Here is a 72089-nt window from a genome sequence, read left to right as displayed (position 1 = left end):
ATCTAACAGTCTGAATCATTTAGTCTACAGATAAACTAAAAGATGTCTTACTTGTTATAGGCACTCACCTTTCATGAAGCATCAAGCATCACAGGTTGTCATAAATCAGTATGATATGTTGAGACTTCTGTAAACATAGAGTCCTGTATTGGTACAGTATGACACGGTTATGAAGTTTGAATGAATGAAGGCGTTACTTTCCATCTTTGTGCCAACACCTCATATCTGCGCATCTGTATTTTTGCACTGTGGCTTGTTGACCTGTCACAGTACATGCAGTACAGTATGAACTGAGTTGGTTGAACGCTCAGCAGATGTTCACAGCGCTAACGTGACATCACTCTCCCTATGCTGTGATGTCATCTGCCATCTGGCCCCAGAAGGAGGCCAAGTCATAACAGAGTGGAGCAGACACACAAGCGTCTGCTGGACAGACTGGCGAAATCACTGTCAGCTATGCAGTACTAATAAAGTATTAATGACGTCTTAGTCAGCAGAACACCACTGTAGCTGTCCCCTCATCTTACTGCCAATCACCCTTTTCACATTTCCCTCTGACTCTCACCTCTTCATCCCTATGAACAGAGTTCCCTCTGCCCTACCAGGCAGAATTTTACATAAAAAACATGAATGTGGAGGAGATGCTGGCCAGTGAGGTGCTCGGGGACTTCCTGGGAGCAGTGAAGAATGTATGGCAGCCTGAGCACCTCAATGCCATCAACATCACCTCGGCGCTGGACCGTGGCGGCCGGGTGCCCCTGCCCATCAACAACCTCAAGGAAGGGTGAGGATTTTGAAGGTTTGGCTGAATTTGTACAGCAGCAGTTGTAAATACTAGGAGTGCTTTTCATACAGAGGGAAGGTTGATCCAGTTTCTTTTTCTGGCTCATTTTATAGCACTTTGCATTGAGTTTGTGCAGGATAAGTGTTATAATTTAGGTATAATCATAACATCTCTACAATAAGCATGAGGTTTAACAGTCTTACAATTTCTTTCCATGAGTGACCTCTTCACCCTGTCTCAGTCAAACAAATTGCTTGGATTGTCAGCCCACTCACATGCTGACATTTTATTTAATTGGGGCCTTGGGGATCCACAGCTCGCTGTGAATTAGATGAGTACACTTGGCCATCAGCGCTGACAGACACTGTCGGTTGGTCTAGTTCAGGGGGGAATAGCCCACATGAAGTGCCATAAGTTGTGCATCAATGATTCATGCTGACGTTTTGGAAGATGAAAGCATCTAGGAGAACACTCAGTGTAGGAGAAATGCTATGACTATAACAAGCCTCAGCATAAACATGTAAAATGGGGCTCCTTCTTCTCTTCTCTTCTCTCGTGCTTTGTATTTCACTGTCTCCACCTCTCCCTAGAGTGTATGTGATGGTTGGTGCTGATGTTGCCTTCTCGTCGTGCCTGCGGGAGGTGGAAAGCCCACATAACCAGCTGCGCTGCAGTCAGGAGATGGAGCCTGTCATCAGCTGTGACAAGAAGTTCCGAGCTCAGTTTCACATTGATTGGTGTAAGATTTCTCTGGTGAGGATTGTCTTGTACAGATTTGGTAAATGGTAAATGGACTGTACTTTCTAGCCTTCCGATGACTCGAAACATTTTGCTTGTGCTACATAAGCACTGTTTTTGACACACCTTTTCCAGTTTACTGTATCGTTCCCAAATGCTGAATTAACTTAAAACTTACCAAAACTTATTTCTTTAGGTTGACATCAACAAAGTGGTCCCGATATACATTACCCGTCCAGAACCAGGCACCGGGATCCTACCTGAATTTGGGGAATACAACCCTCCGTCTGAGTCTCTGAAGGGCCGGGACTACTTTTCAGACTTCCTTATCACACTGGCTGTTCCCTCCGCTGTGGCACTAGTCCTCTTCTTCATCCTCGGTTACACTATGTGCTGCAGACGGGAAGGGGTGTAAGTGTGCTTGGACTTCAATTTTTATGCAAATATTGCACCACACAGCCCAACCAACATTTGAGGATAGGCCAGAAACTGTAATTTAAGTCTATATGAGAACCAAATGGGAGATAGGGTGGATAGTGCAGGATATTTAGATAAGAGCAATAATTTGGATTGGAATTGCAGCTTGTCATTACCATCCATCCACTGAGTTCCCCATGAATATCTGTGACAGCATTTTGTTAATTTGTTCATGTACATCTTGATGTTTTAAAACACAGTCGCGGCATCGGTAGCCATTCATCCACGAGAAATCCTTTCATCGTTCTCCATCATTTACAGGCTGGGAGAGACGTGCCCCCTCGTTCACTCAGTATTCCATGTCCCATCACCACTTCCACTCTGTCTATACCCAGCAGTCCATTCACTTGTGTGTAGATGTCTGTTTAACTGTTAATATTAGTATTTAATTCAGCCATTTTGTTTTGTTTCTAGGGAAAAAAGAAACATGCAAACACCAGAGTAAGTGTTTTACCTCTCCTGTGTTTTCCCTTATTTTGGTTCTGTTTCTGCCCCTCCCCCCCCTTTGGTTTGCAGTTGTGTCATCTATGTTGTCATTGACGGCTTTCTCATTACCATGCATACGCTCATCTGTGTGTTTACATCCATTCATCCAATGGGCTGCTCAAAAATTGAATGACCAGATTTAGGTAATTAATGCTGTAGCAGTAACAAATAGCTTTAAATTGTACATTAATCTTGAAGACTAAGAACATATCTAAGTCAGACGAAGTCACAGCGATAGGTAAGGGTGGATGTTATATTTCTGTTGTGCATGCATGAATTGAGTGCGGAATGTAATTTCCACGACACCGAGCATACTGTAGCAGATACGAATGGATTGCACATTCAAATATTTTAGATGTGTTTCAGTAAATAAAGCATTACACACAGGATGAGACAAATTAACACCACCAGCCACGGCAACAATGCAAGCAAGCATGTTAACGTCGCTGCCTGTCCCCTCTCCAGCATCCAGCTGGTTCACCACAGCTCCATACAGAAATCCAGCAAGGAGCTGCGGAGCATGTCTAAGAACCGGGAGATCTCTTGGCCCCTCTCCACCCTGCCTGTCTTCAACCCAGTCAGCGGCGAGGTGGTGCCGCCCATCCACCCCGACAACTATGAGACCACCAGTATGCCCCTCATGCAGACACAGACGTGAGTTGAAAGGCGATTTAATTTGGATGGAGGGGACGTGCACTTGCGGTAGCACAGCATGCGGATGAAAACACAGACATCCTCACGCACATTTGTGCACCCGTGCTCATTAGCAGGCATGCACATGAATGGCCCATAGGAGTCATTATGGGGGAGTATGGAAACTAAAGCATTATCGTTTTATCTTGTTTTCAGTCCTTGTAATGATTCCATGTTTACAGCTAATGCTGCAGCAAGCAAGTCAGGCCTTTGGAAAATACGACTGGAGCTTAAGAGGTTCAAACTGTCCCATGAGTTTCCTAATGGGCTTGAAACTCTGAACAATTTGCTAGTATAAGTACAGCATGCTTTCACATGGTACTAAAGGCTATTGTAATGTATGTGAATGTCTGTTTACCATATCATGATTTATACTTTCAGGAATCTGCAAAACCAGATTACGATACCACAGCAACGACCATCTGGTTAGTATTTCCTTTAACCTTTAGATAGTAGTCCGGTGATCTGCCTTAATATATCTGCATGTGTACTATGTGATGTGACTTTTAATAAATATATTACAACAACAGATGATTCTACAGGCTTTAGTCACAGCAGTAGATGTCGGAGCAGCATTTAAGCTTTGACTAGTGATTGTGGTGGGTGATCTGCCTACATTAAGTAGGATGTTGCTCACAACCTCAGTGTATCTCCCTTCTGCATCACTGTTAAAAATACAAGCATGCAGACTTTATTTAATTGGATACAGATTACAGATAGCAAATCATTGTGCTATGGCGCCACTAGAAATCAGGCACCAGAGCTTTACCTCTTGTCTAGCACCGTCTCAGTCACTGCATTTGTGGTGTCGGTGTGCAAGCGCCCTCCTGTGTGCATGGTGTTCAACTGCATGACAGTTCCAGCACTAACCCGCTGCTCTCTCTGTTCACTGCTAACAAAAGGAGATAATTATGTCATGTCAACTTTTCGAAGGCTGGAGGTAGGTGCTGCAGCCCATTTATGTGTTAATGAAGAGATAAAATGCGAGTTGTTATTTCTGAAAATAACAGAATGTATCAATGTGAGTAGTTGGCAATTAAGTTTTGAATCATTTTTTCATATTTATTCTAGGTAAATGGTATTCCTGAGGAGAGAAAGGTGGCCGAAGCACTGAATTTGTGACCAGAGACACCGATGTTGGAGCCGACTTTGATTCCATATCTATATCTTTGTTTTTGAAATAACATTTGTGCCAATCTGCATGCCTCAGAAGTGTCTTTACAAAGATTTATCGTCCATATGCACTTACACTTTGAAGAGTGTGTTAAAGGTTAACAAAAGAGCTTAGCTTACGATACAAATACAATAGAAAATGTTTTAATATTTGTGTAAATGTTAAATCTACAATGTTTGTATTTCTACTTGCTTTGCACAATGGACTTCTTAGAAGAAAAAGGGAGTTTTACATTATGTTTTAGTTGTCATGTGTTATCAATTATATGTAATGGTCACATGATACCAATAAATTCTTTTGAAAAGATTTTTTCCGTTAACTGCCTCTGTTTCAAAAATAAACAAAATACTAGAAACAGCACATTTTATGAAGGTATTATTACCAATGTACAACAGAATAAAGGCATTTATAAATAATATGGATACAGTTCACATTTTTAAGACATCACAAAAAAATGTACATGTAACATATTTCAAAGAGGCCCTGCACAGGGGTATAAATAGTTGTTGCTTTTACACGACCAAAAAGATCTATTAAGGCCTGAAACAATTACCAAATTTATAGCTGTTGATCAGTCATAGACGAGAAAACGTATTGTAGTAAACTTCAGGAAACACGGAAATGCCATTCTCATCTATACAATGAGGTGATGACTGGTTACAGAAATTACAAATCAGTTTGAGAACACAACAAGAACAGCACATCTTCAAATAAATCACAAGAGAAACCTCGAAAGCTGTAGACAAATTGTTCCACTGGGTAGGAAAAATGTATTTTCCATGTGGACCCACAATTTTCTTTCACAGAGAAGCTACGTAAATGTGTAGAAAACGACTGACACTGCAATCTTTTGCTACCACATAGTAGATGAAATAGGCTAAAAACTAAAAATTCATATGCAATACAGCTTGGATCTTACAATATTTTACTTTTTGTCTCTGCCAAATTACAAAACATTTGATTTACCCAATAAACTGGTACCCATGTTAAACATTGTATTTCACCGCAAAGATGAAGAAAATAAAAATAAAATGTATGCCTTAAAGTAAAAGTGCTCATCTCTTGTAAATGTCTGAGGCTATATAGGCAAGGATACATCGCCCACTTACCCACTGACAAAATATACAATAATTTCCTTTAAGCAACAGTAATATATCTTCTCAGCTTAGTAAGTGCATTGCCTAGTATCTGCTTTCAAATGTTGATGCGACCCTGATGCAAAGTGCCTAACAGATGGAAGATTGTGATCATAGCCTAAGTACAAGCAACTGAGAAAAGCTATATGTTCAATTCATTCACTCACTCGCTGATCAAAAGGTTCACTGGCTTTGACAGCAAAGGGAGGATTTATATTTAACTACTGTACAATAATATGTGCAAGCCAGTGCAATATCCAACAGAGCTATGAGCATGTTTTTAACAGCAATGGTAGGATAAAGGACTAAATTGCTGTATAAAATAGTCTTGCACTCTATCATATGATTATACAGAGTGAATTGTGAGCAGTTACCTAATAGGACAGAAGACAGTAAGGAGTTAGGACAGTGAAAGTCAGTCAACCTCTGCAGTGTCTTTGAGGCAGTTCATCATCTATGACGTGCTGGGATGGGTACAAAACTGTAATATTTCCTTCACAAACAGCAGTCATGAGCGCAAAGTACAAAATAAAACAAAGCCCCCCAAAAAACGGTATAAAATATAAGCTTAATTTAAATCATTAAATACTGTACATATCACATAGAATTTCAGAGCTACAGCAGGTGACCACGTACCTTTCAGCACAAGGCAAACATTTCTAAAATTACTCACAAAAAACATTAGCAAAAATATGTTGAGGGATACTCCAACATTTTAACAATTGCACTCCACGTTGTTATTTTAATCTTGACAGTTTCTTTAATTTTTTTTTTTGTATCATCCGAGCCAGTTGTTGGTCCATATTTTGCATATTTAGATATCTAACACTATTTTAAAGTCACCAGAAAAACTGTACAAAGTAATGTTGATAATAAAATGCAGCACAATAGAACATTTTTTGTAGATATCTAAATATGTATGTTATGGATCCACCTGAGTGAAAAACACCTTCAACTGCTACTGCCATGTGGACGGAGTGTGTGCCTAGTGATCCCGTCCAGAGCGATGTAATGACGGGAAGTACAGTATGTGACAAAATAAACTTTGTATTAGTGAGTTTGGCTAAATAGAAGCAACGCTGCAAAAATTCACACAGAAAGCGCGAGGTCTTGACATAAGAGGGGACCTCTTTTAGTTTCCACATCTCAAAATTTTTTCTTCCGCCTTCTGTTAAAAGCAGATAATGTAAACGTTTTGAGCGTCTTGTTCTTTTTTTTTTTTTTTCTTGATCTTAAAATTTGCACATTGCCCTGAAGGGACCAACCCCCTTTTGGGCATTTGTCTTTTCTTCAGTGTGCGACTTAAGCAGTTACAAAGTACAGACTCTGCTACAACATGGCCAGCAGAGAGACACTGTTCTCCCAGGCGTCCCTGTGTTGTCACTCAACATAACTGAGGTTGTCTGCCGTGGCCAACAGTAGGCTGAAACACCGGGCCTGCTCCTGGCTTGGATCTCTTTCAAACTCTGCAGGGACTTGGAAAGTCTGCTGTGCCCCACCCACCATGAAGAGGTGTCAATCAGGCGCCGGGTGTGGACTGGCTGCCTTTGGCCAGCAGCAATATAACCAGACAGAGGAGCCCCACGGCCCCCAGTCTCTTCAGCAGGGCCACGCTGTCTTTGGGGATGACCACCTGGGCCAGGTCATTGGTGATGAGGGAGATCTCATGAGCTACACAAACAAAGATGAAGGTGCTGACCATGATGTTAAGCGAAGGGTTTCCTGGGATCAAGACCAAAATTCCCTTGGTGTCTGCCGCCAGCCAGATGTGATACTGGCATATGAACAGCTGGGGGAGACAAACAGATCATGTTCAGTAGTCTGTGATGTAATGTGTGCAAATTCCCTGTAAACCTGGTTGCCTACAGGGAAGCTGCAGAACACATACAGAGCTGGTGAGGCTTATCAGCTGCTTTTGATCATTACTTGAAGCCTTATTCCTAATATTTTGTTAGTGTTGTTTCTACATTTTATTACTGTTACCTCATCTACGTTACCCTTTGCAAAGCACGGTGAAATCGCCTATTTTTATTAAGGGCTATATAAAAACACTTTTATTACATTATTGTAACTCCACTGCCTGTCTTACCTCCAAGGAGATCTTTCCAAACCATGCAAAGAATGAGCTATATATAGAGCGGGCATAGCCAGGAATGTTCCTGATTAGAATGAAGGCCAAAATCTGTGGACAAGACAGAGTGAAGACACGAGTCAAAGCATGAAGACACACACACACTGGGCGCACTGTGAGAATTTGAAGTTGCAGGCTGAAGTCAAGGAGTCGAAATCGCTCAAACTACAAATGATGAAAAGTCACTAAGTCAAATGAAGGGTTAAAATTTTGCAATCCTGGCCAGTTTGGGGGCAAAAAAGCTCAACTATGTTGTTAATTACTGTGCCATATCTATTGCACTACTTCAAAGAGCTTCCCAGTTGGGATCGGCCCTTCATAATACCAGTTCTGTCGTTAGCCATGAAGGAGGGCAACTCCCTTGTCCACTTTATCCTGTCATGTGACTAGGATAATGACATCTTAAAGCAAATCTGAGGGGATTACAGTTGGGTAATTAACTATAAAACAGCCAAAGTAGTAGAATTAACAAGTTGACTCTGAGAAGACATGTTTGCTGTAGAACCACATAGTATGAAAGGAAAAGAAGTTAACAGAGACAGAAGGACAGGTAAAGACTGTACCTGAACCACAGAGATGAAAGGGTGCATCTCATTGCACTCTGTTTTGGTTTTGCAGCTGCTTGCCCATATTGAGTAAGTCTAGAATCATAGGGGAAAGAATAAGTTGATTATGCAATACAAACAACAACTTTCTCGAGATACATAAGTACATTAAGATCAGAAGATTGCGGTTGCCAAGGCAGCTCCCAGGTGTGTCGTGTAGGCACAGTAAGTGCAAACCCCACCCAGTGTAACTACTCTCTCCTAAGCTGTTGCATGCATTTTGTTCATTATCTAAAATAAGGAATTTCAAATTGGAAAACCAAAAAAGAATAGCATATTACTAAAAGACTGAGGAGACGACCACAATCTAAAATAAAAAGTGAAGTCTAAATCCAAATATTGAGCCAAACGTGTGAAGAATCTTACTATGAAGCAGACGACAGAGAGGAAGAGGAGCACGTTGGAGATCTTCGCAGAGAAGAGAGTCTCTCCTTTGCCCTCTGACAACACCTGGCGCTTCTGAAGCACCAAATAGATGAAGGCAAACAGCATGCCATGTATCACCGCCTGCAAAACAACATCACATTAAAATTAATTTGACAAAGTTTGGAAAATGGACCCAAGCTTCTTATGTACTCTGCCACATATTACACTTCAAAGAATGTGTTAATGTAAAGACTGACTAATGAAGTAGGCTGCAACTGGAGAGAAGCACATCTGACTTACAAATCGGTCCAGCTTCCATCTGAACCACCACTCGTGGATGCTTCCGTTCAGCTCAAAGAGCTTGGAGAAGGGCCACACAGAGAAGATTCTCTCAAACAAACCCTGAAATCACAACACCAAGACATGATTACATAAGCAGGGCTTCAAAACAACAGCCAAACCACGAATTTGAATAGAAAACTATGAAAGGGTAGTGTTGTTTCAATACAATTTCAGTTCAACCTTATTGTCAGACTCGGGGTCCATTAGAAAAACACACATCATCATTATAGACAGACAACACCTGCTGAAATACCAAAGCACAAATACAAAAGCACAGAAAAAATGTGCGACTTTTATAAAAATACAGCTATAACCAATGTTTCCACAGAGGTGACTGGTAATGTTCAACACTATTACTAGGATTTGTCAGCAGCTTAATAATGCCATTCTGAGAGCCATCCAGTCACAGACAGATAAATTTGTACATTAAAGCCTGGAAAGTGTTGACTCTTGCCTTACAAAACAAGTCACTTGCACTACACCACCTAGGTTTTTAAGCAATATCTGCATACAGTCATTATAGGCAACCTGAAGCTTATGTATGGTTGTCTTTTTAAACTTAGCCCACAATGGGGCAGTATAGAGGGGAGTCCAATATCCTTTAAAGAGCCTCATCTTTACATGGGCTGAACACATAGCTTGAGCATAAAGCACACAACACTGCCTACACATGACATCATCATCAGAGAATTGATCTGTGAGGAAGTGCACCAGGTATTTTGTTTTATTACAAATACTTGGCACTTACCCTATATTCAGCAACTGTTGAAATCCAGCACTGCTAGGAAAAACAATAGTAGGGCTGGATCCGAGTATTTGAATATTCGACCGTTGGGTACACATTCGATTTCAATTATGAGATTCAATTATTGAGGTTCTTTTTCACGTGCCTGACCTCCGCCGACAGCAGTGAAAGTAACGGTTCCCCCTGCCCTGTACAGCAGCCACCAACCTGGTTTGGCACGCATCTACTTTCACTCTGCCTCGCTATTCACTGCTTAATATATGATCCTTTTATCCCAGCACAAAATATTTCTCCCTTTTTTAGTTCTGCACTTGGGTTTGCTAGCATTGCCATAACAAAGTTAAAAATAAAGTTTTGGTAATAATCACTTAGTTAGCCTAGCTATGAGAATAACGATTATTTGCTGAATTCGAAGCGTCAAAGCTCGAAAAATGACATTCGGACCAGCCCTAAACAATAGGCATACATAAGATAATTTATTAGAGCGTTACCAATCACACAACCAGTTTTGTTCAACTTAGTTGTTCTGATAAATTATTCATATACATGTTGAAGAGGGCAGGGGAGAGCAACACCCCTTGTCGTACTCCATTACAGACACCAAACGTAGTAGAGACCATTACTCCATCTGACCTGCATACTCTGGTTAGCATACCAGTATGCCAATATTCTTATCATGCAGGCACGCCCCTTAGTTTCAATTTCAGAATCAACTTCTGGTGATTGACTAAGTCAAAAGCCTTAAGTTGATGATACACGGGGCAACTTTTTTGAGCAATGTTGCTGGGCAGTCTTGCTGGTGGCAAGTCCAACTATGTTTTGAACTGATAGCGGTGGTGCGGGGAGGGTGGCGGAGTGATGGGTAAAGGGGATTACAGTAGTAATCTTCATTCATTACCATTGACAGCAACATTGCCTAGCACCATTGCTCTAAAAGTTGCTCCGTATATCATGAGCTTCAGAGGCATCTATAAAGCCAACTAGAACAGAGGAGTTTTGTCTCCTATATACTTCAACTACTTCTTTCAAAGCCTGTCTGTGGTATCAATATAATCACTTAGACAATCAAATAAAATCCTTTCTAAAACTTTGGATGACACGCTGGCTAGTGCGATTGGCCTGTAACTATTCACGCTTCCAACCAACTGAAAACTGAAGTGAGGTTTCAATTGAGATTGGTGGGATTAAAATGTTTTGAATTCACCTACCTGTGAAAAGGCAAAGACGCAAATGAACAGCAGGAGGCCCAGTAACTTCGCCAAGACCCCAAGGTGCCAAATGCTACTACCTGTTCAGAAAACAAGACAGCCATTAGCAAACATGCTTTTCTAAAAGAAACTCTGTGGCTGACATTTATGACAGGTTTCACATTTATTGTGCAGACCTTTTCCACAGCTATAATGCAAGTGAGTGAAACAAATAAAGTAACTATTTGCTAAACTTGCGTAAATCCTGACACCTACTGTTGGCCTTTTTCTGAAGGATCTGAGGCCACAAGGCCAGCGTGGCGTAGATGACGGCAAACCAGAAGGTGACCAAAGGGACAAAGTAATAGAACTGGTAGGCTCTGTCCATTACCACACACAGCACCAAGACCAGGAAGTTCAGACGGAAGAGTACCTGGAGTGGAAAGAATATAAAAACACAGAAACGTACGCAGATCAATCAATAATAGCATCACACTGATAAAAGTCCAAACCAAATACCTGTTTTGTAAATTATTAATCATCAGCTGACCCCACAAGTGTTCCTTTCAGCTCTAGTTATTTCTCTCATGTAACTGTCATTGCTAGTGTGACGGAAAGGCAAGAGCAGTCACCCCACCTGGATTTGAACCCATGTTTACAGGGTACCAAACATGCAACTTGACCGCAACGCCAAAGAGCCAGGCTCGTTGGTATGGCAGTCACAGTGCATACTCAACCGTAGTGACGGTGGTCTGTCACACTGCCCTTCCCTTTCGGGAGATGCCCAATTGCGCTTCACGCATACAGGCGTCCGTCACAACTCCCGCCAATTGTACTTCTCCCATCTCAGGGTGCCCCCACCCACTAGTGCTTCACCCATCTCTGGGGTCCCTCACACACACACAGGGGTCCACTAACCCTGGGGGTCCATCGTACGCATCACACACTGGGTACGCCTTCGACAATTTCACGGCAAGCCATCCCACTTCTGACACCACATGTGATGGAAAGGCAAGAGCAGTCACCCCACCCGGATTTGAACCCGGGTCTACAGGGTACCAAACATGCAACTTGACTTGAAGTTGCATGTTTGGTTAGACTGATAAGGTAGAGACAGTAGCTCAGGCGTCAGGCTAGCAGATATCGGTGTTCTCTGGGAATCTGGCAAGGTCACAAGAATGTTTACAAGAACTCAATGGCTCCACAGATTAGAGAGCAACACGTGGATAGTAATAGATTCCAATATGATGTGGCATTGGAGTCTAAACACCAGATTTGTTGTTCTAGGTTCAGGCCAACTAAAGATGACCTTAAAGAGCAGGGGCATTAAAATAAAATTCATAGAGGTCCAGTTATATAAAATTTCCCGAAGCAAAGGTCAGGAACATCATAACGACTAATTTGGGTTATTATTCAGTCCCATAACATATAGTTGTGTCAAATCAAATATTTCAACAATATTTAGGCAACTGCTATCTTTCACATCAAACTGGAGGGATAATAAATACTACCTTCTCTAATAAACAATTCTAAATTTAAGTAAACTTTTTTTATACACAATAAAAAAATACATAAGGTAAATCTTAAAATAAAGTGCTTAATTTCAGAAAAAAAAAACAACATAAAACATGTAGCTTGAAGTGATTGAAGTGTTGTCTCAACCTCCTAAATACCCTTCCCTACTTCTCTTGTTCAGCGAGAAACATGAGCTATGGCTTGTCCTGCCAGCTAGGATTGGAGATATACGAGACATTCTGGTTTTGTACTGCCTGTGGGAAGAATGTACATTTAAGAATCCTCTCTCCGTGTGTGTGTGTATCCAGAGACGTTGGTGTATCTCACTCGCGGACTCGACTTGCAATGCTTATCGGAATGCACAGATTTCATTGGCTGAGCAGCATCACATGAGACTTTTGGAACGCATGTATTTGGTCTGCGAGTTTCCTGGGCCACTAAACCAGTACAGTAAATGCTAAATGGGTTAAAATAACAAAAATAAATCGGATATTGGTCCAGGTCCGGAGAGGACAGCGGCTTGGTCCGGATCGTGGTCCGCCAATTAGTGACCTGTTATAGGAATACATACAGGAACTAGGGGGAAGACAGAAACATAAAAGGGACCAAAAGATGTTATCCTTCAGACCTGGTGTTGGCATTTGATGTGTTCACACGCTGGCACTGTATCTCCTCGGCCGGGCTCAATAAACCATGCTATGTTAAGTCTCCCAAACTTCTTCAGCACACCTGAACCTGGCTCACAAGCTTTCTTCAGCAAAGTCATCACAAGATCCTGGTTAAAGTAAAAGTGACTGTACTCTTACCTGACACACTCTATTCAGTCCAAAGTCTCCTTTGAGCCAGAAAAAGGAAAAGTGTCCATAGCCAGTCTGAAAAAGATACGCTGCGACCAGCACCCGCACGTGCATGTATACTGGAAGAAACTGAAAGACAGAAACAAACATTTACGCCTTCAAATCAAACATCAGTATACAGTGCTTCTTAGCGGGTTCCTCCCAAATGAATGTGTAGGAGATGTATTTGGGACTCACAGCGCTGGCTCCAGATATGTGATAGATTAGGATGACCAACTGCATCCAGCCTTTCCACTCATCTGTTTGCTCTCGGTTGAGTAATTTGGTCTTTTTGGGAAAAAAACCCCAGCAGATATCAATTCACAACTTTAAACTTAGTACATTATTACCAACAGCAAGGTTAATACATTTTTGGGGGGGAATTTCACTACTATATGTTTCCTACCTTCTAAAAACACTAATGGATGCCTTTCTGTTTTTTGCATGCAGTTAAAAGTGTGTTGAATTCTGGGCTTATAGGGAAACTATTTCGAAGTACATTCACACATGAAGACATCCATAAATTTGTCTGGTACACAGACATAAATGCAAAATTTCAGAAAAACATGTCTTTTTGTAAACCAAGTTAGAATATCCTGGATTGAATTTTATGTTGAAATAACTCTAATTTTGTTCAAGGCTGTAAGTATGTTTCCCCAAAATGAACTGCGCTATCTCACCTCCTTGCTGTTCTCATTGTAGAACACTCCCAGGACAAATATATAGATGAGAGGGATGAAGAAGGTGGAGTGTGTGTAGAACTTCTGCTCTTTCATGAACACATCTGCTCTGTCACAAAGGTAAAAATAGCCCATAATGACGCCCATCCTGCAGAGGGCCTGCAAGGGCACCTTCGGACCCAGGGGGACAGCTGCTGTCGCTGGCTTCTTCTCCTCCAGGCTCTCCACATCTGGTGGCACAGGTCGGCGGTGACGGTTCTTGCCAAGGATGTGGAGGACCAGGAGGACCAGGGCTGAGCCCAGGAAGAAACATGCGGACAGTTTCTGGAGGTTGTTTGGGGGCGGTAACGTCTGGCAGCAGGAGCCGTCAATGGGCCTCAGTAGCTTGTTGCACACAGAGTTCATGAGGACCATGGCTCCCTGAAAGCGAATAACATTTGAAGCTAAAATGCTGTGCACTGTGTTGCCACAATAGCTTAACCTGAATCACTGAATACAAAAACAACCTTAACTTAACAGAAATGCTGCCTACCACATTCCTGGTGCTCTCAGGCAGGTGCAAGCCGTCATCTGACTGGGTGATAGTTTCCAGTGCAGCCTGGCGGGACGCTGCCAACAGCTTGACCCGGGATCTGCCGTTACCGTTGCTGCTGTTGAGCACGTCCACCGCTGCTTCGTTATACAGCTCCAGCTGTCGGTTAGTGATCATTTTCCTGTTCTCACTCAACACGTCCTCATTTACTGGGTCTAGAGGAAAGAGGTTTGATGGTGTTTTGTGCAGCGTGAACGGGAAACGTTTAGAGGGTGCACGCATGAGAAGTTAATATTGACAAAATTCTGCAATCACATGTGTGACATTATCAATCAGGTCAACTTCTTAAGTCACAAATCAGGGGTATTCAATTGAAATTCATAGAGATCCAGTTAGGGAAAATTTCCCGAAGCAAAGGTCCAGGAACATCATAACGACTAATTTGGGTTATTATTCAGTCCCATAACATATAGTTTTATCAACATATGTTTTTCGTCAACAACTGACTATCAAATCAAATATTTCAACAATATTTAGGCTACTGCCAGTTTTCACATCGAACTGGAGTAATAATAAATACTAACTTCTCTAATAATAAATTCTAAATTTATGTAAACTAAAGGCTGCATTTTAAAAAAAGTACATAAGAGTTTTTTAATGGTGCATCTTAAAATAAAGTGCTTAATTTCAGAAAAAACTATAAAATAACATAAAACGTGTAGCTTGAAGTGATTGAAGTGTTGTCTCAACCTCCTAAATACCCTTCCCTACTTCTCTTGTTCAGCGAGAAACATGAGCTATGGCTTGTCCTGCCAGCTAGGATTGGAGATATACGAGACATTCTGGTTTTGAACTGCCTGTGGGAAGAATGTACATGTAAGAATCTGTACATTCTTGGTTAAAAGCCATGTGAAATATCTTTTCTCTTTGGTCTCCTCTCTCCGTGTGTGTATCCAGAGACGTTGGTGTATCTCACTCGCTGAATGGACTTGCAATGCTTGTCGGAATGCACAGATTTGATTGGCTGAGCAGCATCACACGAGATGATTGGAACGCATGCAATTGGTCTGCGAGTTTCCTGGGCCGCTAAACCAGTACAGCAAATGCTAGAAAAGCTGTGCAGGTTATAATAGAAACGCTCTGTCACGAGGTAGTAATTCTCAATATTAAATCGGCTATTGGTCCGGGTCCTGAGAGGACGGCGGCTTGGTCCGGATCAGGACCTCTGTCATAAATGTTACTTGAGATTTAGTGATGACACTGTAACGCAAACCATGAAGAACCCAACCATCTACATTTTTAATTGTTTTTATTTGACTCTTGCATCAAAGTTTAGCAGCCACAAAGTAAATATATGATATACTGTAGCTAATCATGAGCAACCGACAAACATCAAATTAAATATGTGGTGTTTGATGATGTCAAATGACTAGAATCCCATTTGACATGAATATAGTAATCGCATGAACGATAAATCCCTGCGGTGAAGAGACCAGGACTGAGGTGACAGAACTAAAGCTAAACGCTGAGCTTACCTTGCAGGACCCAGTAGACCTCTCCATGGTCAGCCAGCTTCTCTAAGTGCAGAACAATGGCTGTCAGGTTGACTTTGTACTGCTGCAGGGTCTCGCTGCTGCCACTGTGCAACTTGATGGACCACTGTGGTAAATGGATTAATGGGTGAGATTACGATCAACATAACTCAGCCATCACCTTGTTTTTATTGTGAAATGTGCGTCTCATTTATACAGCTTACGGTGGCAGCTCCAAGGATGACAACATCTGGCTTTGCTGACGCCTCCTGCGACACATGAGACAAGTTGCAATTAGAAAAGCAAATCTACATCCAAGCCATGTATTTATGAAAGTTCCTCAATTAAATAATCAACAAATCCCCCCACCCCCACATCAATACTCACGTGTGTCCATGATATCAAGCGCTCCTTCATTGAATTATTTGCCTCTGGATACCACAGAAAGTCCTACACACAAAGAGGACGCAGATGTTTTTAACTACCATCAGAGTATGTTTTTACAGATTGAGAACAGGAGATAAAAACGCATGCAGAAATAGCTTACCACATTAACAGAAGAACTTTCATCTTCAAAGGAAATGTCCTCGTGCTTCAGACATTGCATGGGGAGAGACAGAGAGAAAGCCTGTTAGGAAGACAGTATACTTCTTTTTTCCCTGCTTAGGTTCAGACCAAGAACAGTTATGACTGCTGTGTAATTGCCAGCATTCCAGTGCTGCATTTTTGGTCGATGAATGATTGTGCAAACCACTTGCAGTGCATGTATCGCAGTAAGTTTGTCAATGCCATCTATTTCAGGGTTTCCTGTAAGTGTTTATTTTAGAGACTGAACACCGACACAGACACAGACTGACATCAAGATATTCACACACGTTAATTAAATCAAACCTATAGAGAGTGGGGAAAATAAGATCAGTGGGGCTATTTCTCACATTATGGTCATAAATTGAAGTGTCAAGTAGCAGTAAACTAATTACAAATGACGTATTATTTTCAGATTCAGCTATGTAAATGGCAGTGAGTGATTTTTATCAGATACTTTTAGTTTATAATACACATGAGTGGAGAGTGTAGAAATGTATCCCACAACTCATGCACCACTGCTGAACAATTTCCAAAGAAAGAACCCTGAATTTAGATGGTGCCGTTTCTCACAATTACCTTGTTTCCATCTTCTCGTCGCTCTGGGTCAATAACTTTGATGAAGGCATAAAATAGCTGCCTGATTCGTGAATCACCAACAAAGGCCACCCGCTTTTTAGCAAGGCAGGTTTTGGCTTCACTGTAAGACAAAAATGACAGTGAGGAATCTGAAAACCACAGACAACTGCAGATGGCAATCACTTGTGTGCTGGGAGGTTCACTGTATTTTATAACCTAATCAAAAGTGGAATTTTATTACACAGTCTGTAGTAGTATCTTCTCATCTGGTTATTTGACTTACAAATTACCCATCCATCCTTAAAGACAAACATGCACACAGACACACGCACACAAACCTCATCTGTAACTGAAACACACATGAATCTTTGTTACGCATACTGTAAAGTAACCTTGCACAGTTAGTGTGACTCACATGCTTTTGTATTTGTGCATCATGCAGCCATACGGCTGCCACACGTTCTCCCCCAAGTAACGTCCTCTGGACAGCAGCCATTCACATGAGTCTCCGCCTGGAGGCAAGACACAGAAAACCCTACCAGTAAGACCAAACAAAGACACAGCACTACTCTAGCTTTCACTCACTTTCTCTGTGACTATGCCTGAAACCTGATGCCTCAATAGTACCCTGGCTTTTCATTCAGTGCTGTCAAAAGACTACTATACAATACAGGGCTCTGCTCAGGCCCATAGTACAAAATGAAGCCATCAGCAATTTAGCTCAAACATAAATCTCTCCAGCTATTCATTTGTGTGCAAAATGAATGGAGCCATCTGCAACTGAATCAATCCATAGAAACAAGAGAATATGAAGCATCCGCGGGCTGGCGAGAGATGTAGTAATTTAGTGTCATCGTAAACCAAAGCAGCTGCTCTCAGTGTGTAAACAGAAGTCTCTAGTTCCTGTCCCATTTCATGAACAAAGTCTACTCTATGCAACCCAGCTGGGAGGCAAATGCATGCCATGTTAATATTTACATATAGTCTTGGGCTTTGGTCCATCACTGTCATTGTCAGTCAAGCAAACTGAGATACCTGAAAACGAGTGTGCACTGTGCGTCCTCATCAATGAAGTTAAGTAATCTTTTCCCAACAAGCAGCCACTGTCAACTTATGAAAAAACCTCAGACAGAAAGCAGACTTGTACAATAGTCTGTTCCAAACCACTAACTTACACTTTGTTAGCTGTGTTAGCGTTAAGTTATAACACATTTCCGACATACTTTACTGATGGTGTAGCATTTTTATGTTTAGTTAACGAAATAGTTAGTGCTGACGATTTACATGAAAATCAACCTGCACACGACCTCCTCAGCCGTAACGTTAATCAAGCGTGTCCTGACAAGACAGGCGCATGTAAACACAGCTAAATGCAGTGTTAGCTTTTTTTCAGCTAAGCTATCCAGACAACGCCGATTTAAGTTCATGCAGATAAGTTAACGTTAGTAAATTTAGCCTATGTATGCACTCACCTACCTGCATTGTTTAACTCTTGCAACCTGTGTGTCTCACCTTTTAAAAGCCAAACTGGATAACGGCGCTGTACGGACCCGCAAAGGGAAATACTCACAGACATAAACATCTAGCTAACGTTAGCAATAGCTGGTCTCAAGTGTTTCACTGGCTGCAACTTTAATAAACGGGAGACCACTTACCTCCATAATACCGCGAAGCTGTGTGAAACACGAGAAGTAAAACGACGGCTACAAGCGATATCAATTTGGCATTTTTAACGGTAAAATGTTGATTTATCTCGCGTTTGCCCAGGCTATAGGCCAGGACCGCCATCTTTGCTCCTCCATGACAACAAGCAGCTGTGCAGTTTAGCGGCGGCGCTTCTCCCGGTGCACCACCTGCCTTCTCAGCTCCACGCGACACCGCCTCCTCCTCCATAACCGCTGGTCGAAGCAGGCGCAGATCAAATTAAAGATTGTAAGAGTGTCTATTTTATAAAAAATTAAATATACAAATCTAAATAAATTCACCGGATTATTCGGGAGTAAGTTACAGTAAAGTTCAGTGCCCTCAAACACGTCTTAAATGAAGAGAAAGCTAAACTTGTTGGTGGAAATGTAGGCGGGTCATTCCAAGAGACCGGTACCTTTTCAACTTTAAAAGATAAATGGCTATGGCATCCTAAAATGACTAGAAATTGTTCTGCGCCATCTCAGGCTGTGTATGTTCATATTTTACGACTGTTTTTCTCCAAATGTTTTGATAGTATACTAAACTTCTAATTAAACATTTGTAATATAATGCGCAGTGAGCAGTATTAGTCCCTCTTTTCACTGAGATTATTTTCAGATTTAGGAGTATTTTTTCAATATTATATTTTTCTTTAAGATGACTAGAGCCCCCTAATGACGATCACATGTCTTTTAAGAAAAGAAAGTGGTTTTAGAAGAGAAATCTTGAAAGATGGCCCAGTCCATAATATAATATAGTTTTGAGTATAATGGTAAGAGTTAAAAGGCACTTTGATTAGTAATTTTTTAAAATACATTTTATCAAAGAAATGACAGTGTCAGGATTGACTACCTAACATGCCTAACCAGATCAACAGGGTTGACAGGACTATACCTTGTACTTAACGTAATAGTCTCCTGGAACAAACTCCCACTTGAGATCTGCGCTTCCTGATCCCCACACCTCATCACCGATGCCTTCAGGCCCTAAACACAACTCACATGACCCTATATTGGACTGCTTTTATTATGTTTATTGAAACCAACTGAGTCCTTTTATAATGTATAAATGGACTCCAGATATTTCTAGGATATAAAATATATTTATTTAACATAGAAACTATAGGCTACAAATAGATTTTTTTATTCAGGATCTGCATCCCTTTGTTTTGTTTCTGCACTTAATGGCATGCTACTTAACCTACATCTTTAAAATATTATTATAGAGTAAAACTAGCATCAATAACACAATGCAACTGTTAACTAAAAGTATATTAACTACTAATAAGCTCAGCATCACTGCAGTAAATAGGCTACCTAAGGATTACTGGCAATCAAACAGTACCAATACACTCACTGACTGATGATATGAATGATACAGATTACACCTTTAAAAATGTTACATTTTATAAGGATAACTTTTAAAGACACTGAAACTGAAGTAAACACTGATCTATGTCAAGCCTGTTAATCACATGTTAAACCTATTACTCTGGAAAAGTAACAGGCGTGACCATTTCAAGCTAATATGCTCATTTCTTGCTAAAAGGTCAAGATTACCAAACCACATGCTGTGTACTTTGAAAGTTAACGTTGAAATTTACGTGAATATATTGATTATAATATGAGAAATAAAGAAATGTATAATGTATGTAAAAAGATGGTAACAATATTGACATTTTATTTTGTCCCCTCTGGTCAAATTAGAGATGAGAGAAACATACTTATGTTTGATCTTTTGATATACTGAAACTTCATGTTTCTATAAATGATGTCACTTCTGGAATATACCATTATTTTACAAGGGTTATTTGATGAGGGTAACAGTATTGATGTGAAATGAGGGGAGACATGTTGCCTACATTTAGCAAAAAAGATAAGACATACTAATGATATATTTTATTATTACATATTTATTTGTTGTTATAGCAATTTTATGACTGATTATTTCTTGGTGACAGAAAAGGCACATATTCCACAGAATAACTGCATAGGCGTACTCACGGTGGGCACTGCATGTGGGTAATTGGATATCTGGGGATGCAAAACTATTAAAACAATCAGTGAGCTGAAATGAAGAAGTGTAGTTTTAATAGTGTGTGTAATAAGGTGATTGAGTATGACTTGCCATTCAACCTTAAATAACCAATATTTAATTAGTGACCGAATTTAAAAGAGGTTTCCTACACATTTTCCCTTGACTAATGATTTAATTTACACAGAACTCCCTTGAATTAAAAAAGTTAAATCTTGCTGTCTTGAATTTTGTTAATTGCAGTAGTTTTCAGTCTTTTTCTAATGAGTAACTAAGTATGTCGGAATGGAGGGAGAGAGTACATATGTATTTTAGTTGTGTCAATAAACAGTGTTCCTACTGGTCAAAATAAATCCACTGAGGTGCTTGCACTTTGTAACAATCTTGCGGATAAATGTTTGTGTGTGTGTGTGTGTGTGTCCCAGTAGAGTTATGATACACCCACTCTATAACAGCCAAACCCCTGCTTCAAGTTGGTTGAAATGTAGGCTAAATTTCTGGGGTCCCAGCAGAATGTACACTGTTTTTCCAGGCTTTTTCCCCCTGTTATTTCAATTCAATTCAGATTTATTTATATAGTGCCATTTCATAAGAAAAGTCCTCTCATTGCACTATTCATATAGAGCAGGTCCAGTACGTACTTTGTAATTTCAGTTAATGATTGCTAAACTTTTCAGGGCTCATGTGCTGGATAGTCAGTCTTTATTAAATACTGTGCCAAGAGACAAAGATCTCTTTTTCCCATAACTATTTTAGCTGTACACCGTTGCAGAGGTTCTTTGTTATTTTAGAAATGAATGGAAGTTATATTTACCACTCTAGTGTGCAAACATACAGCATGCTTCTCTAAAAGGCCGGAGATGCCTAAGCAAGTCTGAGTACCTGCCCTCAATGATCAAGAGCTGGAACAAATCAGCAAGTTTGGACTGAGTCAGAAGTGGAATTAAAAATTAGTAGTACTCAGAGTACTCAGAGTAAAAGTAGCCATACCACATCATAAATTACTGTTACAATTAAATATGTTGTGGGAGCCACTTTGCACCACTAAAGTACAACATCAACAAAAGTGGGACCTGCATTGTTACCCAATTTTTGTAGCCCTGTCTTGTGGAAGAGCCCTGTGTTGAAGTCTAATGTTGAGACTAAATTTTAGTTCATAATTTGCACACATGATGCAGTACAGAAAACATGGGGCCAGCTAGTACTCCAACAAAGGGGTAGGTCTTGGGCATAGAATGAAGGAGGAGGCAGAAGCCACCTAACATGTTAATCCAGCCATCCTGTTGAGTATTTTACAGTAATGCAACATATTTTTAGACAGACATATGTTTTGACTGTAAAAGCTGGATCTACACAGTAACTAGTAACTTTAGTGAAAATATTGCCCGCTGAAAGGTGGTGAAGGTATGAAATGTATCTAAAAATTGAGTATGGTAGAGAATTTGAGATAATGTACTTTGTTAACTCCCACTGCCGCCATTGAAAAGGATTTCATACATCAGCATCAACAAAAATGTCACTTTAGCTGTGCCATTTTAATGTAAAGTTAAAAAAAAAAGTGTGTTGCCTAATGTTTGTAACATTAAAGATCCATTTTGCAATTTTAACATCAATAGTTTATGCTTAATTTATACTGTAGACCCATAGATCCTGGACATGCGTCTTGCTCAGGGTTCAAAAATAATATGTCTATTTAACTACCCCTGAAGCTAAATGTGTTCTACATGGAGCAGGGTTGCTTATTAAAACATGCGATACTGTCCTCTAGTGGTTGTAGAAAGTGCTGCAGGTGATTAAAACGGCTTCTACATGTGGATGTATAATTAAATGAAAAATTTCAGAAAGCTTACATATCCCAGTTCCCCCAACACACTGATTCTCAGCTTCTGACAAAGTGACAAATCAAGTAATTTCTGCATATTCCTATTTCGAATCTTAGCTAAAACCAGTGTACATGCATCACTGCAATTCAAGCCTCGATCCAAATCACAGAAATTTATTTGGATGCAAAAGCTGTATTATGCAAGGAAAAGCAACATCAGAAGATGCATATTTACAAGAAACAATGCACGTTAGTAATCACACATTGGCATGGACAGTGTCAACAGAAATTTACTGTACATTAAAATTGGATGTACCATTGAAAAGAAAAAATGGGCAAGGTAAATGAGGATGTGGCTGTGCTTCCACAATAGGAAGATGTTTAAGTCAATGATGATATGTAAATGATCAGCCAAACTAGAACCAAAATACAGTGACACACCTTCACTGGTGTCATTAAAACATGAAAGCACTTAAGTCACTGAGTAGTGTGTTTTGGAACATTGGACATGCTTTATTTCAGAACTTTTCACAATTTATTTAAACATCTCACATATACAAAATAGGTACAATAGACTTTGTGGTGTCATTTTTTGAGAGAGAGAGAGAGAGGCCGCCTAAAAACCATTCAGAATTGGGTGAAATATGTGCTGTCAGTATGAACACTCTGTGTGGGGTTTGAAGAGTAGAAAAAGCCTGAGCAAAAAACCAAAACAAAAAAAACCTTCTAGACAAAACAAAAAAAAAGAACAAAACCAAATCAAACAAAAACAAGAACCAGACATCAGGTTTAGGAACATTCCACCTGCTTAAAGTGGGGGAGTATCAGGGGATGAATGCAAGACTCCTCACAGGTCAATACAAAGTAATACAGTAACAAAGTGGTTTGCTCCACAGTTGCATCTTAGCACCATAGATCTCTGCTTCAAGTAACTGAGCACCTTCCGATACGGGACAAAGCTTGAAGCATTAGAAGTCTTAACATCTCTGTTGTGGACCCAGGTTTTGTCAATAGTATTTTCTTTAGGTACAGGCATGAGGTAGTTTAAACCTTTTTTTCATGGAAATTGTGGTTTTAAACCTCCTCCTTGGAAGATATACAAAGACCACAAAGTGATGCATACTTTCAGCGTTTTTATTACACTTCTTTTATTTTTTACAAAAGGATGACATGATGTCCCACAACAAGGTGTTTTCCCGCGTCCCTTTGGGTTGGCTGTATTAATTTGCATTGCACAAACGCTCCGCTCAGTCCGTTCAGTCCTCTCAGATAGTTGCCCATCTTAAGCAAGTGGATGCGCAGAGAGAAATCAGCATTCAGTATAAAAAAACAACACAGAAAGAAGGGCAGAGATTTTGTTTTTTTCGTTCTTTCTCTCTTTTTTGGTGTTAATTTATCATGAGTCTATTTATTTGAAACAGACTGGGCCAATGTCCAAACCAAACTCCTGTTCAGCTCCACCAATGTCCAAAGGTGCAATGTCGAGGATGGGGAGGCGAGATGGTTTATTTGTTCTGTACTCAATCACTGTCTTGCTCCATTCACCAGTGTGTCTCTGTAGGTGTAAGGAAAGAAAAGGAGAGACCTCATTTTAGAATAGTGGCAAAATAATACAAATCATACAGCTGCAAGGCAAATTAGAGTTGTCTTAAGACACCAAAATTGCACCAAATTTAGCAGTTTATAAACAGAATAATTTCTTTCTCAAGAGGAAGAATGAAACTGAAGCCAAGAAGGTAACTGTAAAGACCAAAGCAAAGAGTGACTCACAGTGCAGCCATCCTCCAGCACGGAGAAGGTGAAGCGGCTGTTGCCCTCTGCCCTCAGCTCCACATCGTTGGAGCCCTGGAGCACCACAGCCTTCTTCAGGTTGCCGCTCTCGCCATCCATGTAGGCAACGCTGTTCTTGCAGTGGTAGGTGATGTTCTGGGTAGCCTGGTTGGACAGCAGGCGCATGAAGGCGAGCTGGGTGGCCATGCTCTGGGGGCTGAGGGTCTCATCGTTGTAGGTAAACTGCATGGAGGACAGAAGGACAGTCGATATTTCAAATACAGAAAATATTACATTTGTTATTTCCTGGTCTTGTGTGCTTGTGTGGTGTATGTCTCCTCTGAGTGGACGCTCACCTCAGTACCACCGTTGATGGTCTCTCCGAACCAGACGTGCTTTTTGCTCTCGGTGCTTCTGTACCAGTTCTTCTGGGCGATGCTCTCAGGGTGGGCATAGATGCAGGTCTCACGGGTGGTGAAGTCGCAGAAGACCTTGATGGCATCATTAGAGCAACCCTGGTTGGGGTCAATCCAGTAGAATCCTACAGGACAGGAAAAGTGTCATATTGATGGAAAGATAGTTTTTTTACTCTTAAGACATGAGCTCCAAAATACATCTAAACCTTACTAAAGGGGTATATCAGATTAAGTTGAACTTACCGCTGCTCCACTCGGGGTGGCTGAGCTTGATGTCACGGCAGGTGCGGGCTGGGTTCTTCCTGGATCCCTCAGGGGTGAGCAGGTTCTCAATCTGAGTGTTGAGCGACTTGATGGTGGCATCGACCTCGTAGTCCTTGGCTCTCAGAGCGGGCTGATCAGCTCTGTACTCATCATATCCAGAAACATCATATCCACCACCAGCGGGGCCGGGAGGTCCGGGCAGACCGGGAGATCCAGGAGGACCCTGATGGGGATAAGAGAGTGGATTGATATGTAAATCAAAGTTGCAGTTGGATCCCTTTGCATGTACAATGGAGCTAAACGGTCTGTTTAACAAAATGACTAAATTCTGTATGTGCTTACAGCAGGTCCAACGTATCCAGGAGGTCCACGAGCACCAGGAGAACCAATAGTACCATGGGAACCAGCTCTGCCGTCCTTACCAGGGGGTCCATGGGGTCCAGCAGGTCCCTGAAGAGGAAATTACCATATGACACAGTTGAATATTTGCATTTTTTTGAAAATCACATACAACTGTAAATTACAGTGTCTTCTGTGTTTGGTGCTTTAGTGATCATGAGAAGAACAAAATACATTTATCAATGTGACCTTTAGAAGTCTTATCAGGTACACTGTTCTGAATGTGGTTTATCATATTATTATGAACCTTGTCTGCTGTGGTATCTACCCTACTGACCTAAAAGCAAAATGTGCAAGTGTTGGATTCATGACATGGCTCCTCTCTGAATACCAGTGAAACAAGACTACCACTGGTGTATTGTGGGTTATTAGAATTCCACTCACTCTGGGTCCAGCGGGTCCAGCAGGTCCAGCAGGTCCACTGTCACCAGAAGGTCCCTGTGTAGAGATAAAGTGCATCATTGAACGACATTGTCGTGACAGTGTTAAAAATACTTTCTCTATATGCAGTGTTAACATCGACCCGGCGATGCATTTGGAGTCCATGTGTATTCTATGAACATCAGCAGGCGTAGCTGTACTGTACGTTTACATATTTGTTTGTGTGCATTATGATGGTGTGCTGTCACTCACAGAAGGTCCAGGCATTCCCTGGAGACCAGCATGTCCACGCAGACCCTTCATGCCTCTCTCTCCCTTTTCTCCAGCAACTCCCTTCTCACCACGGGGTCCAGCAGGTCCCTATGACACACACACACACGCAGCACACAGCAAGAAACATCATGTCACTAGAATAGGATACAATTTTCATGCAGACATGAAAACGTTGCAATGTGCAATGGATGTGGAACATTTGTGCATATTCTGCTATTTCTATGACTATTGAATTTTGTGGACTTACAGCGGCACCTCTAGCTCCAGCGGGGCCAGCAGGTCCAGCGGGACCAGAGGAGCCCTATAAAGGAAAGAAAGAATAAAGTGATTTGTGAAGCAACCACCTGTTTGTAGAAGTTGTAAATGGCAATGAAAATAATCTGTCTGGCTGGATTGCTGTTTATACTAACAGGCTCTCCACGGTTTCCAGGTCTGCCAGCAGCTCCAGTGGGTCCAGAAGGTCCGGGGGCACCAGCAAGTCCCATGGAACCAGCAGGTCCAGGCTCACCACGGTCTCCCTAAACATGGTGAAAAAAGGGCCGATGCAGGTCAGAGAACATAATGTGTGAATACAAACATGCTTGAAGGTGTATGCAAGGGCATTACCTTGAATCCAGCAGCACCAGGACGACCAGGGGGTCCATCGTTACCAGGGTTACCCTGTAGATGGCAAATATTTAAGATTTTTGTTGTATCTTTATATCAGGCTATTGTGTCAGGTTGTTATGTGTCCATGGACTAGTCTTCAAATTAGCTGTTTTTGTATATCTACCAAAAAATTATACATACATTTACAGCAAGTCACATTTAAAAATACTCATTAAACTACTTGCTCAGCCCTTACCTCACGTCCAGCCTCTCCCTGGGGTCCGGTCATACCAGGCAGGCCAATGTTTCCAGGGGGACCACGGGCTCCAGGTGGACCAGGAGGTCCAACTCTACCAGGCTCTCCCTGTGATAGGATGCAGAAAAATATCACTGGGTCAAATACAGGCAAAGACTGTAGAATGCTAGCAAAGGTGCATGTTTTCACTCAAACCAGCCTGCAAAATGGGCATGGTGATTAAAAATGCTAACTATCCACACATTTACAACATATCACTGTCTCAGGAGAGGATTCTCACCTGCTTCAAGACAGCCACCATCATTCCTGTACCTAAAAAGTCTGCAGTGTCTAGTCTGAACGACATCCCAGCTAGCCTGGACCCTCACCAGTTTGCTTTCAGAACCAACAGATCCACAGTGGATGTCATCTCCACTGCCCTCTACTCAGCCCTCACACCCCTTGAGAAAAACAACACCTATATCAGAATGCTGTTTGTGGATTTCAGATCAGTATTCAACACAATCTCCCCCATGAAACTGATCAGCACTCTGGGCTTGAGTGCCACACTCTGCAACTGGATATTGGACTTCCTCACAAACAGACACCAGTCAGTTCTGATTGGTAGGCACATCTACACTCTAGTGATCAACATCAAAGCCCCCCAGCGCTGTGTGCTCAGCCCCCTACTGTTCACGCTTGTACACCCAAGACTGCTTCTCCCGACAAGGAGAGAACTCTGTTGAGAAGTATGCTGACGACACCACCATCATCGGCCGTATTTTTAACAGTGACAAAACTTCACAGCAAAACTAAGGAGCTGATCGTTGATTTCAGGAAACAGGAGATAAAAACACACACTCCTGTCTACATCAGTGGAGCTGAGGTGGAGCAGGTGAACAGTATCAAGTTCCTGGGAATCATCATCACAGAGAACCTGTCATGGTCATCTCACATCTCCATGCTGGTGAAGAAAGCTCAGAAACGACTGTATTTCTTGAGGAAGCTTAAGAAGGCCAAATTCCCGTGCCATGTTCTTGTCAGCTTTTACAGAGGAGCGATAGAAAGCACCCTGACTGGAGACATCACTAACTGGCATGGGATGTGCATGGCCCAGGATTGGAGGGCTCTGCAGCGGGTGATTAAAACTGCTCAGAAGATCATTGGTACCCATCTCCCGAGCATCAGTGATATTGGTGAGGTGAGGTGCCTACGCAGAGCCCAAAGGACACTAAAGGACAGTACCCACCCAGAATGATAAAATAAAAATGGTTCTGAGCTGGTCATAGTACAGGTGAATCTTTTCGCGGTACTATCAGTATTCATTTGTACTTACCAAACCACCAGCCCCACCAGGAGAACCACGATCTCCTCTAGCACCAGGCAGACCAACAAATCCCTGAAGTCCAAGAGGACCACTGGTTCCAGGAGCACCGGGAGGACCCTAAACATGAACAAGCCACATATCAATGCACTGAGGATAGGGATCTATGGATCATAAAACTGAGATGTTATATTTATTTTTTAATTTTCGTTGTTTGTTTTTTTTTTAAATCTCAGTATTTCATAGTCTCATAATTTTAAAAGAGCTATAACTTACAGGGGGACCAGACTCTCCTGGGGATCCCTTCTCTCCAGCTGGACCAGGAGGTCCAACCATACCCTGCTCTCCAGAAGGACCACTGGGACCAGGATCACCACGGAGACCACGAGGACCATCTTTACCAGGGGGACCAGCAAGGCCAGGGGGTCCAACAATACCCTGAGAGGGGAAAAGGACGAGAGTGGGTGTCAAATGTGTGTGTGTGTGTTTGTGTGTGTGTATGTGTGTGTGTGTGTGTTTGGGGGAGTGGGGTGTGAGGGTATGTATATGAGTGTGTGCATGCTTACTAATTATTGTAATTATAAATCAATACTCACAGCGGGACCAGCAGCACCAACTCTGCCAGCAGCACCGGGGAAACCAGTCAGACCCTGACATCGGAAACACACACGATCAAAAGTTATAAATACATCAAAGAACAGATAGAACACAAAATGTTCAACTACACTATCTTGAACTTTTGACATTTCAAAAGGGATGGCTTTGTAGCAGTGAGTTGAGGTTTAAGGTCTAGTAAAGAGAACAGCTACTGCCTGCAATCTGTGGATACAGCTGCAGGAAAAAACCTCTTCATGGTGCTTGTTGTGGAAATCTGACAGTTACTTAAGAAATAGGATAGGAAAAAGTCTATAGTTGTTCTTTGAATATCTAATTTGGTAAAAATACTAGCTAAATAAATTGGCTCATTAGATGTTTGATTTTAATTTCCACATGCTCTGGTAGCTTTTACTTGTTTGAAAGGGCTGAAGTGAGTGTGTGTGTGGTTGGTACATGTTCATGCAACAGTGATTAAATCTGTGTTTAAGTATGCTGTCATGTTTTTATGGCTCTTACATGCTCAAGGCTGCAATAATTGTAAGCAGGAGGAATCATTTTTTATGCTTCAATACTCACAGCAGGGCCGTTATCTCCACGACTGCCAGCAGGTCCAGGAGCACCAGCAGGACCCTAAATAAACAAACGAAGAAATCAGACACCATACCATATTAGCAGAAAAATAATCCAGTATCCATAATCCATTATAATAATCCATTAATTTAATGGCACTTTTCGTGGCGCTCAAGGTCACGTTACATCACATAAGATCAGTCATCTGTCTGTCAACAAAAGATATGCAATAAGCTCAGCAATGAGTTGAATATTGTTATTGAATTATAATAAGTAGTAGTAGTAGTAGCAGTAGATAAAGAAGTGCATTACTCATACCTCATCTGAGTTTATAAACTACAATCCTACATTTTATTCCAGAATGGGTTACAATAATCTGAATGCAAACCTATAGCTAAACTATGGTAGTACAGCAGTATCTGAAATTACTCATGATGTCATGCCAAGGTAAATGCTCTCACTATATGTATATATAAATATTCTCATCCATTTTTATCCTGCTTCGTATCTGGTTAACTTCCTGCTGCTTCCCAAATCACATCAGGCCTATCCCAGTTACATTACATTTCCCCAATGGCAATTCAAATGTGTGTGTCCAGTGTAAATGGTACTAACAGCAGGTCCAGACTGTCCAGCAGGTCCAGCAGGGCCAGCGGGGCCAACTTCTCCCTTTACTCCAGCAGGTCCACGCTCTCCTCTAGCTCCGGGCTGACCATCAGCGCCCTGTAGGGAGGAAGAGTAATGGGGCTGCGTCAGTATATGGGCAATTGTGTGTATGTTGATTTGTGAGAGAGTGGACAGGACAGGATTTGTGTTTGCAAGGTTGGCTGTTGGCTTACAGGGGGTCCGGCAAATCCGGGAGCTCCAGCAGGTCCGACTTCTCCACGCTCTCCCTGTGGACAAGAAGCAGTCGGTCAGAAAGACTGTTTATACTGTTGTCTAAAGGTCTTCATCTAATTTTAATATCAATAGGTCATTCAGGGTGAACATGGTAAAACTTACAGAGGGTCCACGAGGTCCAGCAGGGCCAGCAGGTCCGAAGGAACCACTCTCACCCTGGACGAGAGAACAGTGAGTGCTTAATTAACACATGGGAAATCTTTTGTCAGCATCAGCATTGTTTTAAATGTACTATGTTGACGTTTGTAGAGTATGCTCTACATATTGTACAGTATACTAACAGTAGTAGATTTATTCAAATAAATTTTTTTTTTTAAATTTTTTTTGTCAGCAGCTAACATGTTTGAAAACTTGATGAGCTGATGTGAATGCTGCAAGATGAAATATTTTTGGCTTTTCTTTATTATGCCATGTAATGCAAATGTAGTGTCATTGTTTTCATTGTATTTCTTCCTCTGTCAGTTGCCTACATAAGCCAACATACAATAAACAGCAAATGTATCAACGTTGTCCATTGGTGTGATTTTATAAAATAGCCATCAGGTGGCAGTGTTGAGGTTCTCGATCCAGATATAATTTTACAGTAATATAATCAGAATTTTCTCTGACAGAGAAGTGGGATGTTCAGGGATATGGTTTTGGGTTGGTCAGCCAAGAGATCATTTCTTACATTGATTTGATCTCAACAACACATCTAGTTGTCGGCCATCTTGAATAGTGCAGGAGGCGGCCATTTTTTAAATTGTAACAAAGCTCCATAACATTAATTAATCTGTGTTACGGTGTATGTCCTAAAAACCTCCATTCTAATGGTTTTTATTTGTTAAATAACACCACATATCAGCTACTTACCTTATCACCATTGGCTCCGGTGGGTCCGGGGGGTCCAGCGGGTCCAGGCATACCCTAGAAATATAGAGGAGAAGACACTAAGACCAAGGCTCTGGTTGCTAATGGAGTGAATGGCTACGATTTTTATATGAAATGCCTCAAGAAGAATTAGAGAGCTTCAACTTACACGGGAACCATCTCTGCCAGCATTGCCGTCGGGTCCTCTGTGTCCAGCCTCTCCCTATAGGAGTGAGAGGAAGATGGTGAGGGATAGAGAAGAAATACATTCTCATTATTGAGCTTATTTTAAGGTAATAAAATCCTGCTTTATTAGCATTGATATGTGGAACTTACCTTCTCTCCCTTGCCTCCAGGGGCACCAGCTGCTCCACGCTCACCTGGCATGCCACCTGGTCCCTGATGTCCAGGACCACCAGCAGCTCCAGCAGCGCCAGGCTCTCCCTGGAAACAGACATGACAAATTATGGTTATGTTTTGTATAAAACACACATGCTTCTATAAATACATTGTCTCACATATTAGCCTGGCAGTGATATTTTTTATACTTAAAAGAGCAAATAAATAAACCATGTACCTCTACCCGCTGCACTAAAGCATATCATTTATTCAGCATTGATCTGATGTCAGTAAACTCTGCCACCATTTCTGTGCTCAGCATTTTCATCTATAACCCTTGCTTGTTACAGTGTCCCTGACTGGGCACAGCCATGGCATCATCTTACCTTGCCACCATCGGTTCCAGGGGCTCCAGAGGGTCCACGGGGTCCCATTGATCCCTGAGGTCCACTAGCTCCAGCAGCACCAGGGTTACCACGCTCGCCCTGGAGGAACATGCCGAGGGAGTCAGTCTAATGTCTTTTGCTACTCGGGTATTCTAACTATTGTCATGGTTTTAGGATCATATTAAAATGCAGAAAATTAGCGAGGCTACTAGAAAATAATTTGTTGCAAATAGACCCGGAATCTGAGGAAGGCTCCATAGTAGTGTGAACTAATAACACTGCATGTGCTCTGGGAAACAAAGGCATGGACAGGTGAACTTACTTTGCCACCGGCAGGTCCAGAAGCTCCCTGGTCTCCTGGGATACCCTGTAGAGAAACAAATGGAGAGTTAGACATGTGCAGCTTATTCTACAATGTCTGTGGTTTGACTCTACAACATAGGAGTTTATGTGTGTGTGTTTGTGTGTTACTTACTCTGTCTCCGGGCTTGCCAGCCTCTCCAGCAGCTCCAGCGGGACCAGGCAGACCCTGAAAAAATATCAAGCCGCAAAATCAGGACCAATGGACTCATCAGACACTGCTATCTAAAAATCATATGTTTTCTGGTGTAATAAAACCTCTCAGGAAAATAGGTAGTATGGCTACTAACATGGAATTTTCTCTGATTAGTGCTTTTGAACATGATGTTTGAATATTTTTTACAATGAGTAAGGAATTTGCCTCTGACTGTACTCACTGCTGCATACACAATATGATAGATGCAACAAACTTCATTTGGCTGTACAGGAGGTTTCTGCTACTGGGTGTTTTGTATTCTTACATTGAATGGCAACCAGAAATCACAACATTTGCCTGAAGGGCAGTAAAAAGATGTACCGATGAACTCCCTGGGAAAATTTGCTCTAAATTGCTGGTTTGTAAAGAGTCAGATGATGGATCCAAACCTGGAAGCCAGGAGCTCCAGCAGGTCCCTGCTCTCCCTTCTCACCAGCACCTCCCTGTAGTGAGAAAGAGAGAAGACAAATGTTAAAAACGGCATTTGTAGTTATAGTAACAAAACCATATAAAAAACTTTACTGAAAAACTTATTTGTTGGAGAAAAGGGGAAACTACCCTTAACAGAGGGTGATATGAAAGCTGTACATTAGGGTACTTACAGCAAGTCCAGCGGGGCCAGTGGCTCCATTGTTGCCATCAGGTCCAGGGGCTCCCTAAAGACAAAGGCAGGAACATGATGGTGTGTTATAACAAGTGACAAATCATTTGGTTAAAATGTTCAAAACTTTTTATCATTGAGTTACAGTGGAATATGCAGAAACACTTACTCTCAGTCCAGTAGGGCCAGTGCCTCCCTTGTCTCCAGGCTTACCAGGCTCGCCCTGAAGGAGGTCAAAGGCAGGTTAAGCATAGGTTATAATAAACTTGGAAAACAAAAAAGGAACATTCCAATTACTAATTTTCCAGTCTTGGCTTTATTCCACTTACAGAAGGTCCTTTGGGTCCGGGGAAGCCAATGTTTCCAGGCTGGCCTCTAGGTCCAGTTGGGCCGGGAGGTCCAGAGCGGCCGTCTTGTCCAGCAGGACCCTGGAGGAGGAAACAGAAAGTACAGCAGGAAGACATTTAATTGCATTTATATGAGCAAGTACAATCATAAACAGTACAGACTGAGGGCAGAGGAATTGTATATGTAGTGAAGCAAAATTTGGGAAGATAATTAACAATAAATTCTGCTTCAGTGTAATTTTTTTTAGATTTACTCACAGCAGGTCCCTCCTTTCCTGGGGGTCCAGAGCTTCCGGGGCTTCCTGGGAGACCCTGTAGGGAAAAAAAATTAAGTCAGTCATTAACATGTGTATTGTCATTCATTTGTACTATTTCAGTTGACCCCTCCGGCCATCTACAATCTTGAATAATCCACAAAAGGCAAAAATTAACATCACTGAACAGCCTTGTACCAAAACCATTACAGCACTACTGCACCAAGCTAAATCAGCTATTCCCTCTCAGTTGTCTCTGTGATGTACTAGACTCAGAGACCTCACAGAGATCAGATCCCTCTGCCACAGTTCAAACCACTTACCCTGAGACCAGCTGCACCAGGCTCACCAGCGCGGCCAGCATCTCCAGGGGGTCCACGAGGTCCGGCCGAGCCGGTAGCACCACGGGCGCCAGGCATACCCTACAAGAAGGAGATGATCAGTGTAATTAAATGTAGATTTGAGCTATTAAATTGCATGTTGTTGAATGACGTTTGTTCATTGAATACTTACAATTGGGCCAGTTCTTCCCTCCGCACCAGGCATACCACGGCCGCCAGGAGCGCCCTAAAGGAGACCCACAGGCATTATTCACATAATAAAACCTCTGGATGTGGATCTGTTTGGGTACAGTACAACCCTATCAGAGACACCGGTCTGGTACTCACTCTAGCTCCACGGCTGCCAGCAGGTCCAGTAGCACCAAGCTCACCAGTGGATCCTCTCTTGCCCTCCTCACCCTGAGATCCAGGGGGTCCTTGAGGTCCGGCGTTGCCCTGAGGAAGGCAACAGAGAAGTTGAAGGGCAATAGCCATAAGTGGTGTACATGAAGGTCTCAAGATTCAGTTTGGTTGAATCTAAAGAACAGGATCAGGATATGAACTTACAGGCTCTCCTTTGGGACCAGAGTCTCCCTTAATACCCTGAGCACCGGGATCTCCCTAAAACAGACAACCAGACTCAATTAATGAAAAGAACAATCATCTGTGTACAATTAATGTGAAGGTTGTGTATGCGTTGTGTGTACATCTGCATGCTTCCAAGTGGATTGTTTGTATGTATGTATGTTTTTTGTGGATGTTCGTGTGTGTTCATTAGTTGTGTACTTACAGAGAGACCTCTCTGTCCAGTAGAACCCTGAGGGCCCTGGGGTCCAGGTCCTCCTCTTGGTCCGGGGAATCCAGGAGCTCCAGCAACACCAGGGGTGCCCTAAATAACAGCCATGATGGACAGATTCACTTGAAACATTGCCTTTATTTGATGTCTTCACCATGTCACCATGTTGAATATAATATAATAAATAATATAATATAATATAATATAATATAATATAATATATAATAAATAATAAATAATATAATATAATATAATATAATATAATATAATATAATATAATATAATATAATAATATATATAATAATAATAATATATTAAGTATGCTCTGATGGTACAACTTCAGTACTTACAGCTGCTCCCTTGGCTCCATTCAGACCATTAGCACCAGGGTTACCCTAAAGGGGAAGAACAAAAAATTACGGAATCTTATCACAACAAATATAAAATTCAGACTGAAAAATCCATTGCTACAGAATTGATAATATTGGACATTTTGAAAGAATAAACAAGTCAAATACAAGCAATCAGTCAAGGGACAAGTGCATGTTTAGCTGTGACTCTGCCTGCAAAGACACTCATTTAATCATAATTCAGTATAAATGTCAGCATTTGTATTTGATGGAGTTTTGGGATGGATTGATCCAGTCTGGAACAACACAGCAATCAAGACTAGACCAAGGACTACTCTACTAGGACTAGGACTAGAACTTTGATTTCTCTAAAACAGGTCGCAAGTGACACAAAGGTGTCTCAATGGAAAAATCTTTGTATACTTACAGCGGGACCAACGGGGCCAACAACGCCATTAGGACCAGGCTCTCCTCTAGGTCCCTGAGCTCCAGAGGGGCCAGTAGCTCCAGCGGGTCCAACCTCTCCCTGTCAACGACAAAAAATGCATCCACAATCAAATAATGAAAGGCAATCAAAAGTAAATTCATTAATACCTGCAGGCTGATAATATTGTGAGGAAAGCAGCATTGGCAAGAAACAATATACTGATATTTCATGTGTTGGTATGTATTTAAGTTATCAGGTAATTGTTTAAATGTTTAAAATGTAGGACGTAGTCTCAAATTACGGAGGCTGTTACCTGTATGAACTATTCCCCTGGGGATATTATACAAGAAGCTATTAGGATGGTGAATGTTGATGGATGCTGACACAGAGATCAGGCGCTTATACCGTATGTTAATGGGAAATGACACCTTTTTGTGATCCTAAACATGGTGAATATGTTGCCAAAGGACAGGGAATGCCACTGGAAGTGATGTCCCACTTACCTTGGGTCCGGGGCCACCGGGGAAACCTGGGGGACCAGCGGCACCAAGGGGACCCTAGGCAGAAAAGCAGCAGACATGACATTAGGATGTGTACTGTAGGTCAAAGTTCACACTAAGGTCAAAGTTAATCAACAATAATCAGCATTTAGTGGCATAATTGTTCCTTTGCCTGATACAAGGTGTTATATTACACATCGATATTTACACATATCAGACACCAATAGGGCTGGACAATAAAACAATAACAATAATTAATGTGATATAATGTTTTTCAATAACAATATAACAAATGTTCAATAAATATTCAATAAATATTTGATTTTATTCACTTGATTCATACAAAAATTAGGACTTCATTTTTTTATTAAGATGTTTCTTTTGTTGAGGAATAGGACTGAAAAAAATCAGCCTTTACGCTCGAAAGAAATAACAATTTGATTCTTATCGTGATAATTATTGATTTTGAAAGAAATGAAACTTTTTATCGTGATATCATTTTTAGCCATATGATCCAGCCTTAGATAGCCATCATGTATATATATATCTGGATAGGTATCTTAATGATACCAGCCTCTTGAGTTTAATGGTCACAAAAGGGATTCTTTTTACCATCAGAAAAGGATTTAATACTCACAGCAGGGCCGGCGGGTCCAACATTGCCATCAGCACCACGAGCACCAGCGGGGCCAGCAGGGCCAGCACGACCTCTCTCACCAGGCATACCACGAGCTCCCTAAAGGGAGGATGCACAAAAAACAATTGATGAATTATTAACAATTGAAATGAGGAAAATTAGTAACACATGTGGATTAATGGTCAATTAATGGAATTGGAATGGAATTCGTGCTCGACAAAAGGTGAGCACGAATATAGGATTTATTTTTCTAAGTGAGATGGGCTGGTTACTAAGGTTTTGTGTGTAAATGGTGAATCTTGACTCAATCAAAAACTTACAGCCAGTCCAGGACTTCCAGAAGATCCATGGGCACCAGGTTCTCCCTATAGGAGAGACAAGAGGTTCATGAGATATCTGGAGTGAAGTGATTCAAGGTAACAGGTTAACAGGTAAAATTTGAACAGAAATTTGATTGTAACAAGTGAGGATAAAATTCCTGACAAAGTCTGTTTCATTATTACAAATTCCACTTACACCAGAGAAACTATCCTATCTGAAATATAGGCACTTTGCAGAAACTACAATATATTGATAGGTTCCTCAATCAAGAGCAAACTAAGTGACTAACATCTACTGGACACACATTATTAGAAATAAGTAGGCTGAAAGCAACATTAAAACAGCCCTCAGATCCGACATGAAATTAATGTACTCAAGTGGAACATTTGTTCAGTGCAGTCATGAGGAAAGTGCCCTTCTTACCTTGGCACCAGCAGCACCAGGCTCTCCCTTGCGTCCATCCAGACCAGTGTAACCCTGAAACACAGAGAGAAAGTGATAATGAAAGATGCTAGTATAGGCTAACAGGTATCACATGGCTGTGGGATATGTAAAGGGTAACACAGATGATAACATTTAATTGAATGTGAACTTTGGCACTGTTATTACTACCCCTACTGTTGGTGCTAAAATGTGCTACTCCAGAATCAGGCAGACAAAAGAAGAGATTGGGGACAAAGGTAGGAGATGGGGATCCTCGTTAGATAAATCCGATTATCAAAGAAGTGTGTATAATGTGTTTAAACAAGACACATGCTGACCACTGTGAGGTTTATGAATTTTATACAAGACATCCAAAGCCTCACGTGAAATATTAAGGAAGCTTGTCTATCTTCAGGAAGTTTACCGTCTGGCTCTGGTTTATACAAAAGACAATTTCTAATACCTAATAGCCATGATGTGGCTTCACAGATGACATTTTACATGTGAAATTATCACACAACATGGACTAAGAATCTTAGATTGCCACCATTAGGCTCTTTCTGATTTCTAGTTTGCTCCTCAGGAGACAGGGATGTTAGCTCAGCACAGGTGAAGCTAGTTTCTCGGCCGCTTGCTTTAAGATAGTTCAGGTGATTACCACAAGGCAACGTTCAGGTCAAGCAGAGGAAAAGATCAACACTCACTCTGTGTCCCTTCATTCCTGGAAGTCCAGGGGTTCCGGGGAATCCACGAGCGCCCTACAATTCAAAACAATGATTTATGTTACTAAGACATACTGCGTTTAAACTTCAGATGTCTGTTTGTGGTTCATTGTCCTTGTTTTGGAGCAAATCTCTCACCTGTGGGCCAGGGACACCTCTGTCTCCAGGCTTACCAGGTCTGCCATTGTTACCCTGTGAGACAACAAAACGGATGTTAGCATTTGACATTTTAGCTGCAAAGGACCTCTACAACAACAACAGTCAGAAGGAAATAAAATGACAACACTTGTGAACAAAAGAAAACACAAATGCATACGTACGTCCTCTCCAGCTTTGCCAGGGGGTCCAGGGGGTCCACGAGCACCAATGGGGCCCTTAGAAAAAAGGACATTTAAGATCTCAACAACGACAAGGACTTTTAAGATGGTGGCATCACATGGGTGTGTCTGATCCCAAAGTAATTCTAATAACGTGGTAATTTGAAGAAATGTGAATATTTTAAAGGATAATCTTACAGTCTGTCCGGGCTCTCCGGGCTCACCAGCGTGTCCGGTGTGTCCCTGAGGTCCCTGTTGAATGATAACAGGCAGAGCTAATTAGACACCATAGCAACAGCAAATTGCATTTTGAGGTTACGGGTATGAGTAGTTGGTCAAGTTTGATCAGATCACTCCATAGTTTAAATTTCCAGTGGTGTGTGTGAACTTACAGGGGGTCCAGGAGGTCCGGGAGGGCCTCTGGGTCCTGGTAAACCCTGAAAAGAAGAAAGTTAATAGTTAATTATTCATATCATTGAGTATCCTACCTAAAATAATTGACAGCTTAGATCCAGTCTCTATCTATTGAAATAAAGGTAGAAGAATAGTGCTGTGGGTAAACATCTGTAATGGCCTTAGTGTGTATACATGTGAAAGAGAGGGGCCCTTACTGGGGGTCCAGGGCCGGGATCAGGAGCTTTTGCACCATCATACTGAGCAGCAAAGTTCTGTTAAACAGAATGAAAACACAGATTAATTAGTCATAATGACAAATGTTTAACAATATATCAGGACAAGCAGAGCTTTTAGTGTTTCCAGTAGTCCAAACTGATAATCAGCCATGAAAGAAATACTTCTACGACTTACCATAAACCAAAAAATTGATGCTTGTTTGCACCTGTAAACTGATTTACTGTTCATTCAAAATTCAACTTGGCGCCCTATATTTTTTAGGGTTTGAAAACAATTTTAATAGTAGATTCAAATAGTTATCTAGGTGTGTACCGTTCTATTTGTTGGCCATGGCGTTAAATGGGTAAAGGACAAAAGGTCAAAGGTCATGGGGCATCATTAATAAGATTCAATACTGTATTGTGACATAACATAGTTGATAAGAATTTGATTTGATGAGCTCACAAAAAACAAAAAACAAAAAGTGTGACACAGCAGCAAAGGCGATTATGAACACTGTAGCCTAGTGCCGCACAGAATCACAGCCTGTAACCCTGAATGAGATGAATGTGGGTCAAATTCATTCAAACTGACATATTTTTATGATTTTTCTGCACAGTTTGAACCAGGAGAAATACTGGAAGTCAAATCACAGCTAGGAACATTTTTTGGACCACTTTTGGAGATAAACACTGCAAAGACAAGCAACTTATTATTTAAGTATAGATAATGGACTTACTCCTCCAAGTCCAGGGGGACCAGGGGGGCCAGGGGGGCCAGGGAGTCCGGGTTTGCCATCTTTTCCATTTGGGCCTTGAGGACCCTGTAAAACACAGATTTTATAGTGAGTAAACACTGTTACTGACTGAACAGCTGCTGATAAGATGCCGTCTTATGATTCCAACATTATTCTATTGCATAAATAAACAGAAACATTAGTACATAGATACATAGATGAAATTGTGTTATTACAAGACATGATAAGCAGAAAAAAATACCAATTAAAAAATCAATTGGCAATAAAATAAATGACGTCAATATTTTATGACGTCATATTTTAATACCATATGCATTCACATAAGAACTAGGCCTATGACTGATGTAAACAAAGGGGTGTGGCCTACTGGGATTAGAAGGTCAAATGACGTCAACAAACACTGTGCCAAAGATGCATCAAATATATGCCACATTAAATACTTAAATTATATATTCAGTAACAGTTCGAATCAGAGGAAGCAGAGTTTCAAGTCAGCTTACCCTGTCACCTCGAGGTCCTTTGTCTCCTCTGGGACCCTGCAGCGGAAAAATCACTCAGTCAAACCAAAACAAAGAGCAGATGTCTGCTTTAGCAACATGTCAGCTCTTAACGATTCCTCCAGCAAAGCATGCCACTGCGTCTAATCTAAACCATTCTAAATCTAACTAAAAGCAACCTTACAGTGAGAGGACAAGCAAGTTAAAAGACATTTCAGTGATTAGACCACACACCATGAAGATGCCCTCTTTCCTTTCCAATCTAAGCTATACATTATGTCTGATATGCCACACTGTAGGTGCTAAATGACACATAAGAACAACAGTATGTGCTCACCTTGAGTCTTCCCTAAATAAAAGAGAAAATAAATAAATTTAAGATTTATTTATTCAGTCTTTTCAGGGTCTCTCCGGTCATTTAACGTGTAGGCTATACCGAAACATTCGGCTTCCTTAATCTTTGGCATAAGCGAGATGATGAGTGGCAGCTAAGCATGCAAAATATGATGTGATACTGTCAAAATGGTGGATAAAACATGCTCATGCAGGAATTAAAATGAAAACACACGCAGAGCAACGTGCATATGATCTGTATGATCAACAGAAGCACAGAGATGCTAAAAGAAGCCACACAATGAACCCAAACCAGACCCTCTTACAACCTCTTAGCACTAACAGCATGTTAGTTCCCGGAACAAATGAAGTTCTGAAATGTTACCAGAACCACACAGTGTATACTGCACCTTTAAAACATTAAAATGCTGCAAACACCATGCTGATAGGTATTTCATTTTAGGCAATCTCAATTATGAGCAGGATCATTTAGGCAAACACTCAACAGGTTCTGTTTGGTTACTCTCTTTCCGTTAGAGGGGCTTCCACTAGTTGATAGCAATTCAATTATTTTCTGTCTTTTTTTTATTTGAGCTATACTTAACTGGTCTGAGATCAGCTTATGTAAATTGTAAATCCAAATCAAGGCGCAGAGGAAGATTCCAAACTGACCCAAAGCCAGCTGTTAGGGGCAAAACTCCCTCTGCCCCTTTCTGCTTCCCCTCAGAAAGGATCCTTTGTACCAGGCCCCATGGGTGCCTCAGAGCTGCGGTTTTAGCTTTCATTGACACAAACTTTAACCAATAGGACCCTCACCTATTCATGGACAGGAAGGGAGAGAGGACTGCAAGAAATAATTTGAAATGCTCTGCCCTCGTTGAGATTGCCCAAATGGTCAAGACCAGCTGAGAGGGCTCCTTTTTCATGGAATATTTCACAGTGTTTGGTGGAAAAGAAGGCACAGTGACAAGGTAAAGCTATCTTTAAGAAATGTAATGATCTCATGCACATGTACTAACCGAGGCTGTGGTGTTGGAGAGATGAGGAGGAGGAAGAGGGAGAAGAGGAGGGTGGGGACAGAAGAGGAAAGACTCCGTTAGAACATGACAAGCATTTTTAGAGCAAAACAGTCACCTGAAAAAACAAACAATGTTATTTCCATCTGGCTACAAATCTTTTTAATTGCATCAACCTCTTAAGGGTTGTATTTCCCTTTGCACGAGAGCAAGTCTATAAAAGTGTACACACTGGACAAGGGGTAACCACACTATGCAGAAACAAGACTGAATGCATAATAACCACGTTAAAGTCTAGTAATCCCATGTTGAGTCTTTTTCTGTGTTCTGATGTGTGTAACCTTCATAGAGGGCATAAACAATGCAGAGTTTGGGAATGTCAGAATACAACTACACTTATCACCTGTATCTCCAAATGTGGAATAAATGCTCCATTCATGTCTAAAACAATTAGCCTTCCCACAGTATTTATATGCTAACAGTCTGCTTGCTATAGTCTCGGCCCATGTCTAAAAGTGTAGCTGAGGGCCATGTCCGCATGGTGAACTTCTTCTAATTGTCTAACTCTGTAACGAATGTGAATTTGAGTGCTCAGTAGCATTCCAGATATTATTAAGGATGCGGCTGCTAACAGGCCTGAACAGGTAGTTTATGCCCTTGGGACAGGAATAGTTGGCCCGCTGCTGCAAAGAAAATAAAAACTACAGCATTTGTGTAGGGAAATATATGACATCTCTTATTGATGCTGTTATGATTTCTGCAGCAATATTATTAAAAGGTGCATTTTCGCCCTATTAGATTAAATTCTACTATCAAAAATGGTAAAATAGTTTGGATTTAGATTATCTGGTGACTGTATGCTTCATTCGTGGCCGATGTTGGCATCTCTCATCTTTGTTGCAGGTGGACATCAGCTGCCCTTTCTGAATCTAGACCAGCTGGTCATGGCTGGGTTTGGCTCAGCTGGGACCTCCCAATGACCTCTAACACCTCATGTCCAATCTAGACCACAAGGCGGCGCACTTGGACATTCAAAGTCATGTAAGACTATTTATCTACCCATATTATATTAAAGAAAAAGTTGCCAAGAAGCTTCAACTTCAATGCATGTATTGTAACCTAATCTTTTAAATTCTCTTGTGACCTAAATTATGATCATTCACGCAGTAAACTGTGCCTGTGGAGAACGTTGTATACACGGTTATTTGGTTTAACAAAATATAAAATTAGCATAGCATTTAGTCTTACATCTACTTAAGCTTTGATAAGCAGAGATGTCTCTCTTTAAAGGGGAGAAAATCTTATTGGTGCCATGTAGATGTTTGCACCCATGGCCACAAGGGGGAGACATTGCAGTTTCCTATTATGAAGCTTCATTCCCTGGACATCTCGATGGAACAATATGTACAACGCCCCACACAGTTTTTCATCCTATGTCTAAGAGAAAATTCACATTAAGCCTATTTTCCGTTTAACTCCACATGCATTTAGTTTTGAAAAGACACTAGGCCGACTACTTTAGAGGTCTCTTTCAAAGCGAGAAAACTTTTTTTTCCAGGAGAGCAACTTCTCCCTCTCGGAAACTAATCAAATCATAATAATTGTATCCTTGGAAAAAAAAGTGAAGAATCCTCTGCATAGGCTCAATCCAATCCAATTTTATTCAGCAGTGCTTTGATCTGTCTTCAGGTTGACCTTGATGTAAGTCCCAACAAAAACCAAGCGCAAGATCCTCAAGCAGTGGGACCGAGAAAAAATATCCATCACAGAAAAAGAGCAGATATTCAAACTTACATTGACATGATGCTAGGTATGAAGTTACTGCAAGCAGCAACAGAATCCGGGTATCCACAAAGCTGAGCATGTCTAAATAGACATGCAGACTCCTTGTGCTGCTGAGCCCTTGTTATTGAACAACCTTCAGGCAGGCATACAGTTGTGGTGACACGAGTAACTCCAAACTTTGCACAAACCTGCTGCCGTGATGCTAGAATAATAAAGTTCTAACAGGCCTATTTATATGGCAGGAGGGTCCCTGGTCTGCGTGTCAAAAGTCAGCCCACCGGCCAATGGGAGAGGAGAAACCCAATCTGACTCCCATCCCTCTCCAGCTCAGACTCAGTCATGTGGTGCTGCATCTCCCAGCCTCCTCTCCACCAGAAACCGTTTGGCAAAGCTTTGGCGATGATGACGAGTGCAACGTTTTAATTAGATCCATTCTTTTTGAGGACGTGGACAGCGTCGACGTTTAAAAGGGAGTAGAAGGCCTACGTTTCCCCCCTCTTTGACGGGTTGCACTGAATCCGGAGTGTCTGTACTGAGATATGCGCGCAGGGCAGCCGCATTTTAGTTTAGGTTTGTGCGTAAAATGTGCCCGTTTTGGTGGGCATCAACTGGCACCGAGAGGGCCTGGGTCTTCACTTCGTTGGATTTCATGGGGGAAAATAAGTTTAAGAGATATTATAGGATTATCTATTAAATCGATGTTGAACTATTGGAGTTTCATTTGACTAGATGTTTAGTGTGCCGTTTTACGCACGATTTTTAAAAAAACCCTCACATCTCAGCCTATTTTGCTATTGTTTTGAAGGTCATTATAGTGACACCTGGGCTTTATTGCGACCACCACCAATAATCCCCCTTGCAGCCAAGCAGGTTTTGTGTCATATTTTATTTTGTCCACACGAGTGCAAACCACACGCAGCAAGCCTTTACTAAAGAATTCATTCCGTGTTGAAATAAAATTGTTTCTGTTCATACATCTGAAGCTTTCCCTAACACTTTTAAACTCTTACGATCAGCTAAAATTGTATGGAATAAATATAAACAAAAAGCACTGAAGTGTTCACTCAGTTTTTCACTTACACACTGCTGGAGCTTTACACCACAAAGGACAGGTGTGAAGGAGCGTTTCAACCTCTCTCTCTCTCTCTCTGAGCAGCTCTTACCTGCCCACATGACCAGACATGTCATCTACTTTACTACCACTCCAGCAACACTCAGCATGGCCCCCATACTGCCTTGCATCCATACCAGTGGAATAAAGTGGAGTAAAGCAGCACACAGCCTAAACATATTCCTAAGTTAAAAGACAAATGCAGTTTTTTGCACTCAGTGTTTAAACATGGACATTTACATGATTAACAGAAAGCATATATGTGCACTAAAACAAATGTATGATTTTTATGAAGTAAAAGGCTTTAAAGATAAGTTCACAAATTTGTTAAGTCACAAGAGGAATGATTACAATAAGCATATCCCAATGCAATGCCCTTAGGGGCACGTGACTACTGTTTTAACAAAGACTTCAAAAGTTGTGAAACTATCTTTTAAGCAAGATAAGGTTGCAGGTTATCATGGAATGAACAAGTAAAATCAGTCCATCAATTGATCAAAAAGTTCAATGACCAATGTAAACAATTACTCCACTATCCCCCCAATCTTATTCTGCATGGCATAGAGGAGAATTGCTATTTTCCTTATGTATAAACATATAAATCACCAAGACATACTTGTTACCCTTCAGACCTTTGTTTTTATCATGGATTTGCCTTCATAAACACAAAATATGCAAATGACTGTGTCTGCCAGGCAAAATATTTGAGCAAGAAAGGAAAAAGATTGAAATTTGTATCCTCCTCAGCAAGCTTTGATAGACACTTCACTGAGCGTCTATGTGTAATGCAGATCATGCTAATGAAAGGCCTGTGTCTGAATGACTTCATCATCTATTTTGTATTCTAAAATTCTCTTAGCACTAACTTTTCAAGCCATTTTAGAATAGAGACAATGTTGGAGATCACATCCTGGTTCTGCTCTATTACAGTATACTGATCTAAACCAAATAACAGCACAGTTCTTCTTTGCCTCCTGTTCCCTTTCCTCCCCCTCCATGACAGGGAAAAAAGAAGTGTAATTGTTGGACACTGCTAACAACTTCACCTCAACTCTTCCCTGAGTCAAACCAGAAAGATAGAAAGACAGAGAAAAAGGAGGGGAGGGGCCAGTGAGATGAAATGTGTTTTAAAGATGGCAGAGCTCCCACTCACTGCAGAGTTACATTCTCATGTTTGCTGAGGAGCTGAAGCCTTGAAGTAGCTGGAGAGAACAGACAGGCGGCGTAGGGAATAAAAGATGGCTGCAAAGCTCCACATCATCAGACTTTTTTCTCTTGATTCAACCACATTCCACATGAAGCAGTCAATTATGTTTAAGGTCAGCGAATAGTTGCTCTTCGTAGACATTTGGAAACATGATTCGTTCGGATTGTAAAGTATGAAGATTAATTTTAACTGTAAATGTCAAGGGCGAACAGATGCAACACAAGTTTTAAATAAAACAACAACACCAATTTAAACTGGAGTTTAAAATGATCCAAAGAACCCACTGATATGTTTTGGATAATATATTTTCCAGTGACTTGTTGCAAATGTTTTAATTGGCATTTTCAGTAGACCAGCCTTTTCCTCAAGAATGTGAGGATGTCCTGTGGGTCAAGAAGTTTATCACTGTGAGCAGACAGCTAGTTTAGGTTACCTAATGTGCCTGCAAACTCCAGACGCAGATCTGTTTCTTGATTAAAGGTTAGCAGTGGTTATTGTTGCTGCTTCTCTCTTCTTGCAATGTGACTGTTGATGAAATCAATCAATAAATCTTTAGCCACTCAGACATATTACACCAAACTCGCAGCAAACTATGGCAAATGGAGCTGGCAGAAGTAGTGTTAACCCAATCACCGTCCATTAGGTCAAAGACAAATGTAGTGCCTTGCCTTTAAAGTTCTTTGCTCATGTTTTAATACAAGAAATAAGTGGTTTTCAGAAGCAAACAACAATGTAAAAGGCAACAATGTCAAATAACACCAGATTATATTTATTCATCCCTTGACCCTAAAGATTTTTTTAATCATTCAGCCATTTTGAATTTAACATCTAGCTCCTCTCCTCTACTCTCTCCCATAGCACTGCCAGCTGGGCCTGCAGACAGATTCCTCCAGATGTGCTACACTCCGATTGGCTGTTTCCTCACTGGCCTCAGTCTCTGAGTGTCATATTTCCCATTCTGATGCAGAAGAAAGCATGAAGGATTATGGGTGGAGCGAGTCCCCTCATGTCAGGGGTGGCTGTCCACCTGTCAGCCAGCTGGTAAGGAAAAGAGCCCACAAATCAGTGAGATTAGGCAGAAACAAGATTTGATCAACTGCTGAATGCCTAGATGGAAATGTATAACTGTTGCACCCTTGATAGCAAAACCAGAGTATATCTGATGTTATCATGTCATATTGTGGTTATGAATCACAAACAAAGATCAGATGGTGACACTTCAATTGATATGATGCGAGGCATGAAAAACATCTACTGAATGTCACCATCTTAGATTGTAAAACATATTGATGTAGAGCATACAAATGCTCGCAGGAAATAAAACATACTGTGGTGAAATTTCGACTATATCTTTCAACAATATCCACAATATCTAAGCTTAGATAGATGAGACACATACACAGTGTCATACAAGGTCATACTTTATAAAAGCAACCGGTGTTACATTTGGTTTAAACCCCCAAAACATCCTTGTGACTACATATGCACAAATGGGCACAAATAAAAGGATAAATCAACATAGTGCTCAACATGTTAACAAGAGAGGCTTGTGTTAGCATTCTTCAAAAGTTCATTTTATCACAGTTATGTGAACAAAGCATTCCCCCACAGGCTTCATCAGGTTCACAAACCTAAACCTGAAGAATATTCACATAAATTATTGACACAATCCCAAACTGAACAACACAATTTTACCTTGTTGATGTTTTAACAAGGTGCTGAGCCACGGTGAGGCCGATATCTTTCATTCTCCTTGGGGTAGACTCAAATCTCTGAAACTCTGTTTTAAAAGGATATTTCTAAATCTTGTGTTTCGTTAGCAGGTGTTCAATTAGTTTGAAATGTGGTGATTGTGAGGGCCATAGCATACTGTATGATTCACATCAATTTCAAATGGATCAAACCATTCAAGTGTTCACTATGTTGTGTGGATGCCGACATTATTGGAAGAGAGAGACATTCCTCAACAGGAAGATATATTTCTTAATATGATAAAATGGTGAAACAGGATCATGTATTGAATTGTAATCTCCCTTCCCTCTCAGGGGAGATACATTTATTTGCCAGTATGACATTTTCTTCTTTTTGTTTGGAATAAATAGCATATAGCATAGAGTGTTTCATTTTTTAAGGTAGATCACCTGATTCTGAATAGTGATGTCTGTCTTTATTTGGATTTTCAAACACATGTTCCTACTGTAAAACAAAAAGTGACTGGTATAGGTATGTGGTCCGCACACTCAGAAAACGGCAGCTGTCTGTAGAGGAAGTTTAGAGATTCAGCAGAGAGAAAGAGAGAGTTAGTGATTAAAGAGGAGGAGCACACACACACACACACACACACACACACACACACACGCACACACACACCTATAATCGTTCACAGACTGAAGCAGAGAGAGAGAAGGCAGAGAAGAGAAAAGATTAAAAAAATGGCTAGAGGAAGCAGAGAGTAATGGATGAAAAGGTTCAGACACACTGCCCTCTGTGACACAGAGAGGCACTAATTAAACAGGGAACTTCACACACACACACTCACACACACGCACGCACACACACACACACACACACACACACACACACACACACACGCACATACACACACATCAGCAGACATGCAGGGGCGGTTGAGGTTTTCAAATTACAGCTTATACTCCAGGCAGTTTTTCTCTTCTATTGCAACTAACTTTCCACACAGGACTACTGTAGGAAAAACTAGAAACTGTGAAACTCAACTTATCAACTTATACATTAAAAAAGTTTTTTGTTAAAGAGTGAATTATACATTTTAAACTGTGGAGTGTAGGGTTGTAGAATTCTTACATCCTGGACCACCAAATATTGACTTGTAGTGGCCCACTTGGCCACCCTGTAATTGGTCAGCTTGATTGTTAAATGACATGACCGCAGCTGGTTAGCTTAGCACAAAGACTGGAAGCAGGCTCTGTTCAAAAGTAGCAAACCTCTAAAGCTCACTTAAGGAACACGTTATATCTTGATTGTTTAACCTGTACGAAAGCCGAACTGTATGAAAGACCCATTGTGGTTCTACAGTTATGTGAGCTTGGACAGAGCCATGCTAGCTGTTTCCTTGTTTCTAGTTGATGCGCTGAGCTAAGCTATCCAGCTGTAGCTTCATATTCACTGCACAGACATGAGAGTGGTATTGATCTTGTTCTTCAGCAGAAAGCCCAAGAGCCCCAAATCCCAAAACGTCAAACTGTTCCTTTAAGGTCATTAAAATGATTTTATTCCACACTGTCTAACTGCATTTCTATACTGTACATTCTGTATTGACCTGTTCTGACTTTTCATTGCAGACATGACCATGATGTAAAAACTGAGCGAAAAATTTAAAGTGTAACCATATAACTTTTTCGGAACAGCGGCCATTGTAGCTACAAGTGGTACATACAGATTCAAGCACATTGAATTTCTCTTCATTTGTTATTTGATTTTTGTTAAAATATACAGTGTAGCACAATCACAAAATCTTGATGAATTGTCCTACTAATAATGTAAGTTACACATGTCACAGTCACATGTCATGATTTGTCTTTTTGGTTGTCGATCATCAAGAAGGTGGGACTTAACTAACAAGAGCCTGTCCGAGGGAAGACAACTGAAAAGAAGAAGAGAGAGGAGGAGGAAGGAAACACAAGAAGGTTAAATCAAGGCCATTTGCACTTGATTTAACCTTCTTGGATAACTATGAACTGGATGAGTGAGAGCCTTCACAGACACAATAAAGCTATCTTGCTGCAGATCATGAAGAACTCTTTTGTTTTCATAATGAATTATAACCCTCATCCCTAAAGTATTTTGGTTTAGTTTCTTTCTGGGTTTATATGTGAATTGAAACAAACTGAAAACAGCGCTATGACACACAGCAATATTTGTTTTAAGTTTGCTAACATTAGCTAACATTGGCCATTAGGCACTGGTCATACCAGTGTATGTATGTAAGGCTGCAGCAGCAAAATCCCTGAGTGTATTGAACTGAAGAATGTTGATTTATGAATTTAGCTCAGACGATTGTGATTCTTCTTTCAAAAGTTACATAGTCTAAAACCCAGTCTTAAATAATTCTTAAACCCAAAAATGAGTCAATCAATGGGAAAGATTTCTTGTCCTACAATTCCAGCTCAACATACATGTATTTAGTATCTTTGGAAACTGGGAGCACTACTAGAATTTAAAATAGTCATCTGGGTTTGAACAACGCCAGGAAGCCCGAGATTGTAACAACCTGTTCACCAGCAGTGGACAGTGGGGTTTAAGAGGCAGCAACATCAATATGCCTTTGTTTTATCCTGGTGAAAAGCAGTACATGACTGCTCCTTCAGACAGTCAGGGCAGTAGCAGATTACAGAAAGTACAATAGTCAGGCATGTAGATTTAAAAGGAATCTTCTGCAGCAACTTTCTTCTCTGCTCTTTAGAGGAGAACCTGGAAGCTGCTGGTACTTGAGCGAGCCTTTAAGCACGATCAACAAGCTGGGCTGAGTTAAAGAATTCAGGTCTCTTGTTGGCTTGACAGGCCCGAGCGCATATCTGCATGCTGGGGCCACTGGCATTATTCACCCTGCTGACTGACTCTGTAGCACCAAGGAAGGAATGAACTGGGGGAGAACTAGTAAAAGTCAGGCAATGCTTTTTAAGGAGCACTCATTTACTTTAAGTGGTTCAAATTATACAACACCCGCGCCACGTTTGTGTCTGTGTGTATGAAACGCCTTTCATTCTCTTCCTTCTCTTGCTTTTCCTGTTTTCCCTCCTACCCCTTGTTTCTCCTATCATTTCAGTGTCCCCCCCCTGCCTTCACCGCCTTCTCCTCGTCTTTGTCTCTCTTCCTCTCTGTCTGTCTTCTCTCCCTCGGGTTACCACATCTGCAGGCTGTTTCCTCTGGAATATATTTCTTGAATGTTTAGACTTTAGCTAAGGCGAGGCGGGGTTATTGAGGAGTTGGTCTAGTTTGGGGATGGGTGCAGGGAGGGAGTGAGGGGTAGGGGTAAGGTAGAGTATAAATATGTGTCAGGAAACACAAGCGAGCATGGTGGAGAATATGAGTCAGGGGGAATAGTTCTTCCACTAGAGATACCCAAGTCAAAGAAAATAAATCTTTCCCATAGTGAATATGGCTTCTTGCATATTTCTTGTATCGTACATATGAGGATTTATCAAAATTGAAGCAATGACAATTTGTGATGAGAAAGAACGTGAGAACTGCAAAAAAGTAGAAGGCAAAAAGGGAGAAAATCAAAGTAGGGAACCTCCCTTGGCTGGGGCTAACACATGGTTAGATTTGCCTGTGTGTCCACATGACTCACAGTCTGGTCAGCAAACGCATAATAAACGTGACAGAAATATCCCCCACACAATGTCACCAGAGTCCATGGCAGGCAGTTAATTGCTAGATAGAGCTAGGCCGTGGTTTGAAAGAGGAAAAAAAAAGTCCAACTCACATAGAGTAGAGCAAGAGAAAGAGAATGTCCAATATGGCTTTTTTTCTTTTAATGTGTTTGGCTGCATAAATATGCAAAAGAGTCGAGTTAATCTTTTGACAGTGTTCAGTCAGGCTTTGGTGGCCATATTCTCCAGTAGCACAGACAAAAGTCAAGGGACAGAAATGTCAAAATTATAGAGAAAATCACAGATAAATTCAGTTTTTTATTCGTTCAGTGTATTAGTTCAAAGACTGCCCCTTCATTTGGGTTATTATCTTCATCCACCTCGTTTAAGTATGGTGAGTTTATGTTTACATAGTTTGAACCTATGAATATACAGGTGCTGGTCATATAATTAGAATATCATCAAAAAGTTGATTTATTTCAGTAATTCCATTCAAAAAGTGAAACTTGGATATTATATTCATTCATTACACACAGACTGATATATTTCAAATGTTTATTTCATTTAATTGTGATGATTAAAACTGACAACTAATGAAAACCCCAAATTCAGTATCTCCGAAAATTAGAATATTACTTAAGACCAATACAAAAAAAGGATTTTTAGAAATGTTGGCCAACTGAAAAGTATGACCATGAAAAGTATGAGCATGTACAGCACTCAATACTTAGTTGGGACTCCTTTTGCCTGAATTACTGCAGCAATGCGGCATCGATCAGTCTGTGGCACTGCTCAGGTGTTATGAGAGCCCAGGTTGCTCTGATTGTGGCCTTCAGCTCTTCTGCATTGTTGGGTCTGGCGTATCGCATCTTCCTCTTCACAATACCCCATAGATTTTCTATAGAGTTAAGGTCAGGCGAGTTTGCTGGCCAATTAAGAACAGGGATACCATGGTCCTTAAACCAGGTACTGGTAGCTTTGGCACTGTGTGCAGGTGCCAAGTCCTGTTGGAAAATGAAATCTGCATCTCCATAAAGTTGGTCAGCAGCAGGAAGCATGAAGTGCTCTAAAACTTCCTGGTAGACGGCTGCGTTGACCTTGGACCTCAGAAAACACAGTGGACCAACACCAGCAGATGACATGGCACCCCAAACCATCACTGACTGTGGAAACTTTACACTGGACTTCAAGCAACGTGGATTCTATGCCTCTCCTCTCTTCCTCCAGACTCTGGGACCTTGATTTCCAAAGGAAATGCAAAATTTACTTTCATCAGAGAACATAACTTGGACAACTCAGCAGCAGTCCAGTCCTTTTTGTCTTTAGCCCAGGCAAGACGCTTCTGATGCTGTGTCTTGTTCAAGAGTGGCTTGACACAAGGAATGTGACAGCTGAAACCCATGTCTTACTTACGTCTGTGCGTGGTGGTTCTTGAAGCACTGACTCCAGCTGCAGTCCACTCTTTGTGAATCTCCCCCACATTTTTGAATGGGATTTGTTTCACAATCCTCTCCAGAGTGCAGTTATCCCTATTGCTTGTACACTCGCCTCTCTATTAATGTGCTTGGACACAGAGCTCTGTGAACAGCGAGCCTCTTTAGCAATGACCTTTTGTGTCTTGCCCTCCTTGTGCAAGGTGTCAATGGTCGTCTTTTGGACAGCTCTCAAGTCAGCAGTCTTCCCCATGATTGTGTAGCCTACAGAACTAGACTGAGAGACCATTTAAAGGCCTTTGCAGGTGTTTTGAGTTAATTAGCTGATTTGAGTGTGGCACCAGGTGTCTTCAATATTGAACCTTTTCACAATATTATAATTTTCTGAGATACTGATTTTGGGATTTTCATTAGTTGTCAGTTATAATCATCAAAATTAAAAGGAATGAACACTTGAAATATATCAGTCTGTGTGGAATGAATGTATACATTATACAAGTTTCACTTTTTGAATGTAATTACTGAAATAAATCAACTTTTTGTCAATATGTTATTCCCCACTTAGAATTATTCTTCCACTTCATAGGATGGCAGAAGTCAAATAAACATATAGTCACGGTTGAAACTCACCTTCTGACTCATCTTCTGGCGACATGGTTGGCATAGCTTTAGTACTGTACAATTAATATCACCTAGCCACACTTGCCACGCATGGCTCTAGTCTGTCTGTTGGTCCATCCACCACTTTGGTCCAGACTGAAATATCTCAACATATATTGGATGACATTTTGTACAGAATTCATGGTGCCCAGAGGTTGAATCCCATCGACTTCGCCATCCTCAGACTTTTCCTCCAGTGCCACCATCAGTTTGACATATTTGTGATTTTTGAGCAAAATGTCTCAACCACACATTGCCATAACATCAATTTGTCCAATACTTTATGACTTTATAGCGAGCCTATGTCACACGCTTCCGCTTCCGGCCCATGGGACCTTATTTCGGAAAAAATATGTACGGTAGTCAATGGCGAGAGAGAACTTATCTTTTTATCCTGTTAGAATTGAGCTCTGAATTCCACATATAATGTTGGTCAATCTAAAATATAATTTTGCAAGTCAAGAAAGTTGCAGTTTGTCGCAAAGAAGTAAAGTTACATGTCGTTCAATGAACTACATCTCTCATCTCACATATACGTTGACAACATGTTAGCACAGTAACAGTTACGATGTCACACACGCACCTTTTGGGTTTGTGGTCTTTGTAATTATGTATTTTCACAGTCTTATACCTCAACAGTATTACAACAAATTGCGACTTTCCTGACTTTAAAATTTATCTTTTAAATTGACAAACATCATATGTGTAATTCAGGGCACAATTCAAACGGGATCAAAATATTTGTTGTCCCAAGATAAGGTCCCATGTTGGTCCACTGAAAAGGGAGGGACTTAAGCTCTCTATACCTGCAAAACTAATGACATGCTCTGTTAAAACTTTATGTATGTATGTGGCATGGCTTTCTTATCTTAATGGTCAAAAGATTGAAGATTTTTTAGTAAACTATCAAACCCCAGAAAGGTTTTACACTTTTCAAATCAAACTTTTCTGAGCTGTAGGAAGTATAGCATACCTTAATCTCCTTTATCCATGCTTGGTCAACAAGCAAATCATTTGCATAGATGTGTTGTTACATTATATGTACTTTTAATTCTCTGCAGCAGTTACACATATTTTACAGATGTTACGTTAAATTCAAGTGTCACTGTGAAACACAGTAAAAAAAAAGATTTTTTTTTTTTTTACAGTTATAATCTGACTGTACTGTTCTCTGTACAAACACTTGTTTGACGAAGACTTTTTCTGTTTTGTGAAGTCAATGTGTTTTGGCAGTTGAAGGGTTAAGCTGAACGCTGTTATGGTGAGTGGAGGGGAGAACGCAGAAATCTTTTCCATATTACAACACACATGAGGAACACATTTAAGTGAGTTCAGCTGTCTGGAGTCTCTCTCTCTCTCTTTCTCTCTCTCTCTCTCTCTCTCGCTTTCTCTGGCTGGTTTAGGGGCGAGTTCAACACAGCAGTATATCATTACACATCTGGGAAAGTGCACTCGGAGCCCCGGATGACACACCAGAGTGAAGGGAGACAATGCACTCCACAAAATGGCTAAAGACACAATGATTTACCTAATTTAGTTAACAAAAGGGTCTCTAATACTGCAGGGTACACCATAAAACAACCATGTTGTGTCCATTTCAGTCTTTAAGAGCTATGAGTTGCACAGAATATGAGTGCTATTGTGGAGCTAATGACATCGTTATACCGTCAAAACACAAAATAAAATAAAAACAACAAAGCCCCGCAAAATATGTGAACATGACTAACTGTGGCATTAATATTAACAGCAATGTAAATCTGAGAATATCTTTCTCTCCTCCCATCATTTGACCTCAACAACTCCACCTCTTTCAGATTGCTCTGGTTTCTGCAGTTTTAGTTTGGATGCTGACTGGCCGAGCTTTAAGGAGAGAGGAATTGTACAGTTCTTTTTTCCAGTATGGAAACTGTTGTTTCCCTTCAGTCCCAGGTCCACATACCACAATAATATTGCTTCTATGACTTCAACTGCCTCTAAGTGGTTTTCCCTGCAGATACTATTTGGTAAAAATGAATGGCTGCAATATAAAAAAATACTCCTTTATTCCTTCGCTTTGATTCTTTTCCCTTTTCCATCCCTGTCTCTGTCTTCCTCAAGACACTAACACACAAAAATGGTAGATTCCCTGCAGATAGAATGATGGGTGGCAAACAAGAGTTATAGAGGTGAGGTCAAAGTTGAGGAGAAAAAAAACCCTCCGCGCATCACTTAAAGGCCCACATGTGCCGCCCCCTTCATGCCTGACCTCAACCCTTCCATGTCCTGTAAAAGAAGAGGTGGCATTTGAGGGAACCATAACTAGAAATCTCCTTTTCCCATTTTTTGTCACCAGTATTTGTTATTTTCCCCGGTCTACCAGTCCTGCCAAGTGTGAGCTTGTTTTTTTTTTTTATTTCATCAGTTGTCACAAAACCATTTAACATTTGAAATATCAATGACAGGGAATCCACAGACATTTAATAGTCCACCTAACTACTTGCAAGTATTGTTATCTCAGATTGTCACAGATTAGAAAGTGTAAAATTGAAGGTCTGCACCTTTTCCTATCCACGTCTCATCCCTGAAGCTGAGGAGTAACTTTTGTGTTGGTGATGTTGAACATTTAAGATGAAAATTATCCCCTTGAATTCAGTTTTGCTCACAGCGCCTGGACTCTATGGCTTTACGGCTGCAGTCAGTATGACAACAAGGAAGTAAAATGACTCCACCAGACCTCCTCCGCACTTGAATGATTTCACAGATGGGAAGGAAGCAAATGGTCTACAAAACAGTTGCATCTTGTAAAGCCAGGCAAGGGCCCTGATGAAGTTTTTACCTATTCCATTGCTGCTGTAAAACCTCTAGTGGGCCAAAACACTTCTTGAGCTTCTAATTCATTTATTATCACGTGGTCGGCAGCAATTTGAATGAAAATTTCAGTAACACCAACCCTAGTAATTCATGGCTGAGGTTAGAGTTGGGAATAGTGTAACAGTGACAGTAAGTGACAATTTTCCCTTTAAGAAAGAAGAAGTATATTAAACTATAAACTAGAGTATTTCTTTAGTTGAAGGTGTTATAATTAATTGATTAACCCAATATAGTCTGTTTTCACTTCAACATCAAAGATCATATTCTCTGTAAATTTTTTAAATGCCTTTGTTTCATGTTTCTGTCATCTATAATTCATCACAAACCTTGTTTTAGGGTTGAAAATGTTCTGTCCGGGATGTAACCATAATCATATATCCATAGTCTTTACACTATATACATGGGATATACAGGGATGAGCAGTATTTATGATACATGTATTTAAAATATGTATTTCAAATGCAAAATACTGTTTCACAGTTTGTATTTGATAGGGTTAATGAAAATGTTAAATATTTGTATCAAAATATTTTAGTGTTTTGTATTTTATAGTTTAGAAATACTGTAAAATACTTACTATGTGATGACATCATAAAAATCCTGCCTCTGATTGGTGCCTACTCAGCAATTTGCCCAGACAAGTCGAGATCAGAACAGAAAATTGATCCAAACCCGAAGAAGAAGGTCAAGGTGAGAAACACGTAGTCGCCAGCTTTCCATTGATTTTTAGCTTAACTTGCTACAATTCTCAACAGTTCCTGTTAAGTTTTGGTGTCTGCTTTAGTGGCCTAGGCTAAATCATTTACCAATTTACGTAATGTTCAAGCTGACTTTTGGACCTGAGGAGCAGCCCCCACAGTAAATATTAGCTTTCTACTTTCAACCCATGTTAAGTTTTGGTGGATTGTGCATAGAAAAGAAGTGTTTCCAAGTTGTTGTACATTACTTTGTAATGCCATGAGATGGTGTAACTTGTTAAATGCACACACATGTGCCTTATTGTCATTAACAACGGTGTGCTGCAATACCATTAAAAAGCAGGCTTTCAACCCATCCACCACTCGTGTTTGTTATAGCTATGATGATGCAAAGAAGGCCCTTCATTAGCAAACACCAACTAACTAAGTTAAGATATAATTATAAGTCAGTAGCAGACTATTAGTTAAACATTACTACTGTTAGTTACTTAAAAACTAACCTTCATCTGGGTAGAGAAAAGCTGTTGATTGTTAACTTATTTTAAAATACATTTTAAAATACTAACTTTGCCCATCCCTGCTCATCTATACCTCTATACCCAATTACTATAACTAAAATAAGGCTGTAATGTCCGTTTCTAGCAACGATTCTCTCTTCTCTGCAGGGAGTTGTTGGTGTGATGAACTACTAAAATGGATTGTGCCCTGCCTTTACTGGGTTATGGGCTTAAATGAGCACTTGAACTGTCTGCCACCTGTTACCAATCAAACCTCCACCTGCCACATAAAACTCCTGGTAGATGCTGAGGGCAATCTGCCGTCCTCAACTACCCAAAGCTTGTGATGAAACACTGTGGCCTGGGGACAGAGAGAAAACTGCTGTCACAGCTGAAACCCTGTTGTCTGATTTTAGATGTTTGGTCAGTTTGGTATGTTGCGACATTCTTTGTAATTTCTTCGATCTTCTTTCTTCATGACATTTGACCACCTTTACACATTTTTACAGGTCTTTTAACTCATGTCTTTGACTGATGATACAAAGATTTGTCAGCAATTTGAAGTACAATGAATGTCTGCCATCCTACTTCTTTGTTGAAATTCTCAGTTTATATTAAAATATATTAGAGGGCATGAAAAGAATGGTTATTTAGCAACGAAACCTGGAGCTAACGTGTTTGGCACATGTAAACTGCAACCATGACACTTTTGTGTGTGTGTGTGTGTGTGCGTGTGTGTGTTGGGGGTTGGGAGTTGGGAATACCATCTACATCCGTCTCCACAGTTGAACATGTTCCACATACTGTTTGTAACTACACATTGTATAGTTAATGGTCTTTCTAAACCTTTATGTTGCTGAACAGTAGCCTACTAACTCTGAATAAATCCTGGAAAAGTAAGGCACATTCTGAGATCTTTTTTTTTGTCTCAGTTTGATCACTCTGTCTGGGAGCAGCCGTTACCTCTTGCATTTTAGTCTGCTGCTGTGTCACTTTTTCCACCCGCTACGCCAGAGGGAGGAGGGCCGTTGTGGTAGGAAGCTAAAGCTATGGGTGAAAGACATCTCCTATCTGCTATTTTGTTGAAAACCTACATTAACTGAAATAGTTTTTTTGTTTAAAGGGCCACTCATGACATTAAAATCACTTCTGATGTGATGTTTATTTCAGAAATGTTGAAAATATAACTTTTAAATGTGAACTTATTAACATCAAGGAAATTAAAATAATCATCTGCAAAAACCAGCCCCACCAATAATCTGTGCCTGTGAAAAAGCAACACTTCCTAGTCATGATAAGTTGAAAATAGGATCCAATTATTGTATGACATTAACACAGAGTTGTTTTATGTAGAACAAATTCAAAATGTCACCATAGCATAAATACAGTTGTCTGGGCAACAGAAATAACTTTGATAGCTTTCCTGCCATTTTAGCTTTCAACTAAGACTGTAGACAGCAGACTATAGAAATACTACAGAAATGCTACAGCCTGTCTTCCCCAGAACATTTACCATATAGGACGTTTGTTCAAGCAGTTATTATGACCCACATTTACGTTTACCATGGCATCGACCTCTAGTGGCAAAGGAGGAAGTAGGGTGACGTATTATAAATGGCGAGTAAGTCCACAATAAGGAGGTGGATTGGGTGGACGGGTCAGTAACACTGTGAGTTCCATCCTTACTAAATTCTGTGACACTGAATTTGATTAAAAACACTACAGTTATTTTAGCCGATTAGCAGAGAAAAAAGAGAAATTTTGGAACATGTGAGACAGAACTCTTCGTCACATTGGTGTTTTCCTAAATCTAACCAAGTAGTTTTGTTGCCTAAATCTAACCAAACTGTGACTGTTTCACAACGTTAACCACGTGTTTAATATCATGTTACTTGCATCACGTGACTTACGTAGTGTAGTTAAGGTCAGCTCGCGTGTCTGGACTGGTATGGGAAACACTCAACAAAAGGACCTATTTTGTTATTTAGGTTGGAGGACTTGTTGAAATGCTAATATGAGTGATTGAAACATTTCATACTTTATGACAATTTCAATCCATAGCTGCCCCCTTTCACTGTACGTACAAGTGAGTACACCCCTCAGATTCTTGTAAATATTTGATTATCTTTTCATGTGACAACACTGAAGAAATGACACTTTGCTACAATGTAAAGTAGTGAGTGTACAGCTTGTATAACAGTGTAAATTTGCTGTCCCCTCAAAATAACACATCATACAGCCATAAATGTCTAAACCGCTGGCAACAAACGTGAATACACCCCTCAGTGAAAATATCCAAATTGTGAGGGGTGTACTCACTTTAATGAGATACTGTATGTGTGTAAATATATATGGGTATGTACTGTATGTGAGTATGTACTGTATAGAGGCAGTAATACAGAATTACTGTCGTTACATTCTGTTCTATATGTATATTGTTAGTCTTAAGTCCAAGCTTGTACATAAGAACATATAATGAGAAAAAGTGACACTAAATGGTGATGGGAACTAAAAAAGGGTCACAGATCTACGCAGAAGGGGAGCTTAAAGAAAGTATTATCTTCAATGTTGTGGTTTTGTTTTCTAAATTTTCATTGTTTTGGTTGTACATAAAAGACAACACCTCTGACACAAAACAAGAGTAAGTTTAATTGATGTTTAATTAAATAAAAAAATTACATTTCCACTTATATCAAATGTGAACGATATATGTGAAAACGAATGAACTAATGAATTAATTTCTGCCTACTGGTATCCAAACAGATTATTATGAGAGGACATTTAGAAAGTTAAAGTATGTCTCTGTTTTTCTATTACTCACAGACATGAATGCACAAACACACATACATACACACACACACACACACACATACACACACAGTTGCACAGTCATTTTCCCCTCTCTCTCCTTTTCTCAAAATCCTCCTCACTGACTATATTCTGGTTTCACAAGCTCCACATCATCACTTCTCCTCCTGTCTCTCTCCCCAGTCTTCCTCTCAGTCTCTTTCTTCCCTGCCTGTAGCGCAGCTTGTCTGGATCCATGATTTTGGATCACAGTCCAAATGTTAGGGTTTGCTGTCCAGAGAAAACACTGTGCCGAGCCAAACAAAAGGAGAAACTGAACTGCAGGCAACAGTTTTTTGTGCCCTGTGATACTGTTAAGAGATACAGCACTGCTGTTTGCATTTGATATGGATCCCCACTGCTTTTTTTCAAAGCTCAGAAAACCACCAGATTTGTTCACCATTTATTTTAAGTAATATATTTGGGAGTCATTCTTTTTAAATGACATGGGAGGAGGCCAATCTGATGCTGCAGCATGAAGTTGCTCCTCCTTGCTGCAAGTTAAACCTGTCTGTGACTGAAAACAAATGTTGCACTAATAACTCTCACTGGTACTGTATGTTAAAGAGCCCCAGTTGTTTGACAAAGGTAAGCTCATACTAATGCTCACAACGAGGCTATGAAATTGAGATCAGTGCATAGAGGAAATACTGATAAAATATTGCTTATTGCACCAGCTGATTTGCATTTGCAGTCTCTTGGCAGCATTTAAACACACTTCTTACAATATATTAAACAATACAGTATGTGTGCATGTGTATCTGTCAACAAACAATATAAAAACAGCAGTATATGTGCTGCTTTTCCTTGCTTCTCCTTGTGTTCTTAAGTGACAATCCATTTATTACATGGATTTGGAGCATTAGGGCGACTTAATTTAGGAAAGTGGAGTACACTAATTGGTGAAAATGTGTCTTGCTTCAGGAAAACCCCAGTCCTGCTGAGCTGCTGTAAGCACAGGTACTTTGTTTGGAAGTTAGTGGCTGACCAAGTATGTTTATTACAGTCCTCACAGACAACCATGCCTCATGGTGGCTTGTGGTTTGCGCAGGTAAGGGTTGTTACACATCACTATAGCAGAGTGCAGCCTTTAAAACTGCACAGGTTCACGTAAAAACGAAGCAAGCGCTGTATTGATAACTTAAACATGAGAAAACCATAAATATCACAGTACAGTATTAAATGTTATCTCTTAATAATAATCTCTTATGCGTACGCTCATATATACTGTACTGCAAAGAACACTGAAGAAGATAATTGTACAATTCAACAATTTAACAATTAACCTATAGATGTGATTTAAGTCTTTCTGAAATGAAGGCACCAGGAACAGCAAGAATTCTATAGAAAGGGATCATGTTTAACTTGTTAATAAGCAAATTGCTCACAGTTTATGCAAGTACTCCCACAGTTACAGAGTGCTCCACAGGAGCTTGTGGCTCAGCTTGAAATACTTTATGTTTCCTGTATAAGCCCCTGAATACAGTATGTTGCTTTGCATAGCTGTGGAAAAAATAACTACGGGGTTTCCTGTGAAAAAAAAATGCCTCTTAGCACACCAATGTACATATTAGCATGACACGACGGCCATTCTTAAATGTATCTGACAAACACTAGCATAATAAGTGCCTGTGTTTGTGTTTGGTTATGTGTACGTGTGTGTGTTTTTAGAGGTGTGTGAAGCCCTGCCGCTGGTCATGGTTGGGAATCAGAGGCCTCCAGCACCCCTCAACACTCTATTTTTTTCGAAAGCGATTTTATTTATGCAAAATAATTGCAGAACTTGTAAGATCACTTATACAGGCTTATGTTTGTGTGTGTATACATGAACTGTACGAGTGTGTGAGAGAGTGAATTAATGTTTGTGTGTATGTCCCCAGCATGGTGTGCAGCTAGAATGAATTCCATTCTTGTATGAAGCCGTGTGGTAGGCATATGAGTCTTAAAGTGGCAGTGGCTGTCTTTCCCACATTACAGTCATTAGTAAAGTCCGTACCCCCCGCCAGCCTGTCTGTTTGTACTTGCCCAATGACATCGTCACAAGCTGGGTAAGGTGGATCTCTTGTTGTCTTTTTGGGCAATGTAATACCATCAGCTACCTTTCTCTTCGCAGTTACTGGTCAAGGTGCCATCTGAGGCTCAGTACTAGGTTAACCTGGCTAATACTTGTTTTAGGTAACCAGTACAATGAAGAGTCAACTTTACATTCTCATCTTCCTGAATTAGAATCTTTAATTGTGAAGGAGGGCTGATTTTCGCCAAGCCTCCAGTACACGTCAAATACAACCATCGACAAAATTAACTCATGTAGTTTTGGTTTTTGGGAGGGGTTTGTGTTGATCTACAGCGTATGTAGGCCACTAGATCCACCAGACTTGGTGTGTGTGTTTATGTGCATTAACCTCCTCTGCTGGTTACATTTGGAGGTTTGGCTGATGATGGAAGAAATTCCATTTTCAAATTTCAGATGTGTTTTTTCCCCCAGTTTCTTTTGTCTAGTCCCTCCCCCTGCCCCTCTCTCTCTCTCTGGATGTCTGTCTGTCTCTCTCTCTCTGTCTCTCATTTCTTAAGTGCTCAGTGGAAAATCACCATCATAGCAAATGCTAGCCTGCGCATCTGTTCAAACTCACTTTGTCTGACTAAATTCGTAGACTGTAGCTGGGTTTTCATGGAACCAGTTGTTGTATTTCAAAGCCATATCCTTTAAATTTGCCACCCTACTTATTACTAAGACTAGACGAAAATTCATGACCAGTATTTATCACGACAATGCACATATGCAGTCCATGTCCTTCCTTTTGTTAGACGTCTGTTTATACAGAATGTGAGTGAGTCAGAGGACGAATGGGGAGCATGAACGAAAGGGGAGTGGGGGTTATGAGAGAGAGGGGGTGTAACATTGGGTTTAGAGAAAAGAGGGGTAAGTGAGAGAGAGAGATTATAGGAAATAGACAGAGAGAGAGGGGGAGTAAGGAAGGGGAGGAGGTTTTAGGATGGAGCAGGCAGCCCATGACATAGCTAAAGCATGAGTACATGCCTGCTGGCTGACGTCCACTGTGAAAGTTCTACATCTGGTTAAAATCTACTGCCTCTGCTTTCCTCCCTCTACTTCCCTGCTTCTTCTACTTGTTCACTTTTCATTTTATGCTCACCTCTTCTGTTTTTCTTATTTGCACCTATCCCATTCCTAATATTTCTCTGTTGCCGGATTGCTCTTTGTTTCTTTTTCCTTTAACTTTATCTCTATCCGCAAAGACGAACATACACACACATGCACACACACACACACGCACGCAAACACACGCAAACGCACACACACACACACACACACACACACACACATGCCACAGAGGAGGCATCTGAACCTACTTCCCTCCTTGGTGTTTCAGTGTTATTTGGAGGAAAGAGCTTTGCCATTTTACCATTTGTGTGTTTTGTCATTTTGCTCTTATTCTGTAGTTCTTCTCCTACCTTTCTCCTGCCTTTAAACCTCTTAAATCAAATGTTCAGATAGAGAGCAGAAAGTAGTTTCTTAATGAACAAACAAATTGAGTTTAATTAAAATCTCTGTTAAGAGAACATATGGTATAATTAGGCTAGCTGTGCAAAGTACAGCTTGACATTTTGGGAAATACGCTGTTTTCCTTTTCTTGCTTAGCATTGTACTGATTCCACTGTCATGTCTGTATGCAAAACAGGAGCCAGTTAGCTTAGCTTAGCACAAAGACTGGAAACGGGTAAGGAGCTAGCCTGGCTCCGTTCGAAATCTTGTAGCCTATAACATTTTTTAAAACTATATCAAAACTGAAAAGGAAAAATGTTTGGGGTTAAACAGAATTATAAACAAAAGATAAATGCTAACGTATTAATTTGTTTGTTACCTTTGGACAGATCCAGGCGAGCTGTTTTTGTGGTTTCCAGTCATTAGCTAAGCTTACTGGTTGCCAGAGATGCTCTGAATCAAGTCACTCGTGGTTATAATGTTGTTGTTTCACCTGCTGCGTTCATTCCAGGCTGTTTATAACACTGCATAGCTATAAGGAATTCTGTAACTGTCACTTGTTTTTCACTAACATAGCGCAAAAATGTAATGTTTTACTCATTTTACTGTGCAATGCAACTAATGAGAGCTTATAAACTGTTTTAAGTCAACATATCCCCCAGACTCTCAAACCCAATGTAACGTTGACTAAATAAAACTGTAATGTTACATGAACCAACTCCTGAGTTTGCAGGAAAGTTGCTTTTGTATCAAGAGATAATTTATTGAGGAAACCCATACATTCTACTTTGGAGTTTGCACGTTAGTACAAAATAGCAAGAATTATGTCGAAGACTTTTTAAATAAGTTAGTGTTTACACTGTGAGTGTCACACAGATTAATCTGGAACCTGAAGGTGGCCATGACTTACATTAATGAACCATTTCTGCACAGCTCAGCAGAGGCCTTTGCCTTTTAGCCTCTAGATGGTGAATTAATGATATTCAGAATCTTACAGATTGGCACACACAGGCACTTTGATTACTTTACTCTATGCTATATGGCCCTGAACCAACCCTGAGTGAATAACAAAAGGAGGACGTGTCTGGTCAGACAGCTGAGTGCTCGTTTTATAATGTCAGTAAAGACTAATGGATGAGACCATGTGCTGAAACACTGTGGTGTTCCCAACTGGTATTGACTCCCAGCCATTCCAGGGTTTACAGGGGGACAGGTATGAGCTTGTCACTCTCTCTCTCTCTCTCTCTCTCTCTCTCTCTCTCTTTCACACATGCACACGCACACACACACACACACATTTTTCTTTCTCTATGTCTGTCTATCTTTCCTGTTTTCTGTTGCTGCATTTGTTGAATGGAAAATGTATTCACTTCATCATCCATTTTTAGTGTATTTCACATTATTTGTGGTTTTTCTTTCTTTCTCTTTGTATTTCTTATTTTATTATTCCATCTTTGTCATGTAAAATTTCTTTAATCTGTTCTTTTTTCTGTAAAACAAACAGACATATGCCACACACACTTCATAGCTTCAGGGTGTGTCCACACTTCCACTCTTCACCCAGTTCAGTTTGTTGACCAGCCAGTCATAATGCCGGGGCGGAGTCTGAATTAAAGAAAAAAAATCTTTTCTTTTTACTTCTCTCCAGTCCTGCTTTCTGTCTTTATTTTTTTTTCTGGCTGAGCCCAAAACTTCATGATGACCAGAAAATTCTTCCACGTGTCCACTGCTGGATTTGGATGGAGGAGGGGAGGAAGACAACATGTCTAGTTTTCCATCAGTTTTTCAAAGTTCTCATCCTTAAATCAAAGTTCTAAAATATTCACAGTTGTTTTTGGTGCTAAATATCCTTTTAGACGGGATGTAATCAGCTCCCCAAGTGCACACACTGCAACATGCAGGGCAGATAAAAAAAACAAACAGCTGGTTGGCTAAGAATCAACTGATATGATGTAGCAGAGTCTGGTGAAAGCTGTACTATAACTATATTCATGAAATTGCAAGAAAAGTTGTTAAAGACACAAACAAATATTTATGTTTTTGCCCAGTTGACTTTGTCAAGCTACAGCCAACCTACTGGACCTTCTTGTGAATCCACTATAATCTCTGTCTCTCTGTCCTTTCTTCTGGCATTTCCCTTCAGCTCTTTGTCAGAACACTATATGAATTTAATATTGATATGACAAAGCTGCTGGATGCTAGTGTACTGATGTGACCTGATCTAAGAACAGGAGGAGAGAGTGGTGGCGGTCTGCCTGGGGGGGGGGGGGTGAGTAGGACAGACTACTCAGGCTGAGTAGGACAGGCCCCAACTGGTGTGTGTGTGTGTGTGTGAGCGGGAGAGAGAGAAACAAAAAGACAGGGAGAGATGTCAAGTTATGTTCTCTTTATTACTTTAGCTTTGTTCATGTCTATCATATTTATTTGGGATTCTGTGAGTTGAAAAGCTACCATTTTTTGGGGATCTGGAGTAATCTGTCAATTATTCACAGGGCTGTACTTCGTGGGAAAAGGGTAATATTTTATATAGGGCCCTCATATGAGGAGGGACCACCAAGATATTAGAATGAATAGCTGTGGATGCGGGGAGGGGCCCATAGTACAGGGTCCAGAATTTTGTGCTGTGCCACTGATTATACATCACAATTGTCCAACACGCCATTGTGCTTACAAAGAAGCTTAGAAAATGTTTCGGTATAAGTCAAAGTAAGCATCATACATTGTATGGTGCACTGCAAATCCACACTAAGATTGTACAAGGAGGAAGCTCACTTCACCCCCCCCAAAAAAACTGGTCATTTTGCAGTGTGGAAAGTTTGAATGTGAAACGCTCTTTTAAGGAATACAGACTGTAAGAAAGAGAGCATTACGCCTTTGAAATGAAACTGCTGTTATTTATCAAAAGGTTCAAACCTGTCTGTAATAAGAAAGAGCCGTGGGCTCTATTTTCATCTCATCTTCCTATTGGATTAAAAGATAGAGGAAAGGACTTTGAAGTGGGGGTGGTTTTAAAAAACTGTGTTTCAAAAAGGATGGCACCATATTATGATCTAAACAAGGAAATCATTACTCTGTAACTGTCAGTGGGCTTTGATCCTAAATTCATGTCTGTTTCCTGTCATAAAAGCAAAACTAAGAAGATTGCTATAAAAGATCTGAGCTCAGTTTACTTGTTCAGATTCTGAATAAGTATAATATAGTAGTATATATAAGTATAATACCTCATTTTGTAGAGCAACCTGTTTTTAATTTATATAAAGGGATTTTGCAACTTTTCGACATTTCGTTGTTGTAAATTGCCCTTATTTTCCATTAATCCCTGACCATTACCTGTCCAGTAATCATTACCTGTCCAATTAATCATTAATCAATTCAATTGAAACGGGCAGCTCAATCGCTCCTGTCCAGGTTTGTAGTAGAGATGTGCTGAGACTTGCTATTTGCTATGTGAAATTTGACCTTTTTCCCTCCTTCAGGGACAAAAGCACAAGCAGGCCCAACCATGTTTTCCCCTTCCAAAACACATACATGTGACTGAAGCATCTATTTTTCATTAATTTATAAAACTTTTGTTTTTAAGGGAAAATTAATGTAAACCAACAGGCAGTAGGATTATCCCACTTCAAAACCAATGTTTCTAACTTTCAAAGACATTTTAAATACAGGTGGCAATGTGAACACATCTAACACACATATAGATGAGTATAATTCCTGATTTGGAATTATTTACCTTCATCTGCAGCAGGGCTTAGTGGTTACAGATGAAAAAGAAATTCCCTTGATTATCCATCCAGTCATGCTGCAATTAATGGCTGACCAGGCCTGCCCTTCCACCTGAGCTACAGATATGAGATGTGAAGATATATTTTTGCACATATCATATCATACTGTGGATATTTTTTGTAAAAGTATATTATCAGTACAGCAAAGGCAGACCCATAATGCGACACATCGTCATACAGCCAAGCATTCAGCATACTGTATTGATACTTTAAGTGTATGAAAACAACACATACACACCATGCACTAATACACACACTCAGGTGAGCTTGTCTGCTGGTGAGGGGGCCATGTTGCTGTATTTTTTTAGCTTGTGTCAGACAGGATGACCACGCTGTGCAGGAATCAGGGGTGTTTGCTCAAAATGCTCCCTGGGGTCTTTAAAACACACACTCTCTCCTTCACACACTGTTCTTTGTGTGTTTTGTGTCTTCGTGTCTTTATTAGTGTGTGTGTGTGTGTGTGTGTGTGTGTGCGTGAGAGAGAGAGAGATTCATACCATCAGAGAAATCTCTCCCATGCTTTTGTTTTGTTAGAGCTTTCTTTCCCTTTTCCCTCCCTTTATCAACCAATGCTTCCTTTCTCTCAAAATTCTCAAAAAAAAGAAGAGAGAGAGAGACGTCGACAGTTTTCTAGCATGTAGTCTGAGCTCTAAATCTGAAGCCTGCAGCCTTACAGATCTGGTTTTCTTACAGCATGGCTGGAATTCTCTCCCCTTTTTTCTTTTTCTTCTATTTCTCTTCCACATCTGTTGACAAACCCCTTTGTGGCAATAATTGCATTTAAAACAAAAAGCAGCAGTATTTCCCTTTATAATTCAATGATTTTTGTTTGCACTTTGTGGGATTTGACAGATTACTGTTTTTTTGTCTGGTTAACCAGTCATAATAACCTTATGCTACGTCCTAAAATGTTAAATATTACAATATAATATAAATATTTAACATTTTAGTGCAGATCATCAGAAACATCTGTTTCCAACGATACCAAATCTGTCTGCTGAATTTTGGGGAAATGTGTATAAAATTATTCACAAAACATTTACAAAATGCCCATTGATGGATTGGTGCAGCCATAAAATACATTCTTGAAAGTGTTAACATCATCTAGCTAAGACTTCGACCAAGCCAATATGCATTTCACAGTGTGGAATGAGATGATTTTAATGACCTTAAAGCTACTTAAGGGGAAACTAAAAAAAGAAAGGGTTTAAAACTCTCTGATAGTATGATGGAATGTAGATTATTTTCTCCATCCTTTGCTATAAAGACTTTTTTTACATGATGTGATGCGTAGTGATAATTTTCCCTTCGCATGGGCTTGTAGATGACGTGGCTCGGTCAGGCTCCTGAGACAATCTCTGCTGCTCGTGGCTCAAACCAATTTCTAAAAGAGAAGAGAAAAAAAATATCTTAATGACAAGCCCTAGCGGTCAAAGTGAATCGGGAGCTGGCAGCGTTGGATTGCATTTCCCTGCGTCTGCCCGCCTATTGTGGAAAACAGTCAGTGTTTAGGGAGGGACGTCTCCAGCTCGGAATAACATGGCATTAAAGTCACAGATGACGATTCGAAGTCTTCCTTTCTCTCATTTTCTACTCATATATCAATGTGTAAACCTTCTTCTAAGGTATTTTCACATCTCCCTTTTTCTTTATCTCTTATTGTTGTCTTTATTTTTCATTACTTTATTCTGATAAAGGTACATGAAGTCTCACTGTGTGTGCTGTGTCTCACAATCAAGGCACTTTTCAAACAAATCCTATACTTTTTTAATTATCCAAAAGGAAATGCATTTTCTGTTCTTTCCTCAGTTTCCTATTCTTTTCTTTTTTCTTCCTAACCATATGTGTTTCTCCTCTGGATCTCCCCCTGTGCAGGCCCCCATGATTCATTTTCCACAGACATCTTAAAAGGTCCAAACTCTCCCCTCCCCCATGCCTTTTCCCCTCTTCCCTTTCTCTATTTCTCTGAGCTCAGACTCCCACTGCTGGATTGTCTCAGCCTGCAGTGCTTGTCAGTGACAGAGGAATGAAAACTTAACAGAAGGAAGGAATGAAGCTTTTGTGGAATCTCCATAGCCAGAGGGTTGGTGTTATGCGGCTGATCCTCACTCACGTCTTCCACTCCTCTCCTGGTGGTCAGAGGGGAGGTGGGACATGCCCAAGTGCTATTATGGGTGTTGGTGGGTGGATCCGCTGAACAGCACCCTCAGGGAGGTAAACTCACCTCCAGAATGAGGGGAAGTGATAAAGTAGGTGGACTGCTTCACTGATGGGAGGAAAAAAAAGTGGAGAGGGAGAAACCTGCGTGTGCAGCCACCCCTCATCCTCCTCCCTTGTTTTCTCCTCCCTTTCCCATCCTTCCCCACCGCTCCCTGTCCCACGCACTACTTCCTAGCTCTTAACCTGCACCCCCTTTTCTGTGCTATTCCTACGATGTTCCAAGGGGGGGTGCTACTTTTTTTTTTGATTGGTGGAGGCTTTTCCTGGCTGAAATCTGATAGGTTTAACAGTTTATATCGTCATCTGGTTGATAATGAGCTCTCAAATTGTGACATCTTGGGACACATGCAATGTTGTGCCAGTTCACACTTCACAAGAGCTAGCTCAAAGTTCAGTTCACACAGATTAAAATGAATTAGTTCCCATTAGTTCACAATTTTGAATTTTGGGTGGAGGGACCGCGGCTGTTGGCTTGTGGTCCATTTGTCAAGACGGGTCAGAAGCTTCAACTTGCTGTGTTGTTTCAAATTCGTTGCCAATGTTACACCAAAATCTGTGAGCGTTGTTAACTCCTGGAACTGGAAATACGCTTATTTGCTTTCTAGTTGAGGGTCAAATGAGAACATTGATATGAAATTCATATGTGCATGCATTGTATTAGTTTAGGGCGATGCCGTGACACCGGGTTCTCTTAGGAGACGCTTTTAATTTGAACTGTACAGATACACAGACTACATTTGAAAGCTTTCCTTGTTAGGTATTAGCTATATTCTGACAGATCTTTCGTAATTATATAAACAAAAGGTAGCTGTACATATGATACAGCTACATAGGTAAAACGTTCATTGCACAAAAGAGAAAGCAGTTGTACACACACCTGTAAATCCCACGTCTGGTTCCATGAGGGGAAGTGTGTGTGGGTGTGCCAGCCATACCTTGTCTTTACAGGCACGTGGCCTGTGATTGCATGTTGAGAGATTCCCTGTATTATTTAAAAACAGAAATTGTAAAATTGAAAGGTGGGCAGAGAAACCCACAATTACCTGCCGTCTGCTGTAAGTCTATATTCACTCAACAAACCTTCACATGGGGTCACAGTGAAGTCCCTTTTCAATGAAATGTGTTGCAGGTAAGAAACAGACTGTGAAATAGAGTTTTTTTACACACAGCTACCGGGTCTTATGTACATCAGTTTTAGACTTTAGTCCCCTAAAAATTTAATTTATTCTGATTTCTTTTCTTCGCATAAGCAGGTATCCTAAGTACTAATGTCAGTATGGATAAAAAGTTGGTAACTCAATTTTAAACCCTGAGCCACCAGGATAACAAGAGCTCAAACAAGTCATAATGTAAAGGTCAAACTGTTTTTTTCACTCATTTGCAAGGATTTGATTTATTCTACAGTCTTTTTCAGATTCACTGACCTTATAGAGGCTTCTGATTTATTCAACAGTGGAGTTGTCCTTTCTTGGGGGTAAACAGGAAGTGCCATTTTAATAGGGCAGCCTGATCATTGTGATAAAGTCTGTCTGCAAGGAGAAAATCCAAAGAGAGGAGCAGATTGTGTTTTGGAAAAAGAATAGGTTTTGTCAAACCATGCAATCCTCCCTTATAATACTTATGCATTACAAAGTTGTACTACTATTACATGGGACCTATGTTAATTTATGGCTTAATTTATAAGAAAATGCCCTACATTAAACTGTATTTAATGCCGTGGGGTGTCGCATACAATAGATAGTGAAAATTAAATTGCATGATGCAAAAAGCCCCATTAGCTAAAGGGGAAACAACAGTTAAAGGGATTTGAAATTTAATGATTGTTTCGTTACAGCAGACTTATGAATGGTTACGCAGAGCTTTCCTCCAGCACTCATCCTCAGATGAACCCAGAATCCTATCATCTCATCCAAGGTCTACATCAGACGAAACCTCCTGCCACGTTGTCTCTCCTATTTTTTCTCCCCTCCCTGTCTCTCCCCTTCTCCTCTCTCAGTCTCTCTGTCTCCTCCTTATTGCCTCACTCCTCCTTTCTCACTGTGATTTTTTAACATATTTGACCATAGTCTGCTTCTCAGTTTCTTTTACAGTCTCTTACTGTATCCTCTCTCTCTGGTTATACCTTTCTTTCTTTCTTTCTTTCTTTCTTTCTTTCTTTCTTTCTTTCTTCTGACTTTCTTTCATATGATGTGGTTCTTGCAGGGATGAAGGGTGGGTCAGTCCAGTCGACTTGCTTCCTGTGCTCTGTGCAGTCTAAATGCCAGCTTGCTGACCACACAGCAGCGCATGAAGGGAGCAGTGATGGTTCAGCTGCTGCACCTTGGTCACAGGCCATTTTCACCGAGCTGTGCTCTCTCATTTTGTCAGGACAGACAGACGCACAGTTGGGTCCCATGAGTCTCCA

At 40.6% G+C, this 72089-nt stretch overlaps 3 protein-coding genes across 6 annotated transcripts in view; 1 reads left to right on the top strand and 2 right to left on the bottom strand.

Annotated features, from left to right (window-relative positions):
- Window positions 1-4658, top strand: part of sgce (sarcoglycan, epsilon) — a 10387-nt gene extending 5729 nt beyond the window's left edge. Inside the window, exons 5-12 of one of the 3 annotated variants that reach the window (XM_038724503.1) lie at window positions 586-784; window positions 1375-1537; window positions 1719-1933; window positions 2414-2440; window positions 2951-3139; window positions 3560-3603; window positions 4081-4118; window positions 4250-4658. In XM_038724503.1, coding sequence (XP_038580431.1) covers window positions 586-784; window positions 1375-1537; window positions 1719-1933; window positions 2414-2440; window positions 2951-3139; window positions 3560-3603; window positions 4081-4118; window positions 4250-4300 — 926 coding nt within the window. In that variant the 3' untranslated portion in view covers window positions 4301-4658. The remainder of the gene's footprint in view (window positions 1-585; window positions 785-1374; window positions 1538-1718; window positions 1934-2413; window positions 2441-2950; window positions 3140-3559; window positions 3604-4080; window positions 4119-4249) is intronic. The other 2 variants (XM_038724501.1, XM_038724502.1) reach the window with 2 other exon arrangements.
- Window positions 4659-6252: 1594 nt separating this feature from the next.
- Window positions 6253-19189, bottom strand: casd1 (CAS1 domain containing 1). The gene is made up of 18 exons (XM_038724500.1): window positions 18779-19189; window positions 17539-17635; window positions 17124-17244; window positions 16507-16551; window positions 16347-16409; window positions 16184-16228; window positions 15963-16086; window positions 14428-14642; window positions 13896-14315; window positions 13414-13503; window positions 13186-13305; window positions 11141-11297; window positions 10886-10965; window positions 8891-8992; window positions 8591-8731; window positions 8183-8260; window positions 7578-7670; window positions 6253-7277 (listed from the first exon to the last, which is right to left on the bottom strand). Exons 1-18 carry the CDS (start codon window positions 19014-19016, stop codon window positions 7008-7010), a joined length of 2499 nt encoding a protein of 832 aa, XP_038580428.1. The 5' UTR covers window positions 19017-19189; the 3' UTR covers window positions 6253-7007.
- A 3634-nt stretch (window positions 19190-22823) lies between these two features.
- col1a2 (collagen, type I, alpha 2) lies at window positions 22824-43733 on the bottom strand. Of its 2 annotated transcripts, XM_038724496.1 has the most exons (51): window positions 43537-43733; window positions 41746-41750; window positions 40731-40742; window positions 40397-40432; window positions 39879-39962; window positions 39139-39195; window positions 38920-38964; window positions 38726-38779; window positions 38531-38584; window positions 38349-38402; window positions 38193-38246; window positions 37489-37542; window positions 37065-37109; window positions 36745-36843; window positions 36111-36164; window positions 35608-35706; window positions 35181-35225; window positions 34825-34923; window positions 34602-34655; window positions 34383-34490; window positions 34228-34281; window positions 34038-34136; window positions 33719-33772; window positions 33443-33541; window positions 33283-33336; window positions 33115-33168; window positions 32902-32955; window positions 32432-32485; window positions 32279-32323; window positions 31957-32055; window positions 31568-31675; window positions 31401-31454; window positions 31235-31288; window positions 30485-30538; window positions 30322-30375; window positions 30098-30205; window positions 29489-29542; window positions 28912-28965; window positions 28592-28753; window positions 28328-28435; window positions 27013-27120; window positions 26775-26828; window positions 26579-26686; window positions 26416-26469; window positions 26148-26255; window positions 25899-25952; window positions 25458-25565; window positions 25095-25338; window positions 24792-24976; window positions 24436-24678; window positions 22824-24220 (listed from the first exon to the last, which is right to left on the bottom strand). In XM_038724496.1, the coding sequence occupies exons 1-51, from the start codon at window positions 43604-43606 to the stop codon at window positions 24074-24076; spliced, it is 4071 nt and encodes a 1356-aa protein (XP_038580424.1). In that variant the 5' UTR covers window positions 43607-43733; the 3' UTR covers window positions 22824-24073. The 2 variants fall into 2 exon arrangements, with proteins under 2 accessions (XP_038580424.1, XP_038580425.1); XM_038724497.1 differs by lacking the exon at window positions 40731-40742 and having other exon boundaries at window positions 43537-43732.
- Window positions 43734-72089: the final 28356 nt, after the last annotated feature.

Source organism: Micropterus salmoides, unplaced genomic scaffold (assembly GCF_014851395.1).
Source record: "Micropterus salmoides isolate LMB-PRFRI ecotype aquatic unplaced genomic scaffold, ASM1485139v1 Ms_hic_scaffold_17, whole genome shotgun sequence".
NCBI classification, from domain to species: Eukaryota; Metazoa; Chordata; class Actinopteri; order Centrarchiformes; family Centrarchidae; genus Micropterus; species Micropterus salmoides.
This window is presented reverse-complemented; position numbering and strand designations above follow the sequence as displayed.

What these genes read in the sequence shown, in the direction of transcription:
- col1a2 (XM_038724496.1), bottom strand. Translation starts at nt 43,606, where the DNA reads ATGCTCAGCTTTGTGGATACCCGGATTCTGTTGCTGCTTGCAGTAACT. An exon ending in CTGGAACCGATGGTGGCAAG is followed by an intron (nt 31,676 to 31,956) that starts GTAAGATGATGC and finishes GTCTGTTTCCAG; the next exon opens with GGAGAGCCTGGCGCTGCTGG. An exon ending in CCGGAGCCAATGGTGATAAG is followed by an intron (nt 30,539 to 31,234) that starts GTAAGTAGCTGA and finishes TCTCTCGTCCAG; the next exon opens with GGTGAGAGTGGTTCCTTCGG.
- casd1 (XM_038724500.1), bottom strand. Translation starts at nt 19,016, where the DNA reads ATGGAGGAGGAGGCGGTGTCGCGTGGAGCTGAGAAGGCAGGTGGTGCA. An exon ending in GCTTGATATCATGGACACAC is followed by an intron (nt 16,229 to 16,346) that starts GTGAGTATTGAT and finishes CATGTGTCGCAG; the next exon opens with GAGGCGTCAGCAAAGCCAGA. An exon ending in TCTCTGTCGTCTGCTTCATA is followed by an intron (nt 8,261 to 8,590) that starts GTAAGATTCTTC and finishes CTATGATTCTAG; the next exon opens with ACTTACTCAATATGGGCAAG.